The sequence below is a fragment of the Sphaeramia orbicularis genome, chromosome 12, assembly GCF_902148855.1.
Source record: "Sphaeramia orbicularis chromosome 12, fSphaOr1.1, whole genome shotgun sequence".
Classification (NCBI taxonomy): Eukaryota; Metazoa; Chordata; class Actinopteri; order Kurtiformes; family Apogonidae; genus Sphaeramia; species Sphaeramia orbicularis.
The window spans coordinates 74,449,885-74,521,973 of record NC_043968.1 but is presented as its reverse complement, the minus strand read 5'-3'; the positions used below and the strand labels follow the sequence as shown (position 1 = coordinate 74,521,973).

At 35.4% G+C, this 72,089-nt stretch overlaps 1 long non-coding RNA gene and 1 pseudogene across 1 annotated transcript; both read left to right on the top strand.

The window, feature by feature from the left end:
* The first annotated feature begins 16,300 nt into the window (after positions 1–16,300).
* Positions 16,301–19,270, top strand: LOC115430102 (uncharacterized). The gene is made up of 2 exons (XR_003936871.1): positions 16,301–16,823; positions 18,896–19,270. It is a non-coding gene; the product is annotated as an uncharacterized LOC115430102 (long non-coding RNA).
* Positions 19,271–24,933: 5,663 nt separating this feature from the next.
* Positions 24,934–52,354, top strand: LOC115429133 (O-acyltransferase like protein-like; annotated as a pseudogene).
* The last annotated feature ends 19,735 nt before the right edge of the window (positions 52,355–72,089 follow it).

Genomic DNA, 72,089 nt, shown 5'->3' with positions numbered 1-72,089 from the left:
TAGACTTTCCCGGGAGGCTGAGGACTGTGATCCCCCTGTAAAACTAAGCATTTAGAAAAAATGAAACTAATAAAAACTAGCCAACCTGCTCTAAAAACGAATTAAAACTAACTGAATTAGAGAAAAAAAAGTCAAAACTAAATAAACTAAACTATAATGAAAAATCCAAACTGTTATAACCTTGGTCAAGATATAGTTTTAATATTGGGATCAATATCATTGCATTGGTTAGTTTGGGTTAAATTGTTATTCTTTGTTTCCAAAATGCCTCAGAGATGGTTTTTAATTCATTTCTCTCAACACTGATTTTTTTTTATTCATGACTATGACTCTAAATGTTCTTCCTCTAAATTTCTAAAATATTTTTCATGCTCTGACTGAAAACAATAATTGTCTACCACATCTAACCATCTACTTTCTTCACATCTCACTTAATATGAAAAATCTCCCATTAAACTTTAAGAAAATATTAATGTTTGTAAACTACATAGACAAAAATATTGGGACACATCATGTCTACAGCTGTAAGTTGTCCTGTTCATGATTTCTGATATATAAACATTAATATTAATAATTAATATGATATTTATCCCAATATAAAACTACTTTATGATATTTGTCATTATTGTTTTGTATCCCCAGACCCCTGTTAGAAAAGAAACACGTGTCCACATACTTTTGTCCATATAGTGTATGACTTGGGCAATTATGCTATGAGGCTAACGATATGAAAACATTTACATGTATTTTTAATTCCGGTGTGTGAACCTTAAAAATTGCCATCTTCTCTGACTTTCTTTTACCCATGTAGGTTTATTTTCAAACATGCAGGGTAGCCAGATTGGGATTTAAAAAAAAACTTTGCTTAGGGTTGGAAAAACAGACTAGAAAGGGTGAAAATCAAACAGATAAAGAATGGAAACATGCTCATCAGTTTTACCTCTTGTTGGATATTTAACCTAGCCCTAAACCTGACCTCCTTCTAATGTTGTCTGTTTAGTTACATCACCTGTATTGTGTGACCTATTTCCTTTGTTTGTGGAGTTTTGTTGAGTTTTATCTGGAACCCTGATCGCTAAATGATTACTCACAACACTGACAATTTCCTCAAAGGGCTTACGACCAAATCTGCAAAGATGGGCTTGATAACAACCTTTAGACTGATGTTTTTGTGGAGGATTTAGGCTGAATTTTCTGTGAAAATCCTAAGGTAGCATTTATACTCAGTGCTTTCAACACCAGTTTCTGTCAACTTAGAACTTGTGTTTTTAACCTTGGGGTCGGGACCCCACGTGAGGTTGCCTGGAATTCAGTGAGGTCGCCCTGAACTTCCCGGTAATTGAAAAAAATAAAACATACAAAAAATCAACTACCTAATAACAAATATATGGTGAGTTGAGAGAGACATTCACAATACATAAAGGACATGACAAACTGTGAGTGTGAAACTGAAGCACTGTGGTTACTGTTTATCTGTCAAATGTTCATTGTGGTCAGTTTTCAGATGCTGCAGCTTTTTCTTTTTTTTTTCTTTTTTTCTTTTTTTATGGGCTCAGCTGGCTGACAGGCAGCTGTCTGTACTGATAAGGCAGCAGCTGACACCAACTGTACTCCCTAATTTAAAGTTTATATAAACCAAGAACACATGGAATAACTGTATGTTGTTTTTGTTCAGTTAGCTTAAACCAAGGATGCACTGGTTGGAGAGTTATGTAGACTTGGCTGTGAAAATATCCCAAGATGCACTTCGTACTACTCTTGAATGCTACCAGCGGCTTCTGATAACTTAATTACCTCCGCCAAGTGTGGAGGTTATGTTTTCTTCAGACAAACAATACTGTTTCGGGACTTTAGGGCAGTGATTTTCAACTTTGGGGTCAGGACCCCATATGGGGTTGCCTGAAATTTCAAATAATTCATAAAAAAAACAAAACAAAACTAAAACTTACTAATAAAAATATATGGTGAGTTGAGAGAGACAGTCACAATATATAAAAGACATGACAAACTGTGAGTCTGAACTGAAGCACTGTGGTTCTGTTTATCTGTCAAATGTTCATTGTGGTCGGTTTCAGATGCTGCAGCTCTTTCATAATTCATAGTCTGAGTTCTTGTTTGTTCAGTATTAATTGTCAGCCTTGTAAATCCAAGTTGGACTGACTGTACATATCCTGACCAAGGAAAATCAAATTCTCACTTTGTGCAGTAATCTACACCTGGCTTTTCTGCCTCCGTCCAGAATAATATACATATACAGACTAAATGTCCTCTAAAATTAACGTCTATTTGCAACATATTATGGCAAACATGATTAACAATTAATTTCTGCAAAAAAAAAAAAGAGTCTCCGTTCTGGGGTGACCAAAAATTTGTGACGTTGAAATGGGGTCACGAACCGAAAAAGGTTGGAACCACTGGGTTAGAAATACAGCGTGTCAACAGTTCCCAGTACAGTACAAATAATAGACTGTTTAAGCACATGGACAAACAGAAATCTGACACAATGGACCATTAATCTGGGACTTTTGATGTTATGCATAAAATGTAAAAGTTTATTTTAAATACGCTTCTATATGTTAGCATACCACGCACGTCTTGAAAAATTACTACCTTACATAGAAACGAAACACAAGTATGCTCATCTTTTCACACAGTTACACAGTAACGTTACCCAACACCCATGTCTAATGAATTTTCTGAGAACAATCATTTTTGCTGCTCCGTCAGTAGAAGGATTTGGGGATTTTAGACATGGTGGCTTTACTTGAGATTGTTTTTTTTCCATTTGGCAACCTTTAACTGACGTCCATCATCAGCACAACAGATAATTCAGGTGTTCAGGAGCAGGTGTTCACTGTGGGTCGGGCCTGGGTTAGCTCTAATGAAAGTCAAATTATGGATTACACTGGTCTACAAGGAAAATGCTTCCAGAATAAAAGGAATGAAATTTTACCACATGAGAGTCATCGATAAAGAAAAATCAAGTCAAAAATGCTGGTTGGCTGAACTTTCCAAGATACAGCCTTGGGTCAAAATGTGAAATTCAAGAATTAACGAGAGAATGGTTTGACTCAAAAGGAATATTTGTCTCAGAGCTACAAGATCTACTTCAAAACACTGTCTGCACTTAGAATTCATTCACTTTACAGGTTCTATTTAGTGGAAGATTTATAAAACTATTATAGAAATGTACATAAACCAATATATATGTGTAATAACACTTAATCATATACCTTGAAAACATCAGCAAACCGGCACTTTTGTCATTTATTTTCCAATTAATCTTATTAAAATACATAACATTAGCACATTTAATCTCTGAAGCAAATCATTTCTAAAAATTGTAGACCAGTGTTATCTCACAAAACACTTATTCATTTGATGATTCATGTCCTTTTTTTGTTCTTTTGTCTGTTTTTCAGGGTGATCTACAAGTGTTCTATGTGTGACACTGTGTTCACTCTACAGTCTCTGCTCTACACTCACTTCGACCAGCACGTCATTAATCATAAAGTTTCAGTGTTTAAATGCCCGGACTGCTCCATGCATTATGCACAGAAACAACTCATGTTGGACCATATAAAGGTAGGAATAAAGCAGCTATTTAGGCTTAGTTTGATAAACAAGGCCATTTAGAAAAAAAATAAAAGCTTGGGTGGAAAATTGTGAGCATCTAATTTATTGAAAGTTAATCTCATGAATTTATTTTTGGTAAAGTGTTATTATTATTATTATTATTATTATTATTATTATTATACAGATTTTTTTGTGATCTGGCATTATATAAATAAAATTTGATTGATTGAGTGATTTAATTGGTTTTCCCCTGTAAGTCGCTTTGGAAAAAAGCGTTTGCTAAATGCATAAACATAAACATTATTATTATTATTATTATTATTATTATTATTATTATTATTATTATTATTACCTCCGCCAAGGAGGTTATGTTTTTGCCGGTGTTGGTTTCTCTGTTTGTGTGCAAGATAACTCAAAAAGTTAGGGACGGACTTGGATGAAATTTTCAGGAAATGTTGATTCTGGCACAAGGAACAAATGATTAAATTTTGGTGGTGATCGGGGGTGGGCCCACTGATCGGCCTTGGCGGAGGTCTGTGCTCTCCGCATGCTTTTCTAGAAAAGAGAGCGCAGACCTCCGCCAAGGCAGATCAGTGCCCCCCCCCCCCCCCCCCCCACCCCCCGATCATCACCAAAATTTATCATTTGTTCCTTGTGCCAGTATCAACATTTCCTTAAATTTTCATCCAAATCCATCCAAAACTTTCTGAGTTATCTTGCACACGGAGAGACGGACAAACAAACAGATAGACAAACCCTCGGGGGGGGGGGCACTGATCTGCCTTGGCAGAGGTCTGTGTTCTCCGAGTGCTTTTCTAGTTATTATTATTATTATTATTATTATTATTATTATTATTATTATTATTACAATTTTCATGCTAATCAGATTCTAAATTCTGCCTCACGGCGCCTTTTCAGACTATTCATGGTACCCTGAAGACCATCGAGGGACCACCAAATTTGGGCATCAACCTGCCCCTCAGCACCAAGCCCACTAATAACAGCACCTGCAGCAACAGCCCTACTAATAATAGCAACAAAGACGGAGGAAGCATAAATGGTCAGGACAAGGGGGAAAAGAGGTCATCTCCCTCACGACTAAAAAACCCAACAGTAACTGCCCGGCGGAGGCGAAAACCCCTCCCAGCACAGGATACACATGTGCAGACTGCAGCACCGTCTTCAGCTCCAGGGAAGTGTACGTGGCACACATGAGGCGCGAGCACGGCAAGGTACATGTTTGGAACTGTGATTCTGTTTGTATTAAAGGCTCAGGTCATAGTCTTTAGTGGCATCTAGAGGTGAACTTGTAGAGTGCAACCAAATAAACACCCCTCACCTCATTCCAACTACCGGTGGCCGTTAAGGTGTTTGCTCCTGGAGGATTCTTTAAATTGGCTGAAGAGTCAAGTTTAGACCAGCTCTAAATGTAAAGTGTCATAAGATAAGTTTTGTTATGATGTGACACTATATAAATGAAATTATATTTGAATTGATTTGATTTAAAACACAGAAAAATCCTCTTTAGTCTTTGGCCCAATCCCAATTCACCCCTTGGCCCCTCCCCTTACCCCAACCCCTACCCCTTCGGCCCTTGCACTTGGCACTACCCTTTGAAATGGAACTGCAAGGGGTAGGGGTTGAAACATTCCCCTATGAAATGGGATAACCCTTCGCGACCTGTTACGTCATCAGCAGTCATTGACGCCGCAATTAACAGATGCGACAACTTTGTTTCCGAAAGTATTCATCATGCCGTTAGTAGCTCTGTTGCATAGCCATTGGGCATCTTTTTACGGCTATCAACTATAAACCGCAGAAATACGTATATTTGTGTGTTTCTTTCATCACACTGCTGCACTGTTTTTGCTGTGTTTTTGCTCCATCTTGCCATTGATTTGAACAGCATTATGGGAAATTTCTCCTACCCCTCCGTTCGTATTGTGGTCCTGGAAATCTCCATTTCGAAGCCCAAACAGCCCTCCACTTTAGCCCTTCCCCTCCAACTAATTGAGAATCAGGACAACACTACCCCTTCACCTGAATGTGCTAAAAGGAGGGGGAGGGGTTAGGGGGAGGGGCCAGGGGGTGAATTGGGATTGGGCCAAATTCTTGTCTTGTTTTGTCTTGATGGGGTGGCCATGGCTCAGATGGTAGAGCGGGTCGTTCAATAACTGAAGGGTTGGCGATTCGAATCCCGCTCTGTCCCAGTCATGTTTTGTGTCCTTGGGCAAGACACTTCACCCTCCTTGCCTCCAGTGCTGCTACGAATGTATGAAGGAGGGGCTGCAGACGTGAATTGGCAGCCACGCTTCTGTCAGTCTGCCTCAGGGCAGCTGTGGTTACATATGTGGTTTACCACCACCAGAGGGAGAATGTGAGAGTGAATGAATAATGGATCCACTGTGCGTGCTTTGAGTATGCATTCATAGAAAAGTGCTTTATAAATCTAATCCATTACACTGGTCAACAACAAATTTATTGTTTAAGTTTTTTGAGCTGATTTAGGATAATTTTGGTGTGCTGAATCCAAAAATCACATTAATTTCGCTCAATCAGGTCAACTTTCTGAACTATGCTACATATTGGCTTTTTTAACATTTTTGCTTACATTTATGGGCATTTTCACATCATATGACACAAAATTTTTTCATATTTCTTGCAATAAACGAGTTCTGAAGATTTTACTTTTGCCAATTTATGATTAATGTTTTTTTTAATATTACAGGTGAATGAAATGGCTTCGACTAGAAGATCTTGCAAAAATAAGCCTGACGTATTCTGCTACATCTGCGGTGAATACACCATTGTACCTAACAGCAATCAAGTCACAAGTTTCATAAAGTGTGCTTACCAATCTTATTTTGGTATTAAACTTGGTGACCAAGATAAAGTTTGTGCGCAGATTGTGAGAAGATCAAATTTTTCAAAATCAAATTAGCAAAAAAAACTTGACCTGATTGAGAAAAACAGATGTCATTTTTGGATTTAGCGGTGCAAAATGGTCCTAATTCAGTTGAAAAAACCTAGACAACTTGCAAAAAACATTTTTTTGTGACCCAGTGTTATTATTATTATCTGTTCAGAGTGACTGCATTGTGCTATATGTGTCATAATATTTAAGGTGTCTTGTGGCCGGCATGACGCTGTGACTCAGGAGATAGAGCAGGTTGTTTACGAACCCAAGAGTTGGTGGTTCAGACTCTGGTCCACATGGGGAGATATCGGGCATATACTAAAATTTGTGAGCATTTCGGAGGCAGTGTTTTCTCTTCCCTTACTGAAGAGTTATTATGTTAACTCAGTAGTTCCCACTCTTTTTGGCTCGTGACCTCATTTTAACATCACAAATTTCTAGGTGACTCCACATTTTTTTTTGCTAAAATTAATTTGTTTTTTAGTATGTAATAGTTTGCTATACTATGATGCAAATAAATGTTAATTTTAGAAGACATTTAGGCTATATAATATAATGTATATAATGCACCTTTTTGGTGTCTGCTTCTCAGTTTCTCCTAGATGTCTTAGTGGGGCCAGGTGGGCGAAGAAATCTTTCCATACTTTGTTCGGTCCAGTTTTCTGACTGTGACTGTGGCAGGTTGAAGCATAGTAATGCGCGTGGTCACATGATTGGGTCAATCAAGATATGCCCTCTCAGATATTATATCCCGCATTTTATTTGAATTTAATTTTTTATTAGGAAAAGTGTGCAGTGTTGAAATATATATTGAATCATTAAAAAATATTTTTATTAGTAATTTTTTTAAATCAATGACTAGAAATTTCACGCGACCATAATTGAATTCCAGGTGACCCCACGTGAAGTTGTGATGTTAAGGTTGAAAAACACTATTAACTAGTCACAAAATGTTTCTGTTGCGTCATCATCGTCATCTTCCTCTTATCCGGGTCTGGGTCTTGCGGGCAGCAGCCTCAGCAGAGGAACCCAGACAGCCCTCCTCCTCAGCCACTTCCACCAGCTCTTCTGGGGGAATCCTGAGGTGTTCCCAGGCCAGCCCAGAGATAGAAACCCTCCAGCGTGTCCTCGATCAGCCTCGAGGGAGGCGTCTGGGAGGCATCCTCACTAGATGCCTGAACCACCTTTACTGGCTCCTCTGGATGTGGAGGAGCAGTGGCCCTACTCTGAGTCCTTCCCACGTGTCTGAGCTCCTCCACTTATCTCTAAGGCTGAACCCGGCCAACCTGTGGAGGAAATCATTTCGGCCGCTTGTTTTTCTCAACCTTGTTCTTTTGGTCACTACCCAGAGCTCATGACTATAGGTGAAAGTCAGAACATCAGTAAGCTCCCTCTAGTTGTACGCCAAATATGCCTTTCAGTTGTCAATATAGAGTCATAATATGTTTGTTATTGTTGGATTTTTCAGCTTCTGTGAGCACAGACACTTTCTGTGTGATTAGTCGACTGCGTGACTGAATATTTTTATTGAAAAATCAAACAGGAATAAAAAGTTCATATGTCAATATACATTTAGAAAATTTTGTTAGTGTCATAAATTGATGTAATATTTGGAAATTGAAGTGATAGTAACATGTGATATACTAGAAGTACTTAGAGAGCGCAGACCTCAGCCAAGGCAGATCAGAGCCCCGGATTTGGATGAAAATTTCAGGAAATGTTGATACTGGCACAAGGAAGAAATGATTAAATTTTGGTGGTGATAAGGGTGGGGGGCACTGATCTGCCTTGGTGGAGGTCTGCGCTGTCTTTTCTAGAAAAGCATTCGGAGAGCGCAGACCTCGGCAGATCAGTGGCCCCCCACCCCTGATCACCACCAAAATTTAATTATTTCTTCCTTGTGCCAGTATCAACATTTCCTGAAATTTTCATCCAAATCCGTCCGTAACTTTTTGAGTTATCTTGCACACAGACAGACAGACAAACTAACGCTGGACAAAACATAACCTCCTTGGCGGTGGTAATAACGTACATTATAATAATTAACATGGTTAACAACTAACAAAAACAACAGTACATTTTACTATAGACAATATATAATTAGAATAGACATGAAAACACTGTTTCAGAGATGCTCACAAATGATTGCAACTTTTGGTATCCGCTGAGATGTCGAACTGTCTTTGAGCAAGACACTGACCCAAAGCTGCTGTGACTGACTGTTGTGTGTTTGTGTGTGTTTGTGTGTTTGTGTGTGCAGTGGGTGAATGTGCCATCAAGGTACAAAAGCCCTACAGAAACCCAAGTCCATTTACCATCAAATGAATATAATTTACCACTAAATGTCAGTGATTTTATTGAGGTGTATCTTACTGAAATGCTCTAAGTTCACTCCCACAGTGTGGTTTATATGTTTAATGCTTTCATAGTTTTTAGCAAAAACAGAATTGCTGGATCTGCAAAGTACAATAATAAGTCTTGCTGTTGTTTTGATTAACAAACACCTAATGGGCCTACGGTGGCCCTGAGGGCAAACCACAATGAAAAACTGTAAAGCACACAAGAAAAAGAAAGGCACACAAGAAAAAAAAAACAAAACAAAAAAAAAACGTGCACAAGAAAAAGAAAATCATGCAAGCAACAAAAAAGCCCTTCTGGAAAATTTTCTTTTTCTTGTGTGTTTTTTATTCTTGTTTGTGTGATGTTCTTTTTCTTGTGTGTTTTTTTTTCTTGTGTGCTTTGCAATTAGTCATTGTGGTTTTTCCTTCAGGGCCACTGTAAATGGCAGATAATATAAACTTTCCATTTAAGTGAATAGTAACTGGTACTGTGTAAATTTGGCATTAGAACATGGCAGACTGTGTGGAGGTGACCCACTCTCCCTGTAGATATAAACTGGTCATTTTGTGATACCAAAAACAAAATCTAATGTTACACATTCATTTCCAGCTTCTAGGTCCTCCTAAATGTACACAGTGAACCTTTAACACCCTCATGATTGTAACATGGTATCTTATCCACCCTCTTCTTCTGTGTCAGATCCTGAAAAAACATCCATGCAGACAGTGTGATAAGTCCTTCAGTTCTTCTCACAGTCTCTGTCGTCACAACCGCCTCAAACACAAGGGGCTGAGGAAGGTCTACACCCTGCCCGTGAGTTTGGATACACATCCTTTTTTATATTCTAATAAGAAATAGGCATTACCGATTGGTTTGCATACAGTTCTTATATCCTGAATATGCACTGACAGAGAATGTGAGTGTATATAGCACTGAAAGAAGAAGAAACTTGTAAAGATTTTAATTGTTGTTTTTCTTGTACTTTGATAGACACTGTCCAGCAGTCAGGTCAACCGTTCACTAAAAGAGTGCTTCTGGATCAGCATATTCAGCTGATGCATGGAGACAAAGACCCAGAGGGGAAGACTCTCAGTCCCAGTCACATGGAGCCACTACCTGACAAGCAAACGGTACTGAATTTGTCAAGAAACGGCATTAGGGCACCGCTCCCCTGTCTCACATGAAGAAGACAATAGGAATCACATCAAATCATTTCACAAAATCATGAATATTTAAATAAACGAGCTATACATGATGCAGCCCATGAGTACCATGTGTAATCTGCATTCATGTGGAGTTTAAAAATGTGGGGCGCAAAAATTGGCTCTCCCTTTACAAAAATTATATATATATAGATATAGATATAGATATTGATTGATTGATTGATGTATTTATTTTGAATATGAATCTCAAAACAGAAGAAAATAAATAAACAAAACACTTAAACATAAGACATATAATACATATTTAAAAAGGAATGAGAAGAAGTATAAACTCCCACCCCTTCTCCTTAAATAATTAATAACAATAATAATCTTCCTAGTCTAAGCATATCTATACGATATACTATAATATGACTGATACTTATTAAATAATTTGGTTTCTAGCTTTATATTATTATGAACAAATATAATATGATTCACATAAACACATAATACAATAACACATATATGTAAATGCATATTCATATAACAAATATACACACAGACACACACACACACATATATATATATATATATATATATATATATATATATATGTATGTATGTATGTATGTATGTATGTATGTATATAATAATAGACTGTCATTATAAATGGTGCATGTGCAGTAGACCCCCTCCAATACAAGAGGTAGGAGAGCCTTAAGCACCTCCCACAGGAGTAAAAGTCAAATGCCGAAAAGTACCAAGACCTTCCTCAGAAATGGAATGTCATAAGATCATCTAACTTTTACGACTTGTGAAATACTTTTTCAAATGACCGCGACAAAATGATGTACATCCACTATATATTAATATATATCAGCGGATAGATCAGTAGGAAATACTAATGACTATGATGTGAGAGGCTGGGGGTTTGAATCCTGGCGGAAACAGCAGCCGCTTTTCCATTGACCCTCAATTGCGCAAATATAACTTGCACATAAAAATACTACTAAAAAAAAAAAAAAAAACAGTTTCACCAAAAACTCTTGTTTTTTGATTAAACATTTTTGTGCTGGCAATAGGTGGTTTTTCAGGCATAGCACAATTGTTATGTCACACAAAACTGCAATGGAAAGACCTTTTTCCATACTAGAGTCACGTGAATTAAAAAAAACAGATGTTGACGGATGTTACAACAAGCGAAGAAGAAGAGTTTTAAAAGAAACATCATATGTGCGGACATACCAAGAAACCCAATCATTTTTTAATTTAGTATGGGATAGAGGGGAAATATATAATAATAATGAATATATCTGTAAATCAACACAATATTTACGTTTGTCACCATGTTTATGGAATGACTTCTCGTGTCATTTCACGATAATAAATAAACAAATCATCACATTTGTGATTTAATGGAAAAACCGTCATTACACACTTGTTTTTTCGACATTTAGTAAATACCGGTAAAGTTTTGTGCAGATGTCCAATGGAAAAGTGACAACTAACGTCATTTAGCTCATAGGCTAATATGTATTTTTTTTAATGCCATGCGATATACCTGTCCTACCTTTACCCCTGGTCTAAATGCGTTGTCCAACTATCAGTGGAAAAGACACTTGTCAGGGACATTTAACATTTAACTATAGTTTGAAATTTTGAAGGACAGACGGGTGACATTTATATATAAAAAATACATGACTGAAAACACAAAGGCCTACTGTATAATTTTTTAAATAGTGGTGCATGTGCATGTGTATCCTAGTGGTGATATGTGGTTATAGTACATCCAAAAACTGATTTGCATACTGCACCCCCTCCAAAAAATAACTTCACCAGGCGCCACTGGTGCAGCAGTATAACAGCATATTAGGGCCACATGAGAAAATAAAAACATTTGTTATTACGAGAACAAAGTCGATAAAACTTGTAGTTTTATGAGAATAAGGTCAAATACAAAAAGAATCATATTTTACGAGAATGAAGTCGTGATATTATAAGAATAATGTCATATTTCGAGAATAATACAAGAATAGCACTTCTTTTTGCACTATTGTGAATTTATTTTCAAGATATTACGACTTTAATCTCATAAAAGTATGACATTATTTTAGTTAAACTATGAGTCTTTTTTTTTTAAATTACGACTTTATTGTGATAATATATATAACTTTATTCTCCTAGTGACAAGTGTTTTGGTTTTTCCTGTGTGGCCCTAACACGCCGTCGTACAGCAGTAATTTGTGAGTGTTTTCTAAAATGTTTTCATCCCAGTCACCTTACAGTCTTTTCTTTTCGTCTTAATCTCCTCGACAGGCCCTCAGCCCAAAGAGGAAACCAGAGGAAGACGAAGGGTCCCCTTGTGTGAAACTCCAGAGCCCCCGACTCGCAGCCGCTGAAAGACTCAAAGTGAACATCCTCAAAGTTCACAAGTGCGCCGTCTGCGGCTTCACCACCGAGAACATCACCCGCGTTCCACGAACACATTCCCCAGCACAAATCTGACGGCTCATCATACCAGTGTCAGGAGTGCGGCCTGTGCTACACCTCCCACCGCTCGCTGGCCCGACACCTCTTCATCGTCCACAGACTGAAGGAGCCGCAGGGTCTGGGTCGATACAACGGACGAGGCAAAGGAGACGACGAGAGCCAGAGAGAGAACCAGTTAGACATTACGGACGAGAACAACGACGGGACGCCAAATACCAAATGTAAAGTGTGCGGCAAGATGTTTGAAACTGAAGGAAACCTGAATACTCACATGAGGACGCATGGAATGGCGTTTATAAAGTCAAAGAGGCTGACCGACGTGAGAGGAACACACGCTTCAACCATTCCATCTTAAGCAATACTGCTGTGAACAATTTATACAATTTTTAAACTGTTGCAGAAAACATACAGTCTGCTTTGTTGTGATTCCAATATCCTATATTAGGGTGGTCCAAAAAATTTTTTTAAGATTCTCTGGATTAGAACCCTGCATTTGGTTCTATATCTGGCCAAAATTACTTCGGTCCAAATTTTATGCAAATTAATTAAATATTCAGAGGTTGCACAAGACACGTGAAGATTGCTCCATATACTATAACATAACTAGCCAAATGAATAAGGCGTATTAGAATAATTTGTAATTTTATTCTCAAAATCAAACCTGCAACTCGCATAAAAATGTTACTTAGAAAGTCCAGCAGGCCCTGTCGCTTTATTGAAATTACAAAAAATATTCCTGTGTTCTTTGACAACTTGGAGCCAGTACTGTTTCTGATCTTCATTTTTTGTTCGGCTACAGCTGAAGTCTTGAATAAGCTCCACCCCTTTTTCAGCAACATCATTGACAACTTTTCTGGAATGCACAGCTTTAGCAACTTTCTAAAAGTCTGCATCATCAGCCCAGTCTTCTGGAGGAATTCTGAAGAATGTTTGTGACAGATCCAAAGTTTCAAAGAAACGTATCATGCTGGTGGTGACAAAATCACTGATCTGCTTCCCTTCATAATCTGCTTGATTAAGGGCATCCCAACGCTTTAGTAGAACCGAAAGAAACCTTCATTTTCCATCATGTTGTGAACCATCAGCTGCTTCTGCTCTGGTGTCACACTGGAGTCCAAGAATTCCACATGTATTTATCTGTTAACAGTCAAAAATAAGCATTAGTAAAAATTATACTTCTCTTTTTTCTTTTGTTCAGACAAGGTATAGTTTTTAGATGTTACCTGCTTGACAGTTTCGGATGATGCTTCTAAGGAAGACTGGAGTTACAGTCGGAACTGTCAAGCAGGTAGCATCTAAAAACTATACCTTGTCTGAACAAAAGAAAAAAGAGAAGTACAGGGTGACACAAAAAAACAGGAACTTTTTAACAATCCAATAAAACCAAGAGTGATGGAAGAAAAATATTTTATCCATAGTAATTGAAACCTTAAAACATGCCATTTAAGAAACAATGATGGAATTTTCATTTTTTTTAAAAATTACTTCCTGTAGATGGCGTCCTCCTGTACGAATGCATTCTTGAAATCTGCTGTTGAGATTCCTCATTGACCGCTGCAACATCTCAGCTGGGATACTGTGAATTTCATCCTGAATTCTGTATTTTAACTCATCCAGAGTTCTTGGTCGAGTCGTGTACACTTTACTCTTGAGATAGCCCCACAAGAAAAAATCACAAACGGACAAATCTGGTCATCTAGGGGGCCAGGAGTACGAGCACTTCTTGGTCGTCCTGTTGGTTTCTTCTTTAGGGCAGATCCAGTCTCTTCAAAGTTATTAATCCAACATTTTATCGCGTGTTTTGATGGAACAGCACCATGACGTCCTAAGTTGTAAAAACGTCGGAACTCCCTCTGCGCAGCTGTCAAACTATCACCGTTTTTATAAAACATTTTTATGGCTAACGCACGCTGTTGCCCGTTCCACTGATCCATGGTTACTAAAATGGGGGGTGTGTTTACTTGCTCAAGGTCACTGTCTCGCAGTGCTGCCACTTGCTCATGTCTGCCAATACGCACTTCAAAAATTCCCTTTTTTTGGGTCACCCTGTATAATTACATAAACAGAAGACAAAATGAACGTCATTAGCCTCATGAGTAAAAATTCCAGGAAATTAGCCTGGTATATGCCTTATTTAATACATATATTGCTAGATGACGCACTCAAACCTTGGTTTTGCGCGTACTGCTGCTTCTCTTACAGGGTCAGCTCGGCTATGCTGAAAATGCAAAATTAGTCAGTTTCCAGGAAACTTCCAGCAACTTGTGCAACCTCTAAAACATCTCCTTTTTCTTCCAATTTTTTTCCTAAATCATCTTTGAATGCCAAAACCTAACGCAGGGTTCTAATTGAGGTTATCTTGAAACTTTATTTTTTACCATGATTGTTGGACCACCCTAATCCTATATACATAATGTACATGCAGAATACTACAATATGTATACTATATACACACAGTAATGCATATGTCAGAGTCACTTTAAGTGTCTTCAATTAAAGTGAGCAAGATAATTTTTTATATACATATAGATGTTTCTATAGGCGTTCAATAGATCTTTTTTATAGAAGAACTTTTTATTTTGAACAGTTTCCATTGTTGTCTTCTCTGTAGAACTAGATAATCTATAGGTATATTGTTGTAATGGGACTATATCTTAGTCAGCAGTGTTCTGAATGTCAATGCTGCTAATGTCCAATGAATGTCTCATAGAATAATAGAATATATACATATAAATATAAATATATATATATGAAAACTGTTGAAATCTCACATTTCCCCACTACACATCATATATATATATATATATATATAGCTGAAGTCTCCATTTTCAACTTGGACGTTGAGTGGGAGGCATGTTTTTAAAGGCATGAATGGCTTCGTTCATGTTTCCGTCCCTTCTTTACTCTGTTATGATCAAATGTTGTGAAGCCGATAGAGTTACTTGAAAATTTTGGAGGTAAATTCTCATGTGGATATGTGATCATATGTGGGCACTTACAAATATATGTCACACATAAAGAATGAGGACAATCAGTTCAAGCCACTTGCATTTCTATCCAAATTTTTGTCTTTGTTTTGGTGTGAAAAAACCCATTAAATTGTGAAAATACGTACTTTTATAAACTACCCCCCCCCCCCCAAAAAAAAAACCCTGAAAAAAAATGAAATTTAAATTAAAAAACATAAGAAAATTTAGTGCAATTTTAACAATATTATTCCTCAACTTTTCATTTCTACATGTGCATTATGGATCAGATCTACAAAGACACTAAACACTGAGGAACAGGCAGAAAAATTGTTAAAATTGTGCTGAATTTTCTTTAGACATTTCAGGTTGTTCATATTTGTTCAGGTTATTCACATTTTAATGTTACAGGATAGTTTGTAAATGTAAATATTTTCATAATTTAAAGTTATTTTTGCTCTAAAACAAATAAAAACATTAAGTTGTTAATTCTAGATTTTTTTTTGTGGCTTAATTGAAGATTTTTTTACTTAATTGAAGATTTTTTTTGGGCTTAATTCAAGATTTTTTTTTAAAACTTAATTGACGATTTTTTTTTACTTAATTCAAGATTTTTTTTTTTTTTTTTTACTTAATTGAAGATTTGTTTTGGCTTAATTCAAGATTTTTTGCTAAATTTGAGATTTTTTTGTCTTAATTGAAGTTTGTTTTTTTTGGCTTAATTGAAGATTTTTATTTTTATTTTTTTGGCTTAATTGTAGATTTTTTTTACTTAATTGAAGATTTTTTGGGGGGATGAATTCAAAATTTTTTCCTTAATTCAAGCTAAATTTTCTTTTTGCTTATTTCAATTCAAGACTGTGGAATTTTTGCACTTGGCAAAAACATCCCAGGGGCCGAACTGGACCCTTTGGCGTGCCACATTTGGTCCCCGGGCCGCATGTTTGACACCCCTGCTCTAAAGTTTCCTACAGAGGTAATAATTCAAACAGCTGATATCGTAAAACCATTACATTAAAAGGGCCAAGTTGAAGTTCATGCTGAAAAGTAAATCAAACCTTCACAGTGTCATTCCAGTCTTAATATAAACATGGCAGCTCTTTGTGATAATAATTCTCTTACAAAATTGTACATTTAAGGTGAAACACAAAGCACTTGCCTTTTGTAAAATCAGTCTTCTGTCAGTCGAGACTTTAAAAACTTTAAAAACCTCTTTAAAAGTGTAATTTTGACCCTGCATTTCATGACTAATGTCAACAGTTTTTTTACTTGAATTGATGGTTGTTTGGTTTTAATGTGAAAATCCGAATGAATGTTCATGATAGGTTTGTACACTGGGAGAAGATCCAAAGTGAGAATGTAAATCAGAAAACTACTTGTAAAACTACGGTGGCCCAGAGGTGCAACAGCCCAAAAAATGATCCACTATAAGAAAAAAAGAGAACAGCCCAAAAAATTATCCACGATAAGAAAAAAAAAAAGAGAACAGCCCAAAAAATTATCCACTATAAGAAAAAAAAGAGAACATCCCAAAAGATTATCCACTATAAAAAAAAAGAGAACAGCCCAAAAAATTATCCACTATAAGAAAAAAAAGAGAACATCCCAAAAGATTATCCACTATAAAAAAAAAGAGAACAGCCCAAAAAATTATCCACTATAAGAAAAAAAAAGAGAACATCCCAAAAGATTATCCACTATAAAAAAAAAGAGAACAGCCCAAAAAATTATCCACTATAAGAAAAAAAAAGAGAACAGCCCAAAAAATTATCCACTATAAGAAAAAAAGGAGAACAGCCCAAAAAATTATCCACTATAAAAAAAAGAGAACAGCCTAAAAAATTATCCACTATAAGAAAAAAAGGAGAACAGCCCAAAAAATTATCCACTATAAAAAAAGAGAACAGTCTAAAAAATTATCCACTATAAGAAAAAAAGGAGAACAGCCCAAAAAATTATCCACTATAAAAAAAAGAGAACAGCCCCAAAAATTATCCACTATAAGAAAAAAAGGAGAACAGCCCAAAAAGTTATCCACCATAAGAAAAAAGGAGAACAGCCCCCCCAAAATTATCCACTATAAGAAAAAAAGGAGAATAGCCCAAAAAATTATCCACTATAAGAAAAAAAGGAGAACAGCCCAAAAAATTATCCACTATAAGAAAAAAAAGAGAACAGCCCAAGAAATTATCCACTATAAGAAAAAAAGAGAACAGCTCAAAAAATGATCCACTAAAAGAAAAATAAAGAGAACAGCTCAAAAAATTATCCACCATAAGAAAAAAGAGAACAGCCCAAAAAATTATCCACTATAAGAAAAAAAGGAGAATAGCCCAAAAAATTATCCACTATAAGAAAAAAAGGAGAACAGCCCAAAAAATTATCCACTATAAGAAAAAAAAGAGAACAGCCCAAGAAATTATCCACTATAAGAAAAAAAGAGAACAGCTCAAAAAATGATCCACTAAAAGAAAAATAAAGAGAACAGCTCAAAAATTATCCACCATAAGAAAAAGAGAACAGCCCAAAAAATTATCCACTATAAGAAAAAAAAATAAAAATAAAAAAACATCTAACTTCAACTTATAAGTTTTAACTTTTTGGGCTGTTCTCTTTTTTATCTTCTAGTGGATCATTTTTTGGGCTGTTATCCTTTTTCTTATAGTGGATAATTTTTTGGGCTGTTATCCTTTTTCTTATAGTGGATACTTTTTTGGGCTGTTCTCTCTTTGTTTCTTATAGTGGATAACTTTTTTGGGCTGTTCTCTCTTTTTTTTCTTATAGTGGATAATTTTTTGGGCTGTTCTCTCTTTGTTTCTTATAGTGGATAACTTTTTTGGGCTGTTCTCTCTTTTTTTTTCTTGTAGTGGATAATTTTTTGGGCTGTTCTCTTTTTTTTCTTATAGTGGATAACTTTTTTGGGCTGTTCTCTCTTTTTTTTTTCTTATAGTGGATAACTTTTTTGGGCTGTTCTCTCTTTTTTTTTTCTTATAGTGGATAATTTTTTGGGCTGTTCTCTTTTTTTTTCTTATAGTGGATAACTTTTTGGGCAGTTCTCTTTTTCTTTTTCTTATAGCGGATAATTTTTTGGACTGTTCTCTCTTTTTTTTCTTATAGTGGATACTTTTTGGGCTGTTCTCTTTTTTCTCATACTGGATAATTTCTTGGGCTGTTCTCTCTTTTTTTCCTTATAGTGGATAACTTTTTGGGCTGTTCTCTTATTTTTTTCTTATAGCGGATAATTTTTTGGGCTGTTCTCTCTTTTTTTCCTTATAGTGGATAACTTTTTGGGCTGTTCTCTTATTTTTTTCTTATAGTGGATAACTTTTTGGGCTGTTCTCTCTTTTTTTTCTTATAGTGGATAATTTTTTGGGCTGTTCTCTCTGTTTTTTTCTTACGGTGTATAGTTTCTTGGGCTGTTGCACCTCTGGTCCACCACATAAACATAAAACCCTTCAGAGTTCAGTGAAATGAACCAGACCTGTGAAAGCTGTGAGGCGCTGTCCAGAAGATATCTTTTCCTTTTAATTTCTTTTCAAACCTCCCAATAGTTTCAATCCCAGGAAAAGCCCCTTACTCACTTTTGGACGGTAGTTTTTCTACAGTACTCTGACAATAAGAGTTTGTCTCGCGCTGTAAAACTGCATGTGAGAAGCAGTCTGTGAATTGTTTGTGGGTTAGAATACTATGTCTTGCTGCTGCTGCTGTTTTTAGACATTTCTGAAGCTCGTGTAGAAAGTTGTTCTTTATGTCAATAAACGATGAAATGTGTTATGGGGGCGGGATCTGATGTCGACTGCACATGAGACATCAGCTCTTCCCATAACAGAATATCAGAAATTCTCTTTTGATCATTCATACTCATTCTTATTTAGTCTAATTTATATTGTGTGTGACTTTTACTTTACAAGAGAGAGTCAAGAAGTTCTCAGACGAGCGCTATGGGGATGAAACTTGGATCTACCAGTTTGACCCAGAGAACAAAATTCAATTAAAAGAGTGACATCCACAAAGAGCAGCTGGAGGCAGAGAGAGATGAATCAATCAATCAATCAATAAATCAATAAATAAAAAAACATAAACATGTTACATTTGTGCGAGAACTTTTTGACTCTCCCTCATATGCAGACTAAAGCACTACATGCATAAATACTACTGAGAATAGAATAGAATAGAATAGAATAGAATAGAATAGAATAGAATAGAATAGAATAGAGCCTGAACCATTAAATCACTGACAGAAAATTCCAATGCTTTGAAACTGGAGTCCTTATTGGTCCTTCTGAACAACCCCCCCCCAATTTTTTTTTTGGTCAAATATCAATTTCCATGTATGAGTTTCAGTTTTGTATCATATTTGATACATCGGGTCTCAATGCTCAAATATTGTTATTTTTGAACAAACAATAGAATAGAATAGAATAGCATTGCATAGCATAGAATAGAATAGAATAGAATAGAATAGAATAGAATAGAATAGAATAGAATAGAAAGAGCCTGAACCATTAAATCATTGACAGAAAATTCCAATTCTTTGAAACTGAAGTCCTTATTGGTCCCTCAGAACAACCCAAAAAAAAATTTTTTTTTGTCAATATCAATTTCCATGTATGAGTTTCAGTTTTGTATCATATTTGATACATCGGGTCTCAATGCTCAAATATTGTTATTTTTGAACAAACAATAGAATAGAATAGAATAGCATTGCATAGCATAGCATAGAATAGAATAGAATAGAATAGAATAGAATAGAATAGAATAGAATAGAAAAGAGCCTGAACCATTAAATCATTGACAGAAAATTCCAATTCTTTGAAACTGAAGTCCTTATTGGTCCCTCAGAACAACCCAAAAAAAAATTTTTTTTTGTCAATATCAATTTCCATGTATGAGTTTCAGTTTTGTATCATATTTGATACATCGGGTCTCAATGCTCAAATATTGTTATTTTTGAACAAACAATAGAATAGAATAGAATAGCATTGCATAGCATAGCATAGAATAGAATAGAATAGAATAGAATAGAATAGAATAGAATAGAATAGAATAGAATAGAATAGAATAGAAAAGAGCCTGAACCATTAAATCATTGACAGAAAATTCCAATTCTTTGAAACTGAAGTCCTTATTGGTCCCTCAGAACAACCCAAAAAAAAATATTTTTTTTGTCAATATCAATTTCCATGTATGAGTTTCAGTTTTGTATCATATTTGATACATCGGGTCTCAATGCTCAAATATTGTTATTTTTGAACAAACAATAGAATAGAATAGAATAGAATAGAATAGCATAGCATAGCATAGCATAGAATAGAATAGAATAGAATAGAATAGAGCCTGGCCCATTAAATCATTGACAGAAAATTCCAATGCTTTGAAACTGAAGTCTTTATTAGTCCTTCTGAACAACCCACCCCCACCCCCACCCCAATTTTTTTTTTCTTCAAATATCAGTTTTCATGTATGAGTTTCAGTTTTGTATCATATTTGATACATCGGGTCTCAATGCTCAAATATTACTATTTTTGAACAAACAATAGAATAGAACAGAACAGAACAGAATAGAATAGAATAGAATAGAATAGAATAGAATAGAATAGAATAGCCTTTATTGTCATCGTGCTGCTCCAGTCATTATATTAACAAAACACCAGTACTACAGAAAGAACAGAGCAAATACAAAATTCCAAAAACTAAAAAGAAGATACAAAAATAGAATATCAATTTTACAATTTTACAAAGTAACATAAGAGTAGAGCTTAGTGGAATAAAAAATAAAAATGGACAAAATATGAAGAGATGCAAATTTCAAATGTACTGATTATTAGTTCACAGTATTATTTTTTAAAACAATTTTTTTTTTTTTTTTGCCAAATCTCTTATGCTTCTGTTATGTTTTGTAGAAATCACATTATATTGTTTAAGTGGCTAAGATGAATATTTAGAAGACGTGAAATAGCGGATGAAGTCCTTATGGCCTAAACACCCACACATCTTTTTATCTAAAACTATCTTTTTCTAAACCTAAAGCAGTACTCTGCATTTATATCTTCATAATTTCTCCTTTTGTAAAGTTATTTTTCTTTGTTTTTCACTATGCCAAAAGAAAATAAGAAGAATTGAAACTTATGCAGATGTTAGACATCTCTGATATAACGCTGCGCTTAAAGATACTGGGAAATTTTACTGAACTTTTACTTTAATACAAATAATTTTGTAACTTCTGCAATTACTTTCATACATAAGCATTAGCTGATCAACAGTTTGCATTCATTCTTATCATGCTGGATTTTCATTGTTGGCTAAAAGCATCTGGATTTGAAGAACAAGCACTCCCTCTAGTGGCCAGTCTGTTGTGTCATTGAGTTGTAGTTACTGAACATTGTGTGGTCACTTGAGATTATCAGTTCTACTTAAAACACACTGGGTTAAATAAAGGTTGCAGACTCAGAGAGGATGTTTATCTTTGTTTTTTTTGCAAATGAAATAAACCATGTTTTCACTGATCAACATCCAACTCCTGGAACATTCTCAGAAAAGTTGGGATAAGAACATAAGACAGAAAAGTTAACAAAACACACAATTAACACCGTTTTGTCACATTGTACAGTGAAATAATAAGAATAAATCATTTTGTCATATGTTTTTACCTACCACTAAGAGACTGATCCAAACATCTTAGCCACCGGTCACTTTGAAAACATCAAGTGTGTGTGTGGTCTGTAATTTAACCCTTTAAGGACTAGAGTTACAACAGGCTGCCTAGATTTCTTTATGTTGTTTTTGCAGTAAAAGCACCAGGAAATGTCTTTTTTTGCTAATACTTTTGCACCTTTTTTTCCAGGAAGAATTTAACTTTCATTATCTGTCCATTAATTATCATTATTATATGTAATAAATGCTTAGAACTGTGTGTTATAGTCATATAAAAAAAAAAAAACAGATTTGAATTTTTATCATAATTGCTATGAAAAACAACCGTAAATGTGGGTAATGAAATTTTATGTGATTATTGAAATAGACTTTCAAGTATTTTACATGTTCTCACACATTTTGTTTGTCTAGAACGTTTGTGTGTCCATGTTTCTGTTTCTTATTTTTTTGTTATTTCTGGTCATCAATGAACTGAACAAAACTGAAAAAATATGGATAAAACCATTGAAAAAATCTGAGAAACTCAACAAAAACACGACAAGACACAGTAGCAGAAGAGCCTAAAACAACACTATCACTAATACATACAATTATTTACAAGAATTCACCACAAAAACAATTAAAATGCTGCTAAAAGTCATAAAAAAAATCCTCCATCTCTCTCACTGACTGCACTCTGCTGCTCTCTGCCCACTTCCAGCTTTCAGATGACATTTGGATTGTCTAAATAGCGTAAATGGTTCAGGAGTTATGGTCATTTGAATGATGGTAGATGTAAAAATGTGTCACCTGACACACAGTCGGGGTAAAGGGTTAATACGTTTACACCCTATCCACATACGTTCATTTCACACATAGAAACAGATACTTTTCATAGTTGTATGAACCCAACATGTTTGGGAGTTAAACTCTTTGCTCTTTTGCAACATATTTTTTCATAAATTACCTTCCTGGAAAAAATCTAAATCTTACTAAGTGTATTTTTCTCATTTCTGGTCCAAATATCTCATCACACTTAAAATAAGACAGAATCACCTAAAGAGGAACTTTTCAATGAGATATAAGAACTGATTTTTAGACAATAGATCTGGAAAATCTGATTTCAAGAAATCTTACCAAGATAATTTTCATTTGTTCCAGTGGCAGATTTTTTGTTCAATTCAAGATTTTTTTTTTTTTTTTTTTTGCTTAATTTAAGCAAAAAAAAAAAAAATCTGCCGCCGTCAGTAGGTAAATCCAACATTGATATAAATCAGCCACTGGGACAACATTCAGAGTGCAGAATGCACTGAATTTACCATATACATGAAGCATACTTCGGTTTATTCTTTTGTGCATTTTACTACCACAGTACTGTGGCAACTGATGGAAGAAACGACAAATTAGTGATAGTACATAGTGTAGAATAGGAATTATTCTTCTAAATACTGGGCGGAGCTACATGTTAGATGTGGCAGTGTGTCATGTGACTTCTCAGTCCTGTGTCAGATACCACGTAGTGGAAACGCAGCATATGACCACAGTACTGTGGCAACAAGAGGATAATGAGTAAAAAAAAACAAGAGACGAATGAGTTCATGGAACAGTATCCCTGATTGGCTCTACAGGGTGAGTCAGAAAAAACGCTCTTTTCATTTAAAGAAATTGTACCACTGAAATGGAAATGCTTATTTTTCTTTTGATTATACAGTCATATTGATGTGGTTATTGAGCATGTCTGGCGATTGAATCATTGATTTACGGCATAGCATAACAGAGGGAATGTCCATTGTTTATTGTGCACCGAAATATCTGCCAACACAGTTTATGCCACCGTGAATGAAACTGAAATTGTCAACCATTACAGCATGTTTACTCGCCATCAAAATGTTTTGTCTCAACGAAGTCGTCCGGCACGACCTTCAACCTGGCTACCATTCAGATTGATGCAAATCTGTGCTCGTTGTCGCACACAGCTCTTCTCGCCATTCGTGTTCGTCGTAGGGCTTGGATTTCAGCCGTGATGCGATTTCGGAGTTCCTGAAGAGTTTGTGGAACAGTCTGATACACACGGTTTTTAAGATACCCCCACAAGAAAAAATCAAGGGGGGTCAAGTCCGGGGATCTAGGTGGCCACTCTCTCTCCTGACCCAAACAGACAACTCGATGAGGAAATAATACCTGCAATCGCTGTGGTCTTGCCATGATGAAAACTCCCTGGGCACTGTCATGTAGGCCTATGTCCTGAGTGTGAAAGCAAAGCCCCGACTCCTGTAATTGTTGTCAATTTCAAGTTTGTTCACTGTGGCATACATTGTGTTGGCAGGTATTTCAGTGCCCAATAAACAACGGACCTTCTCTCTCTTATGCAATGCAATAAATCTATGACTACATCACCAGACATGCTCAATAACCACCTCAATATGACTGTATGGTCAAAAGAAAAATCAGTGTTTCCGTTTTAGCAGTACAATTTCTTTAAATGGAAAGAGCGTTTTTTCTGACTCACCCTGTAGTACAAATGCTGACATGTGATTAGTCTGTGGAAATAGACAAATTGATATTTTGTGCCACAGTACTGTGGCAGTAGACATCACCAGATTAACTTGTATTTTGACTTTAAAGCCTGTACAGTAGCTGTCTGAGTGCAGCCAAGCATACAAATAACATACGTACCACATAGCGTACGTTTGTGGTCTCATCCTCTGTGCTGAAACCCAAACCCCTTTTCACACTGTGAACAAAGACAGGTGTGTTTTTCAATCCGGTCTGTACAAGATGAATTTCATGCCACCTTCTCCATGATGTGTCACCTCTGACTCTATTTAAACACCTTCTCCAGTGAACAGCTGTATTCAGTGGTAAAATGGTCCTGGATTTGGTGGTGCTCCTCCTGTGCTCAGGGTGCAGCTCAGCGCTGGATGAACAAACACAGGCCACAGCTGTGTCTCCCAGATGTTTGGAGGACACCAACACTTTCCTCCTGGACATGAACCAGCACGCTCCGAAGGAATATGCAGTTCGCAGTGAGTCCGTACGCACCTCCAACCTACTGCAAAATTACATTTTACTTACACATTACAGTTTATTATTGCACCTTACCGTGAAATTATCCACATTTCATACCCAGTTCTGTTTGTATTTACTTCTAATTTATTCTATACAGTGGGTTTGCTCTTGAGTTCAATTTTTTATTCTTATATTCTGTTTTTTACAGTGTCATATACTGTAGCTGCAGTTTCCCAGATTAGGGTAAATAAAGTCTGTCCGTTCATCCATCATTTTTATCTATCTATCTATCTATCTATCTATCTATCTATCTATCTATCTATCTATCTATCTATCTATCTATCTATCTATCTATCTATCTATCTATCTATCTATCTATCTATCTATCTATCTATCTATCTATCTATCATCTTTTTTTTTTACAATAATATTCAGTTTTGAGATCAAGATTTCAAAAAAAAACTGTCTGTTTCATTCTTTTATGTTGTTTCTCACAATATTGTGACTTTGGCACTTAAAGGATTAATATGTACACACTGATTACTTTTATATGTTTTCACAGGGAAAAAAGATGTATTTTATTATCTCAGTTACAATGTCCTACATATATGCAGTTTATCACTTTAAAATGTTAAACTGTACTGTGCAGTTTGGTAGAAAAAGAAAAAAAGGGGGGGGGGGCTAGTGAAAAAGTTACAGAAGAGGATTAGGGCCACTTGACAAAAATATTAAAGTCCAATATAATTTTTTTTTTAATCTCATTTTTTTTTCCATTTTAATGCACTAACATAATCTGGTAAAAAAAAACAACAAACAAACAAAAAAAACGGGGTTTAGCGAAAAAGTTACGGAACAGGATTAGGGCTACTGGGAAAAAAATTAAGGTCCAACACAATTTTTTAAAAATTATTATTCTGAGAAAAAAGTCAGAATTCTAACTTTAATCTCAAAATTCTGACTGTTTTCTCAGAATTTTGACTGTTTTAAATATGTTTTTTTTTATTATTATTATTATTATTCTGAGATTAAAGTCAGAATTCTGAGAAACAAAGTCTGAATTCTGACTTTTTTCTCAAAATAATAATAAAAAAAATATATATATATATTGGACGTTAATTAAAAAATTTTCCCCAGTGGCCCAAATCCTCTTCTGTAAAAAGTCATATTGCTATTATTGCACAGAATATTGGGATTGCACTTTAAGTCTGTAAATTTATGTGGTTATTAAAGACAATGCACAGATTCATGATCATAATAAAGTCACTTTTTTCCATTTTAATGCACTAACATAGTCTGGTAAAAAACAAAAAAACAAAAAACGGCGTTTAGCAAAAAAGTTACGGAACAGGATTAGGGCTACTGGGAAAAAAATTTAAGGTCCAACACAATTTTTTTAAATTATTATTATTCTGAGAAAAAACTCAGAATTCTAACTTTAATCTCAAATTTCTGCCTTTTTTTCCTCAGAATTCTGACTGTTTTAAATGTTTTTTTTTATTATCATTATTATTGTTCTGAGATTGAAGTCAGAATTCTGAGAAACAAAGTCTGAATTCTGACTTTTTTCTCATAATAATAATAAAAAAATATACATTGGACCTTAATTTAAATTTTTTTCCCAGTGGCCCTAATCCTCTCCTGTAAAAAGTCATATTGCTATTATTGCACAGAATATTGGGATTGCAGTTTAAGTCTGTAAATTTATGTGGTTATTAAAGACAATGCACAGATTCATGATCATAATAAAGTCAGATTTTCTTTTTTCCATTTTAATGCACTAACATAGTCTGGTAAAAAAAAAAAAAAAAAACGGGGTTTAGCGAAAAAGTTACGGAACAGGATTAGGGCTACTGGGAAAAAAATTAAGGTCCAACACAATTTTTTTTTTATTATTATTCTGAGAAAAAAATCAGAATTCTAACTTTAATCTCAAAATTCTGTCTTTTTTTCTCAGAATTCTGACTGTTTTAAATGTTTTTTTTTAATTATTATTATTATTGTTCTGAGATTAAAGTCAGAATTCTGAGAAACAAAGTCTGAATTCTGACTTTTTTCTCATAATAATAATAAAAAAATATATATATTGGACGTTAATTAAAAAAATTTTCCCCAGTGGCCCTAATCCTCTTCTGTAAAAAGTCATATTGCTATTATTGCACAGAATATTGGGATTGCAGTTTAAGTCTGTAAGTTTATGTGGTTATTAAAGACAATGCACAGATTCATGATCATAATAAAGTCAGATTTTTTTTTTTTCCCATTTTAATGCACTAACATAATCTGGTAAAAAAAAAAAAAAACGGGGTTTAGCGAAAAAGTTACGGAACAGGATTAGGGCTACTGGGAAAAAAATTAAGGTCCAACACAATTTTTTTTTTATTATTATTCTGAGAAAAAAGTCAGAATTCTAACTTTAATCTCAAAATTCTGTCTTTTTTTCTCAGAATTCTGACTGTTTTAAATGTTTTTTTTATTATTATTATTATTATTGTTCTGAGATTAAAGTCAGAATTCTGAGAAACAAAGTCTGAATTCTGACTTTTTTCTCATAATAATAATAAAAATATATATATATTGGACGTTAATTAAAAAATTTTTCCCCAGTGGCCCTAATCCTCTTCTGTAAAAAGTCATATTGCTATTATTGCACAGAATATTGGGATTGCAGTTTAAGTCTGTAAGTTTATGTGGTTATTAAAGACAATGCACAGATTCATGATCATAATAAAGTCAGATTTTTTTTCCCATTTTAATGCACTAACATAATCTGGTAAAAAAAAAAAAAAAAAAAAAAAAAAAAAAACGGGGTTTAGCGAAAAAGTTACGGAACAGGATTAGGGCTACTGGGAAAAAAATTTAAGGTCCAACACAATTTTTTTTAATTATTATTATTCTGAGAAAAAAGTCAGAATTCTAACTTTAATCTCAAATTTCTGCCTTTTTCTCTCAGAATTCTGACTGTTTTAAATGTTTTTTTTATTATCATTATTATTGTTCTGAGATTGAAGTCAGAATTCTGAGAAACAAAGTCTGAATTCTGACTTTTTTCTCATAATAATAATAAAAAAATATACATTGGACCTTAATTTAAATTTTTTTCCCCAGTGGCCCTAATCCTCCTCTGTAAAAAGTCATATTGCTATTATTGCACAGAATATTGGATTGCAGTTTAAGTCTGTAAATTTATGTGGTATTAAAGACAATGCACAGATTCATGATCATAATAAAGTCAGATTTTTTTTTTTCCCATTTTAATGCACTAACATAATCTGGTAAAAAAAAAAAAAAAAAAAAAAAAAAAACGGGGTTTAGCGAAAAAGTTACGGAACAGGATTAGGGCTACTGGGAAAAAAATTAAGGTCCAACACAATTTTTTTTTATTATTATTCTGAGAAAAAAGTCAGAATTCTAACTTTAATCTCAAAATTCTGTCTTTTTTTCTCAGAATTCTGACTGTTTTAAATGTTTTTATTATTATTATTATTATTATTGTTCTGAGATTAAAGTCAGAATTCTGAGAAACAAAGTCTGAATTCTGACTTTTTTCTCATAATAATAATAAAAATATATATATATTGGACGTTAATTAAAAAATTTTTCCCCAGTGGCCCTAATCCTCTCCTGTAAAAAGTCATATTGCTATTATTGCACAGAATATTGGGATTGCAGTTTAAGTCTGTAAGTTTATGTGGTTATTAAAGACAATGCACAGATTCATGATCATAATAAAGTCAGATTTTTTTTCCCATTTTAATGCACTAACATAATCTGGTAAAAAAAAAAAAAAAAAAAAAAACGGGGTTTAGCGAAAAAGTTACGGAACAGGATTAGGGCTACTGGGAAAAAAATTAAGGTCCAACACAATTTTTTTTTATTATTATTCTGAGAAAAAAGTCAGAATTCTAACTTTAATCTCAAAATTCCTTCTTTTTTTCTCAGAATTCTGACTGTTTTAAATGTTTTTATTATTATTATTATTATTATTATTATTATTATTGTTCTGAGATTAAAGTCAGAATTCTGAGAAACAAAGTCTGAATTCTGACTTTTTTCTCATAATAATAATAAAAATATATATATATTGGACGTTAATTAAAAAATTTTTCCCCAGTGGCCCTAATCCTCTTCTGTAAAAAGTCATATTGCTATTATTGCACAGAATATTGGGATTGCAGTTTAAGTCTGTAAGTTTATGTGGTTATTAACGACAATGCACAGATTCATGATCATAATAAAGTCAGATTTTTTTTCCCATTTTAATGCACTAACATAATCTGGTAAAAAAAAAAAAAAAAAAGGTACAAAGACTGTAAAATATCTAAACATCATCTTTAATTCAGTATTACTCTCTGGTCAGTGTGACTTATCCACACTTGACCACACACTGGACATCCGATTGCCATTATTGCTGGTTTACAGTTGCTTGTGTGTGTATTTGTGCATGTGTTATCAGTGTACGATGCTTTTGGAAAATGGGTAGCAACGTTGAAGGAGGTAATGCCAACCGTCCCGGTCTGCTGCTGCAGTGTCGCTCTGCCCGTGCTCCCACTTTCTCTGGACGGTACTGCCAAGTGTTTCTCAGACAGGTACAACACAGAGGACGTCTCACTGTGGAAGAGCTCCACTCAGGCAGATTAGGCTGACTGTGTTTTTATCACTGCAGGGAAACACTCCAGTACTTTGTGGGTATTTGCGTTCCTGACTCCTGTGGGGAGGAGGATGTGCAGGTGCTGGTTCTCAACGGTCAGTGACTCCTTAAAAACAAAACAAAAAAAACACTGTGACTCTTTTAGTGATTTGATTTTTATTCTCATATTCTACTTTTTACAGTGTCAAATACTGTTGCTGCAATTTCCCAGATTAAGATAAATAAAGTCTATCTATCTATCTATCTATCTATCTATCTATCTATCTATCTATCTATCTATCTATCTATCTATCTATCTATCTATCTATCTATCTATCTATCTATCTATCTATCTATCTATCTATTTTTTACAGTAATATTAAGTTTTGAGATCAAGATTTCAAAAAACTGTCTGTTTCATTCGTTTGTGGCTTTCACAATATTGCGATTTCGGCACTTATTGGGTTAATATGTACACATTGATTACTTTTATATGTTTTCACAGGGAAGAAAGATTTATTTTATCATCTCAGTTACAATATCATACATATATGCAGTTTGTAATTTTAAACTGTCAAATTGTACTATATAGTTTAGTAAAAAAAAAAAAAAAAAAAAAAAAAAAGGGGCTTAGTGAAGAAGTTACGGAAGATGATTAAGGGCACTGGGGAAAAATAGGTCCAATATAGTCTTTTTTTATTATTCTGAGAAAAAAAAGTCAGAATTCTGACTTTAATCTCAAAATTCTGACTTTTTTCTCAGAATTCTGACTGTTTTAAATAGTTGGGTTTTTTTATGGTTCTGAGATTAAAGTCAGAATTCTGAGAAACAAAGTCTGAATTCTGACTTTTTTTCTCCGAATAATAATAATAAAAATATATATTGGACCTTAATTTATTTTATTTTTTTTCCCAGTGGCCCTAATCCTCTTCTGTAAAAAGTCATATTGCTATTATTGCACAGAATACTGGGATTGCAGTATAAATTTGTAAATTTGTGTGGTTACTAAAGACAACGCACAGATTCATGACCATAATAAAGTCAGATTTATTATCTTTTTTAACAGTAATATTAAATTTTGAGATCAAGATTTCAAAAAACTGTTTCATTCGTTTGCTGCTTTCACAATATTGCAACTTTGACACTTAAAGGGTTAATATGCATACATTGATTACTTTTATATGTTTTCACAGGGAAGAAAGATTTATTTTATTATCTCAGTTACAATTTTATTATCTCAGTTACAATATTGTACATATATCTGTTGGGTTTCTGTAAATTGGCTTAGAGTCTAGTTTTGACCAACTCTATATATAAAGTGTCATGAGATAACCTTTTTGTTGTGGTCCGGCGCTATATAAATAAAATTAGATTGATTGAGTGATTTGATTAGTTTTTCCCTGTAAGTCGCTTTGGAAAAAAGCATCTGCCAAATGCATAAACATAAACATATATGCAGTTTGTAATTTTAAACTGTTAAATTGTACTATATAGTTTAGTAAAAAAAAAAAAAGTGGGGCTGAAGAAGTTACGGAAGATGGTTACGGGCACTGGGGAAAAATAGGTCCAATATTGTCTTTTTTTAATCATTCTGAGAAAAAAAGTCAGAATTCTGACTTTGATCTCAAAATTCTGACTTTTTTTTTCTCAGAATTCTGACCTTTTTAAATAGTTTTTTTTAAAATTATTATTATTGTTCTGAGATTAAAGTCAGAATTCTGAGAAACAAAGTCTGAATTCTGACTTTTTTCTCAGAATAATAATAATAATAAAAATATATATTGGACCTTAATTTTATTATTATTTTTTTTTCCCAGTGGCCCTAATCCTCTTCTGTAAAAAGTCATATTGCTATTATTGCACTGAATATTGGGATTGCAGTTTAAGTCTGTAAATTTGTGTGGTTACTAAAGATAATGCACAGATTCATGACCATAATAAAGTCAGATTTATCATCTTTTTTTTACAGAAATATTCAATTTTGACATAAAAGATTTCAAAAAACTGTCTGTTTCATTCGTTTGTTGCTTTCACAATATTGCAACTTTGGCACTTAAAGGGTTACTATGTACACATTGATTACTTTTATATGTTTTCAAAGGGAAGAAAGATTCATTTTATTATTTCAGTTACAATATCATACATATATGCAGTTTATCAGTTTAAACTGTTAAACTGTACTGTGTAGTTTGGTAAAATAAAAAAAAGGGGGCTTATTGAAGCGCTCACGGAAGAGGATTAGGACCACTGGAGAAGAAAAAATTAGGGTCATATATATATATATATTATTCTGAGAAAAAAAAAGTCACAATTCTGACTTAAATCTCAAAATTCTGACTTTTTAAAACATTTTTGTTGTGATTGTTCTGAGATTAAAGTCAGAATTCTGAGAAACAAATTATGGATTCTGACTTTTTTCTTAGAATTCTGACTTTTTTTCTCATAATAATAATAATAATAATAATAATAATAATAATAATAATAATAATAATAAATATATATTGGACCTTCATTTTATTTTTTTTCCCCAGTGGCCCTAATCCTCTTCTGTAAAAGTCATACTGCTAGTATTTTGCTAGTATTTGCATTCCTGACTCCTGTGGGGAGGATGTGCAGGTGCTGGTGACTCTTTTAGTGATTTGATTTTGTTGATTTATTTTGTTTTTTATCATGTTTTAACAGACATATTTCAGTTGGGTCAGACGTCCCTCATTCCTCCTTTACCCTCGATTCTGATCAATCAGTCCACGCAGGAGATGATCATGACCCACTGTCTGTCCAACACAATCACTCCAGATGCATCGGATGTCACCCTGCCTGTTAGTTTACACCTGGATTTATTTATCACTGCCAAGTACACTCAAGGGATTTAAAAATGCACCACTCAACTTTAAATTTAACCTGCAAAGACCCAAACATCCACTGGTGACCAAAATCATCTATTGCTCTAAACTGTTTAACACCTGTTGATCCATTATTTCTATCAATACATGTAAATAATTGGTGTAAAATACAGTTCTTCATCTTTTCATGCTCATCAGATATGACTCATTTGGACGTTCAGAGGCTCCGTAGTTACCGTGGAAACACTGTCATCTTCTACAACACTGATTCAACAGTAAAGCCCATGGAGTTGGATCAATGACAGTGGATGGACACACTGGGTTTATGTTCAGTTAATGATGGAATGAACTGAAAAAGTCTCTTTTTCTTCAGTTTTCTCTGCTTTGATAAAATAACCTTTGAATTTACTTTGAGTTTTCCTGAACATCTAAATTAAATATAGGAAAATGCATGATTTGCAGTAGAAAATGCAAAATAGAGTAAGACAGGGGGTAACAGGGTAATACAATAAATGATGATAAACTGCTTAAGAAAGATTAAATAGAGATAAAAATTCATTCCCACTGTCCTCACCCTGGTCGACCCACACGTCACCACCCATAACCAAGACCAGCATACAGTGATGGAGAAGATACTTTGTAAGTGTAGGTTATAAAACCACAGTAGTTCATCAATGCAGTGGGTTAAACTAATGACATTTCCACCCCTGGAGAAATGAAGTTTGTAAAACTATGGCCTAGAAAAGTAGTTTTAGAAACTACTTTTTATGTTCAGCGTTAAATTAAGAATGTACATGTGGTGAATATGAAACTAAATATGGCCATGGTTGGGGTGGTCCATCGCTATCAGGGGTGGGGCCGATGGGAGGGTTGTCCATGGTGGTGACGAGCACACGATGTTAGTCATGATTGAACATCTGCAAAGCATTGGAGTGGTGCCAGGGCCAGCCAATCAGAGACAGCGTTGGCTGTGATGTCATCACATGATCATGGCTTCAAAGACATTTAGTATGAAAGAAAAAGGGACTGTCTGTGTTCAATGATGAAATACAGTTTACATTACAACCTAGAAGCACTCAGAGAGCGCAGACCTCCGCCAAGGCAGATCAGTGCCCCGGATTTGGATGAAAATTTCAGGAAATGTTGATACTGGCACAATGAACAAATGATTCAATTTTGGTGGTGATCGGGGGTGGGGTGGCCACTAATCTGCCTTGGCAGAGGTCTGCGTTGTCTTTTCTAGAAAAGCAATCGGAGAGCGCAGATCTCCACCAAGGCAGATCAGTCCCCCCCACCACCACCATCAAAATTTAATCATTTGTTCCTTGTACCAGTATCAACATTTCCCAAAATTTTCATCCAAATCCATCCATAACTTTTTGAATTATCTTGCACACAAACAGACAGACAAACCAATGCCGACAAAAACATAACCTCTTTGGCGAAGGTAAAAATAAATCTAAAAAAAACTCCTTAATTTTATGTTGTTGCCCAAAATTGTAGTTCGCAAATTGAGTAGTTAAATTACAAACTAGAAAAGAACTCGGAGAGCACAGACCTCCGCCTAGGCAGATCAGTGGGCCCCTGTGGCCCCCCCCATCCCCCGATCATCACCAAAATTTAATAATTTGTTCCTTGTGCCAGTATCAGCATTTCCTGAAATTTTCATCCAAATCCGTCCATAACTCTTTAAGTTATCTTGCACACGGACAGACGGACAGATAACCCAATGCCAGCAAAAACATAACCTCCTTGGCGGAGGTAACAATTACCCAAAAAGTACTTGAACTACTTGACGCAGCACAAAATATGGATGTAGTTTAACTACCAGCAAGTTATGGCAAAATTTAGTTGAACTACATGTAGTTTGAGTATCCCCAACACTGGTGACATATCCACCTGCAGGTTCTGGACGTTCACTGCAGCAGAGAGCACTGGTACCAACAACAGGCCTGAACATCCCAAATGATTAGAAATCATCTGCACCAGGAGGAACTCAGGGCCTGAAGACCCTACACTGGTCATTTGTGGTATTTGATGGTGCCTATGTTGAATGTGTTGTATTACGAAATCACAAGGCTTGGACCCAAATGCACGAGACAGACAGTGCCACTTAGTTTGAGTATTTATTACTCAAAAGAAAGGAACAAAAAATTTCTTCACAATTAAAGTCAACAAAAATCTTCTCAATCGAGGAATAAAAAAATTCTAATAAAAAGTTCTTCACAAGCGTGGAATCAAAAAATGAACAAAAAGATCTTCTCAAATGAGATATTTAAATTGTAACAAAAAAACTCTTCACGAACATGGTATCAAAAATCTAACACAAAAATCTTCTTATTCAAGGTATCAAAAATATAACAAAAAATCTTCACAAAATGTGGAATCAAACTTACAAAACGTAACAAGCAGATGTGATGAACAGGAGAAGGTCGAGGGAGTTCTTTTTTTGACAAAGCATGAAAGACGCACTGACAACAGACACGAGGAGAGGGGGGTATAGAGGACTTGCAGCTGACGTCACTGGTCATGTGATTGTTGTTTACACCGCCATATTGGTAGGCACGCTATCTGGATCCAGGAAGTCAGAACTGTTGCTTTATATCATGTTTTTCTTTGGACTCGTGTTTACGTGTTTTGTTATTTGCCAGTATGTCTGCTTGTGATAAAGGGAGGACGCAGAGAAGACGGACACAGTACACACAAACGAACAAAACCCCTCACCAAAATAAAACAGGAAATGAACGAAACCAACTAACATAAATTACTAGCACCGCTGAGGGTGGTGCATCACATATTGTTTCGATAATGCTCTAATTGTTTTTATTAATATAATGATATTTTTAATAAAAATCACTAAGGGACAAATAGTTTGTTGTTTTTTTTATTACATCTTAAATTCATCTCGGAAAATTTTCAAAAATTCTGGTGGTGCAATTTTAAATCCTTTGAGTGTATTTTGTCCTGCAGAATTTCATCTCATTTTTCACAAATCTTTAACACTACTGAGTCTTGGCCTAAATAACAGTTCTGTCCTCCTACAGGTTTGTGTGTTGCATAATGGTGGCCATTCCTCTGGCAGCTACCCTCCTTACTGTTATAATCAGGAGGAAACGTGACAGAGAAGTGGATCCAGTAGGAGAGTCGTCCTGTTTAAACACTGGTCTGGACCTTTATGGGACCCTGAGGGCTAACCCCTCTTCTGGTCACGGATGTAACAGCCCGGCAAAGATGGAGACAGCCTGTAGTTCACTGAAGGACAACAGTAAGTGCAGCGGATATGTGGTGCTTTGGTCTGAATACATGTAATTAAATACAGCATTAATGAGTATGACGGGCATCTGTGATTGTCCTGATCAACTAGTGAGGAGAGATATTGTAATAAAAAAGATAATGAACAATACAAAGTAAGAATTCAAACTAACAAAGAACTATATGCATTTTGAAAACACTGAACATTCAAGGTAATCAAATATGGGAAAAAATAATCAGTGTTGTTTCTCTGACAAGTGTTGCCTTAACCATCCATTTGTCTGTGCATCAGAATAGTCAGAGTATGGTCAGGGTCCATTTACATTCTCCATTTATCCCTTTGTACATTTTACCTTTTGTGATCAGTAATGATACTGTCTTCAATTCGTCCAAAATACAAAAACAAGCAAATGTTACCTTGTTAACCCGTAAAGACCCAAAAGTCCACCAGCAACCAAAATCATCTATTGATCTAAAATGTTTAATACCTGTTGATCTATTAATCCTATCAATACATGTAAATAATTGGTGTAAAATACAGTTCTTCATCTTTTCACGGTCATCAGATATGACCCATTTGGACGTTCAGAGGCTCCATAGTTACCGTGGAAACACTGTCATCTTCTACAACATTGATTCACCAGTAAAACCCACTGGGTTGGATCAATGACAGTGGATGGATTCACTGCGTTTATGTTCAGTTAATGATATATTTTACTGAAAAAGTCACTTTTTCACCAGTTTTCTCTGTTTTTGATAGATTAACCCTTAAATTTAATCTGAGCTCCTATGAACATTTACATGATCAGTAAATTAAAAATGCAAAATACTATGGAAGTGTATTGCATTCACAAGAAAAAATGAAAATTGTCTCTTTTTCTGAATTAATAAGATCATTATCTCATAATTACAAGATAATTCTTTTGCTAATTCAGAAAAACAGAGCCGATTTTTATTTTTTCATGTGAATGCAATATGCTTCCATAAAATACAGATGATAATATTGGAATAAATGATGATAAATCACTTGAGAAAGGTTTAAAATTGAGGATAAAATTAATGTGGGAACTACCACAAAAGTAGCAGTGGGTCTTCATAGGTTAAATAATCATAAGTATGATGGTAAATATTGTATCCTCTAAGCACCTCAATGTTTCCTGAGCATCTTTATTGTCTTATTAATAGTCTCTTCAGTAGACAGGACCAGCCACACAGTGCAGTGTGTTCCTCAAAGCTGTTTGCAAAGTTGCCTGCAAGCCTTTTCTCTGCAGACGACCACTCCAGGTGTCCTAAGCATCACCTCATCCATCAGGGAAGGACGATACTCTTCACTGAATGGCATCCGTGTTCTCAGTCTGCTATGGATCATATGTGGGCACTCTGCACAGTTCCCTGTAATAAGTACCCTGGGTATTAACTGGTTATAAACTTTAATATTAATTAATGATATGTATGTGCGTGTGTGTATGTGTATGTGTATATGTACGTGTACATGTACGTATGTGTATATGTATGTGCATATGTATATGTGTGTGTGTATGTATGTATGTGTGTATGTGTATATGAATATGTATGTGCATACAGGGTGGGGAAGCAAAATTTACAATATTTGAGGCAGGGATTGAAAGACAGTGTATGACCAATTAGTTTATTGAAAGTCATGAGAATTTATTTGCCACAAGAAAATTGACATAATAGAAAATGTTTTATTCTATGTGTCCTCCTTCTTTCTCAATAACTGCCTTCACACGCTTCCTTAAATATTCGCTTCCCTCAAATATTCGGGTGACAACTTCTCCCATTCTTCTTTAATAGTATCTTTAAGAAAGTCGACATTGCTGTGTGATGTTCTATTGGTAGCATGTTCTAAACGCCCCAAATAGCAGAATCCAGAGGGTTTTAGGTCTGGGCTAGAAGGCGGCCATAAACATGATTCCCAAAAATTGCTATAGTTGGATTTGTTGCTGTTGTCAACAAGTGTTTTGGTGTTCTTGTGTAAGATTTTAACTTCAAATCGTATTTTACTGCATTTCTAACGGTCTTGTTGTCTACCTCAAGTTCAGTTGCCATTTTTCTCATGGATTTGCTTGGATCCTTTAGGATTTTGGATTTGAGAGCTTTAATAAAAGCTTTGGTACGTTTTTTGTTGCTTCCTCCACTTCCAGACTTTCTCGTAATAGTTTTGCTCATAGTCATTCTCTTCTTTCCATTCTAAACAGTCTTTATGGACACTCCAACTATTTTTGAAATCTCCTTTGGTGTGACGAGTGCATTCAGCAAATCACACACTCTTTGACGTTTGCTTTCCTGATTACTCATATGGGCAAAAGTTTCTGAAAAGGTATGGATAATAGTGTTAGGTATGATTATGACATCAATATATGTTTGGTTTCAAAACAATTGACGTAGTGCCTGCTGAGAAGAAACAACTAAATGTTCATTGTAAATTTTGCTTCCCCACCCTGTATATGTGTGTTTCTGTCTATGTGTATATGTATATGTATATGTATGTCTATGTGTATATGTATGTGTATGTCAATGTGTATATGTATATGTACGTGTATATGTGTATGTATATGTATGTCTATGTGTATATGTATATGTATGTGCATGTGTATATATATACACTGAACAAAAATATAAACGCACCACTTTTGTTTTTGCTCCCATTTTTCATGAGCTGAACTCAAAGATCTAAAACTTTTTCTATGCACACAAAAGGCCTATTTCTCTCAAATATTGTTCATAAATTTGTCTAATCTGTGTTAGTGGAGCACTTCTCCTTTGTCCTTTGCTGAGATAATCCATCCACCTCACAGGTGTGGCATATCCAGATGCTGATTAGACAGCAGGATTATTGCACAGGTGTGACTTAGGCTGGCCACAATAAAAGGCCACTCTAAAATGTGCACTTTTACTGTATTGGGTGGTCCAGGGGGGTCAGAAAACCAGTCAGTATTTGGTGTGACCACCATTTTCCTCGCACAGTCTTCTTCATGAATTCTCTGAAACAGCTTGGAGATGGCTTATGGTAGAGAAATGAACATTCAATTCACAGGCAAAAGCTCTGGTGGAGATTCCTGAAGTCAGCATGCCAATTGCATATTCCCTCAAAACTTGTGACATCTGTGGTATTGTGCTGTGTGATAAACTGCACATTTTGGAGTGGCCTTTTATTGTGGCCAGCCTAGGCACACCTGTGCAATAATCCTGCTGTCTAATCAGCATCTTGATATGCCACACCTGTGAGGTGGATGGATTATCTCAGCAAAGAAGAAGTGTTCACTAACACAAATTTAGACAGATTTGTGAACAATATTTGAGAGAAATAAACCTTGTGTGTACATAGAAAAAGTTTTAGATCTTTGAGTTCAGCTCATGAAAAATGGGAGCAAAAACAAAAGTGGTGCGTTTATATTTTTGTTCAGTGTATGTAGGTGTATGTATATGTATTTGTATGTGCCTGTGTTTGTGTGTGCATGTGTATTTATGTGTATGTGCATGTGTATGTATATGTATGTATGTGCATGTGTATGTATGAGTACGTATATGTACGCGTATATCTGTATGTATATGTATATGCAATGGTATGTATGAGTATGTATATGTACGTGTATATGTGTATATGTACATGTATATGTATGTGTATATGTACGTGTATATGTGTGTATGTATAAAGTCAGTAAATCACTGGTTTATTTACTCTTGTTTTGACTGGTGCTGCAGATAACTACAAAAACTGGAAGAAGGCTGTTGAAAGCAGCCCCCTGTACGTGTTCACTATAAGTGGGCCTGTTTTTCTGGCTGTGGACACTTTCCTGCTGCTGGGGGTGAGATGTCAATACCACTGTTTTACTCTTCTACAGTCACATGGTGTATTTTATTGAACACTGAAAGTAGTCTGAAGATCACCTAATGTTTTGTAGGGGTCTGCTCAGTGCCAGGTCTCTGCTGGGCTCCATTCACACAGCTGACGACAAACTGAAGCCCAGCACCGTGGTCTACTACCTTCTGAAGAGGATTAAAAGGTTCAGCTTTATTCATAATAAAAAAAATAAAAAACAACAGTTGAAGAAGTAAACTTATGATAATCTGTTTCATGGAAAAACAGGTTTCTCTACCAGTTCTTGAATCAGTGAACTGTCATTTCCTGCCCTTCGTTCCAGGATTCAACCACTTCATATCTTCATTATGTGTCTGACCATCAGCCTCATCTCTGTGGTCCAGTGGGGGCCCTACTGGTTTCCATTCATAGACACAATGATGGACTGTAAGTCATACTGGTGGGCCAACGTACTGCTGATTAGTATCTGCTCCCTGTTCACGAAATAGTAAGTTCCACCATGATATAAAGCAGGGGTGTCAAACATATGGCCCGTGGACCAAAACCGGTCCACCAAAGGGTCCAGTCCAGCATGTGGGAGGAATCTGTAAAATACAAAAATGAGACTGGGATATTTACATTCAAGAGGTCCCCTACAGCTGGAAAAGTGGATGTGACTAGTAAAATAATAGCATAAAACCGATAAATGATGACGATGACAAAGTTTTCTCTTTATTTTAGTGTAAAAAATTTTTAAAATTACTTGATGAAACTAGAAAAGCACTCGGAGAGCGCAGACCTCCGCCAAGGCAGATCAGTCCCCCACCCCCAATCACCACCAATATTTAAATCATTTGTTCCTTGTGCCAGTATCAAAATTTCCCTGAAAATTTCATTAAAATCTGTCAATAACTTTTTGAGTTATCTTGTTAACAGACAGACAATAAACAGACAAACCCCGATGAAAACATAACCTCTTCGGCGGAGGTAATCCAATCCAACTTTATTTGTAAAGCACTTTAAAACAACCACAGTGGACCAAAATGCTGTACAGAAAAATTTATAAAAAAACAAAACAACAGAGTAAAATAAAAGAATAGATTAAAATAAATAAATAAATAAAGAATAAATAAATAAAAATACAGAAGAATAGATAAAACATGAATAAAAGAATAAAATACAAGCATAGATTAAAAACATAAAAAGTTGTACAATTAAAAACAACAAACTAGAAAAGCACTCGGAGAGCGCAGACCTCTGCTAAGGCAGATCAGTGGGCCCCCGTGGCCCCCCCACTACCACCACCACCCCCCAATCATTTATTATAAAAACATACATTATAGCTGAACTGCCATTACAGTTTTAACTATGCAAATTCATTATAATTCTTTATATGCTGTGTTGAACAATCTCACATCAATGACATTAATATTACCCTCCTTGACAGACATGTTTAGAATTTAGATAAAATGCATTCTAATACTAAAAGCACTCGGAGAGCGCAGACCCCCGCCAAGGCTGATCAGTGCCCCCCCCCCCGTGGGCCCCCCCACCCCCAATCACCACCAAAATTTAGTCATTTCTTCCTCATCCCATTTCCAACAAACCCTGAAAATTTCATCCAAATCTGTCCATAACTTTTTGAGTTATGTTGCACACTAACAATCAGTGGCCCCCCCCGTGGGCCCCCCCACCCCCGATCACCACCAAAATTTAATCATTTCTTCCTTATCCCATTTCCAACAAACCCTGAAAATTTCATCCAAATCTGTCCATAACTTTTTGAGTTATGTTGCACACTAACGGACAAACAAACAGACAGACAGACAGACAAACACAAACAAACCCTGGCAAAAACATAACCTCCTTGGCGGAGGTAACTATGGAAAAGCTATAACTTAATGTTACCCAATTGGGGTTTTTTTTTAATAAAAATTAGAGGATTTTACCTCTGAATTTTATCTTTGGTTACAGAGGTAATATATAAAACAGTAACTTCAAATTTATAATTAAGGAACCATGATTATGACATGATAGAATACATAAATGAATGAAATATGTACCATGAAATATGAAGAATTCCATTTAAAGAAGCACATTATCACTCAGGTTGTATATGGTTTTTCAGGTTATTGATATTTTTAAAATGTTATATTGCTTTTTTCACACTAAAAGACAAAAATGTGGATTATTACCTCCACCAAGGAGGTTATGTTTTTGCCAGGGTTTGTTTGTAGGTTGGTTGGTTGGTTGGTTAGTTAGCAACATAACTGAAAAAGTTATGGACAGATTTTGATGAAATTTTCAGGAAATGTCTGAAATGGGACGAGTAACAAATCATTAGGTTTTGGGAATGATCCGAATCACTGTCTGGATCCAGGAATTTTTAAAAGGATTCTGTATCATTGGGAGATAGGGATATTTCCAACATATGTATGTGCAACTCCACAATGAATGGTCAGAGTGCTTGGTAAAAAAAAATATAAAATAAGTTCCCAACAGGTTCTACAAGATATTGAAGATTGATCTGGATCCTCACAAAATTCTGGATACCATGATCCAGAACAGGAAAAAATAGCAGAGTTTTGGAATTTTCATCCTAACAAAGGAACAAATTATGGTATTGGCATGCAACAACACCAAAATAGCCATGACAGTGTGAAATCTGAAGTGTGCCAACGGATTTGTTTTCAACAACTATAGAGGTAGATCCAAGAGAAAACCGCCATTTCCAAAAAAGTGATTTTTGTTGTTAAATTCAGAACTAATCATGATATCAAAGTGAATCCAATTGCTAAAGATACGTTTTCTTGGTTAAGGAATCTAATAATGCAGATTAAATGAATGCAAAACTATTATATTTGGAGTAAATCAAAGCAATAGAGGTAGATCCAGAAGAAAACCGCCATTACCGAAAAAGTGATTTTCGTTAATAAATTCTGAACTAATCATTTTTTTAATTGTGTTTTCCTCTATTTCATGGGTTTTGCCAAGATATAAAAATAACAAATATTGTTTTTAGTTGAACTATACAATTTATGCAATTTATTAACAACCGATCTATATGTGTTTAAGTAGAAGACCACATTAGTACCCAGCAAATCTGCCAGTGTTGATTTTCCAGTGTTACTTGTATTTAACTCCATTCAGAGTTAATATAAAGTTTGATCCATAAAAACTAACACCCGCAGAGTCAGCTTGTGTCTTTGATGGTGTCATTTTTCAGGGTACATTTACCAGATGTTGAGGAGCATGATTGAACGCCATAATGGGTGTTGATTTCTGGAAAGAGAAGACAAGTGTGCTCATGGATGTCATATGAGGTGTCATATAAGTACCATTTTACTTCTGAAACAAGGCTATTTATTAGGCTGGAGGTAACTTTTCTGTCAGCTCCGTCAGTAATGTGTATATTTCTGTTCGGACCAACTTGCTAACCAGCTGCTAAAATTAGCTCTTGCTGCAAACTTAGAACTTCGAACATGTTAATTTTAGCTCGACAGCCTCTTGCATTGTAGTTTTAGGTAATTCATAAAATTCATACAAGAGCTAATGAGCAAAGCTATTGAACGAATAGTAAGTGTCATGGTGCACCCCTGCGTTGCCACAGACCCCTCCCTCAGACTCATTATCAACTTCACCTGCTGGCACCTGTCACACCTAGAGCAGATCTGCATTAGGAGCCCTGTTAAAGAAAAATATACATTAGGTCTGTAACGTTACACAAAATTTTAGGTTCGGTACGTTTTTGGTTTTCAAAGCCATGGTTCGGTTTTTTTTCAGTTCGGTACGGGAAGAAAGAAAACCCCTCAAAATGTCTTTAATACATTTACGAATTTTTGGACATTTTTCCCCCAATTTTTGGACACAATAGAATATAGGAAAACAGGAATAATAATTCTGCTGCTACAAATCAAATAGAAAATAAAATAAATTATTAATATTACTAAATGTATTTAAACATTAGTATTGCACTTTTCCCTGAAAGGTAGTTTTGAACAAACAAGAAAAATCTAATCACAATTCTGTCAGTTCACATTCTGCAGAAAAATATCAACAAACTAGAAGCACTCGGAGAGCGCAGACCTCCGCCAAGGCTGATCAGTGGCCCACCCCGTGGGCCCCCCCACCCCCAATCACCACCAAAATTTAATCATTTCTTCCTTATCCCATTTCCAAAAAACCCTGAAAATTTCATCAAAATCTGTCCATAATTTTTTGAGTTATGTTGCACACTAACGGACAGACAAACAAACCCTGGCAAAAACATAACCTCCTTGGCGGAGGTAAAAAATTCTGCATGAAGTGCAACATTAACAGGAGGGTAAACTGGTATTCTGTTTTAACAAACTGAAGAGTAACATTGACAACAAACTTAACCAAATTATTTATTTTAGGACAGAGAACAAACTGTTTAGGCCCCTTTGTGTACTTGTGTGTGTGTGTGTGTGTGTGTGTGTGTGTGTGTGTGTGTGTGTGTGTGTGTGCGTGCATGCGTGCGTACAAGGTGCGATTTGCCTGGGGGATGGTTTGTTTGTTGTGTTTTTTGGGTCGGAGCCCGGGGGGGGGGGGGGGGGTCTGGTCCATAACTAACGTAACTAATGCTGGCATGAAACGAAAGTGAAACTTTATTTTTATGTACTTTCAATGGCCAACTCCGAGTTCTATTCCTCTGTTATACAGCGTGTGTGAGAGAGAGACACAGACAGAGCTAGTGTGTTTTAGAACTACCAGTTCCTAGGGGCCAAACAACATCCGTCTTATCAACGTCTCTCTCTTCGTTGTTGTCTTTCACCGGGACCTGAACTGATCCAAACTGGACAGTAATGATGACAGAGTGTCTTCGGTCTCTTCCCTCCAGGTTCACATCATATTTGTTGGGTTTTTTTTAACCTTATATTAGTCGCTATTTCGTATTTCGGGTCAATGTGTACGTCCTTCAATATGTCCGTGTGAAACTTGCATGGATTTAAAGTTCCGCATCAAACAATGTCTTTCATTCCTTTTTCTTTTTTTCAACATACTGTGCCGTTTCGGTACAGCTGTGTACCGAACCGAACAGGTGTGTACCGAAACGGTTTGGTTCGGTACGTGTACTGTTACAGGCCTGATAAATATATATTTTTTTATTGCAGTACTTTTTGGAGTGATTATTGCACATGTGTGGTGGATGGTTAGACTTAACACTAACAGATTGTACATTTTTAACTCTAATTGTGTTAATCCCAGTGGACAATGTACACCTTATGAGTAGTATAGTAAACACTAGTTAAATTTACATTTAACACCACAGAATGTTACTTGAATACTGGTGCAATGTTGAATAGTTAACTCTGTTGGTGTCACTAATTAATGAGCTTTGAATACTAATCTAGTGTTCTTTTCATCTATTGTGGTGTTAATATTTTACACTTAAAGAGTTTGTCTGAACACTGTCATAGTGTTAATCATTTTAACCCTTTCAAAAGTGTTAATTTAACACTTAACCGGTGGTTCCCATATAAACCCTGGCTCGGTGTTAATTTCAACTCTGAGGGTGTTAAATTTGCCTTTTCAAATTTGCAGTGTACATGACATACAGGTAACATCTTCCAAAATAAAAACATTTGATCCATACAAATAGAATTGATTTGACAACAACCGATATATGTCTTTACTAGGAGAGAACATTATATGAAATAGAGGAAAACACAATAAAAAAACAATAATACAATGCTAAGGGTCTAAGTCCAAAGTCCAGGTATTATTTTTAGTAGATCACAGCATGGGAGACTGAGCTGCCTTGGCGGAGGTCTGCGCTCTCTGAGTGCTTTTCTAGTTATTTATAGGTTATTGTGCTATTGTGTTACTGTTTTGGCTAGTTTTAGATCAGGTTGGACTGTATGTGTCCTCTGAACCTACCTGAGTTTGACACCCTGATATAGAGGTTCAGATGGCTGGACATTTTCCGCACTGACTCAACCCATGCTCATTGTCTTTACAGTGTGTTCCTTGGACATGGTACCTGTCCCTGGACTTCCAGTGTTATGCCACCACTCCTCTGTTGGTCTACATCTACAGACTGTACACCCACTGTCTTCTGTTATTCAGATTTGATTAACACCTGCACGAAATTCACACCATATCCTTTAATTTGACCTGACTTCTAATATCTACTCTGTCTGTGTCCATTTTGTTTATTAGGAACAGAGATGCGTTTGCGTTTGTGGCAGGTGGTCTTCTACTGATGACCACTGCAGCCAGTTCTGTTACAACTGCAGTAATGCAACTGCCAGTGTTCCAGCCATCCACAATGTAAGGCGGACCAATGGACTAAAGCATGCAACAGTAGAAAATACTCTTCCTGTGCCACTGAAAGATGAGAAAACCTTTTATTTGTTTTGCAGGACATCTGAAAATTATGTCCTGTATTACTATGTCAGACCCTACACCAGATATGGACCGTATTTAATAGGGGTGGTGACCGGAATTTACATGACAACAAAGAAAACTCCGCTTTTAAAGCAAAAGGTGAGAATATCCGACATACATAGTTCATTTTACTTACCTAAAATAAAAACTGCAGCAGGCAGGAATCAGAAAAAAAGCAAGAGGTTAAAAACACTCCCCCTCCTCCTGCAGATTTCTCATTTTTATGTACTAGTGGCATTGTACCCGTGGTGCCATTGTACAATAGCATGATAAGTAGAAGCTGTCCCACCACCACTATCCATTTGTAAACTATCATTTAATCGTGTATTGTGCAGGTAATAATTGAGGCAACATGCGAGGAATGTAGGGAAGAGCATGTATTTGTTTGGCCTGTCAACATGATTAAATTCATACAGCGGTCGTGAACTGCAGCCTTCACATTGTAGCATCGTCTGGTGGGAGTAGAAATGTCATGAAAGGCAGCATAACCACCAGTGTTGGGCAAATTACTTTTTAAAAGTAATTGGTTATCGCTACTAATTACTTTTCTGAAAAAGTAATTGAATTAGTAACAGAATTACTTCTTCATACAGGGTGGGGAAGCAAAATTTACAATGAACATTTAGTTGTTTTTTCTCAGCAGGCACTACGTCAATTGTTTTGAAACCAAACATATATTGATGTCATAATCATACCTAACACTATTATCCATACCTTTTCAGAAACTTTTCCCCATATGAGTAATCAGGAAAGCAAACGTCAAAGAGTGTGTGATTTGCTGAATGCACTCGTCACACCAAAGGAGATTTCAAAAATAGTTGGAGTGTCCATAAAGACTGTTTATAATGGAAAGAAGAGAATGACTATGAGCAAAACTATTACGAGAAAGTCTGGAAGTGGAGGAAGCAACAAAAAATGTACCAAAACTTTTATTAAAGCTGTCAAATCCAAAATCCTAAAGGATCCAAGCAAATCCATGAGAAAAATGGCAATTGAACTTGAGGTAGACAACAAGACCGTTAGAAATGCAGTAAAATATGATTTGAAGTTAAAATCTGACACAAGAACACCAAAACACTTGTTGACAACAGCAACAAATCCAACTATAGCAATTTTTGGGAATCGTGTTTATGGCCGCCTTCTAGCCCAGATCTAAACCCTCTGGATTCTGCTATTTGGGGCGTTTTAGAACATGCTACCAATAGAACATCACACAGCAATGTTGACTTTCTTAAAGATACTATTAAAGAAGAATGGGAGAAGTTGTCACCCGAATATTTGAGGAACACTTGCGCAAGTTTCAGGAAGCGTGTGAAGGCAGTTATTGAGAAAGAAGGAGGACACATAGAATAAAAACATTTTCTATTATGTCAATTTTCTTGTGGCAAATAAATTCTCATGACTTTCAAAAAACTAATTGGTCATACACTGTCTTTCAATCCCTGCCTCGAAATATGGTAAATTTTGCTTCCCCACCCTGTAAATGTAATTAGTTACCAGGGAAAGTAATTATTGCGTGACTTTTTTTTGAAAAACCTTCAAATATGTAAAAAGAAACAGATTTGTGAGCGTGTTTCACGGGTCACTTTCATAGAGTAGAACAGCAGACAGGTACTTCATACTATAACGGTGGTGAGGCTGGGGTCCACCAGGGCCCGGCTTTTCCACCACATGAATGCATATCTGCATTTATAGGAAAAAGATGCTCCTCCAGTTTATCCCACATCTCCACTTTTTTCAGTCGTTCCTCCCTGATCCAGCAGTAAATGTCTCCAGTCCAATCAATCAGACTCTCACTGATAACTCCTCCCCTAAATTAGCTGCACACACAGCTGCGTTCAAGTGAATAGGGTGTGCTGGGACAACTCAAATTCGGACATGTCATTAGTTGTTCAGGTGAAGGCAGCGTGGACAACTCAGACTCATGGACACACAGATGAAGCATGAAGGCAGCGTGGGTAATTTGAATATAAGAACGGCATGTAAAAGAATGGCTCACAACGAATCGGTTCTTCTCGTTCACTGAAAAGAGCTGTTAAAAAGACTCTACTCGTCCGCGAACGTCACATCTCTTGTGCCTGGCTGAGCGTGCCAGGACGGATAAAATCACCCAGCATACCTCACAACATTTGAATACGGACATAAAATTGTGCCTAGTAGATAGTCAGGTAATGTTTCAATTCATTTGGTGAGTTCGGTGGCGATCGGGCCTGTGAAGGCTGAGGAAAACCTGTGCAAACGCCCTCCTGTGCTGCAACAAACATCGATCACACATCGATGGGACACAGTGCGGGGCCGAAACGTGCATTATATAGTAGGATGTAAAGATGGACGATGCAGTGATGTATTCACAGTAATGCACAGTAATTGGTCATTACAGCTGTTAATATACTGTTTTTATATCAACCTCCACCTCTGAGAAGATCTAGATTTGGTCCAAATCTGTTGCTACTGACTAGATGTTCTTAAGTCTGTAAACGCACATAAGAAGGGATGCATGAGTCTAGTCTTGTCTCAAGTTGTTTAACCCATAAAGACCCAATCATCTGCTGTCAACCAAAACCATCTACCGATCCAATGTGTTTAATACCTGTTGATCCACTAATCCTATCAATACATGTCAATAATTGGTGTAAAATACAGTTCGTCATCTTTTCACGGTCATCAGATATGACCCATTTGGACGCTCAGAAGCGCTGTAGTTACCGTGGAAACATCATCTTCAACATTGATTCTAAAACAGTAAAACCCATGGAGCTGGATCAATGACAGTGGATGGACACTGGGTTCATGTTCAGTTAATGATAGATTTTACTGAAAAAGTCACTTTTTCTTCAGCTATTCTGTTTTTATATTATAACCTTTGAATTTACTCTGAGCTTTTATGAACATCTACATGATCAGTGAATTAAACATAGGAAGTAGATGATTTTCAGTGGAAAAAATGCAAAATTCTGAGGATAATATTATAATAAATGGTGATAAATCACTTAGGGAAGATTATATAGAGAGAAAAATTCATTTGGAAACTGACACAAAAGTCATACTGGGTCCTTATGGGTTAAGAAACTTCAGGTTGTTCAAGTTATTCACATTTCTAAAGGATACTATGTAGAAATAAACACTTTCATAAGGTAATTGTGCATTTTTCACCATTATTATTTTATTGGTTCAGCCCACCTGAAATTATATTGGGCTATATTTTGCTGAAAAAGTCTTTTTTTTTTTTTTTTTTTTTTTTTTTTTAGTTTTATCTGTTTCTGATATAATAACTCTCAACATTAATCTGAGCTTTTATGAACGTTTACATGGTCAGTCAGTTAAATAAAGTAAAATACTTGGTTTTCACTGGAGAAAAAATGCAAAATACAGAAGATAATATTACAAGCGAAGGTGATAAATAAATTAAGAAATGTTAAAATAAAAGAAAAAAGTATTTTGGAGCTGCCACAAAAGTAGTACTGGGTCTGTCTGGGTTGGCTTTATGGCTAAATTGCAATTTGCAATTTTTTTTTTTTTTTTTTTTTTTTTACCATATGCCATCAAAAGCTGTCCCCACTCTGACATGTTCACTGTGGTGTGTTGCTGTTGTGTCAGTGGCAGGCGCTGCTTGGTTGGTTCTGCTGTCTGTGGGTCCTGGCCCTGTTGGTTGGACTAGCCTACATCCTCAAGGAGACTCCAGCCTTTCCATCTGTGCCACATGCTCTTTACCAGGGACTGCACAGACCGCTGTGGGCACTGGCTATTGCCTGGATTATACTGGCATGTGAAGAGGGCTATGGAGGTCAGTAAAAGTATGGGTATCCCTGAAAGCCTGAGGAACATAATGAACCCTCTGAAACTAAACCCAAGCACAGATGTTATATAACTTTTGTTTCAATGTGCACAACTAGCAGAATAATAATGCATCACCATATAACGCCAAACGTATCATATTTGATACGTGAGTTTTGAAGCCCTCTACATGATCAGTGTGATATTTTTTTCTTGAAAAATCTGATGTATACAATTAGATACATGCAATACACAGATAATCCACCAGGGGGAGGAGTTCATTCACCAGAGGCCTTTCCAGTGACACTATGAGGAAAGAGGAAGAACTTTGACAATTTTGAAAAGGAATTACCAATTTGTTAGACATGTTTGTGTGTTATTTATGTTTTTGTTTATTCAAAAATAATAATATTTGACCACTGAGACCCGATGTATCAAATATGATACAAAATTGAAACTCATACATGGAAATTGATATTTGGAAAAAATATATTTGGGTTGTTCAGAAGGACCAATAAAGGCTCCAGTTTCAAAGAACTGGAATTTTCTGTCAATAATTTAATGATTCAGGATTTACAGGGTTAAATAATCCCAGGAGGAAATTATTGTGTGTTAACATTTCTCCATTCAAGTATAATTAAAAGTAGCAGGACAGACATTATCAATACAAAAAAAAAAAAAAAAAAAAAAAAAAAAAAAAATATATATATATATATATTAATATATATATATATATATTATATATATAATATACATGGGCGACACAGTGGTGCAGTGGTTAGCACTCCGATTCCAACCAGTCGACGGGGGGGTGGGACCTTTCTGTGTGGAGTTTGCATGTTCTCCCTGTGTCTGCGTGGGTTCTCTCCGGGTACTCCGGCTTCCTCCCACCATCCAAAGACATGCACTGATAGGCTAATTTGTTAATCTAAAATTGCCCATAGGTGTGAATGTGAGAGTGATTGTTTGTCTCTATATGTTCAGCCCTGCGATAAACTGGCGACTTGTCCAGGGTGTACCCCGCCTTCGCCCCTATGTAGCTGGGATAGGCTCCAAGCGACCCCCATGACCCTAGTGAGGATAAAGCGGGTTCAGTTAATGAATATATAAACATATAAACATTCTATTAAGACACAATTACAACAGCAATTTGTACGATATGACCTAGACAATATATTATCAATATGATAATTAAAGAAATATACATAACTAAGTGTGCAAAACTACTGTTGTGTTATTAAAAATGATGTGGTTATAATGAGGACTTAAACTGTCTGACGGCCACAGGCAGGCATGTCCTGTGTGGTTTGTGGTGCATTTGAGTGGAATCAGTCTAATATTGGACGTCCTCCTGTCATGGAGTGGGTGAGTGGAGTTGACCAACATTGTCTTGATCTTGGACAACATTGTCTTCTCTGACACTCACCATAAGAGTCCAACTCCATCCCCACAATGTTTTTAGTCCTCAATAAAAACACATTCTAATCTTTCATCTTTTTAATTGTTTCATCCTTCTGTAATCTGCAAACTGAAATGTTAACAGTCATCTAGTGATCTTCATGATTAAGAAATTTAAATAGGGGTGAAGTTTGGCCTAAAATTACACCTTTCTAAACACTGTCAGCAAGTTAACAAGGTCCATTAGGTACTGAAATATGTTAAAATCTGTAATATTAATTATTGTTCAACACAAACTATAAAAAATTATAATGAATTTGCATAGTTAACCTGTAATGGTAGTTCAGCTATAATGTATGTTTGTATAATTTAAGCTGTGTGGATAAGAATGGGTAAAATGCTAATTTCTCTACAGGGATAATAAAGAAAGCTAAACTTAACCCCAACATTAACCTTATTCATGTGTGTATTTTGAGTTGATAAAAGACTTGATTGGAACTTCTTGTAGACTTTATAAATTTGAAGTGACTGTTTTATATATTACCTTTGTAACCAAAGATAAAATTCAGAGGTAAAAATCCTTTCATTTTCATAAAAAAAATAATTGGGTAACATTAAGTTACAGCTTTTCCATAGTTTTTAGAATGTATTTTTAACTTCTAAAAACATGTCTGTCAAGGAGGGTTGAGAAAAATAAATACTTAAATGCTGAATAATTTAGGAAATATTTTTTTACACTGAAAACCTTAAAAGATGTATATAATAAGTATCTTTTCTTTCATTCTCAAGGTTTTATCCAGAGCCTTTTGTCTTTGCGTTTCTGGATTCCACTTTCCAACATCAGTTTTGCTTGTTATTTGACACATCCGGTCTTCATCATCATTTATATTGGCCTGCAGGAAACTCCAATTCACTACACCAACATTAACTTTGTAAGTATTTCATGCTACATATTTCATTCATTGATGTATTCTATCATGTCATAATCATGGTTCCTTAATTAAGTTAACGATGTCTGTGTGTGTCTTCTCATTTTTAGATGTACATGTTTTTTGGTCACCTGATGCTCACATTGGTGCTGAGCTATGCCTTTACTGTGTTGGTGGAAAAACCATACCTTCTCCTAAAACTGAACATGACAAAGAGATAAATCAGCACATATTAAAGAACTTTGGGGGTTTTAACACCTTAAATCCTGTCTGTCTGTGCTTTGTTAGCTTCGTCTGTACTCTTGCTTGTACGATGCAATCTGATACAATAGTAAAGGTCAAGGTTACTTTTTTTCTCTTTTTTTTTTGTTTACAATTTTTTTTCTTTTAGCAACTTTTACTTTTAACCTTTAAAGGAGTGATATTTTGCTCTTTTTTTTTTTTAAATAGAATTCTTTATTTTCCAACATTTCCCTGTGGTCTACATAAACTGTAAATGCTCTGCTTGGGTCTGAATTCTTCATTAATTCAACTCCACAGGTCCATCTTCAACGCTATTTCTGAGTAATGACACCAGAAAGGTGGTTTGGAGTGCTGGCCCTTTAAATGCACATGAGCCACTTAAGCCCCCCCCCCCCCCCCAGGTTGTTGGCTGTGCTGCTCTGTTCTGTTCAACCAACAACTGAACATTTTAGATAATTGGCTCAAAGTTTGGACATATTTTCAGTATGGACTACAACCACTGCTGCTGACAAACAGTTACATCGAACTGGAGAAATGTTCATCTGAAGTCATGACCATATACAGTTTGTGCAAATGTCGTGACGTAACTAGTTATAGGTGAAACAAATTAAGCAGGAATTAAAACAAGTTGTAGAAATCCACTGGAAAAGGCCAAAAATAATATAAAGATACCTTAGCAGCACCTGGAGGGTTCAAATTCAAACTTTTTGAACTACAGGGTGTCCCATAAGTCTCCATACATAGGAAAAATAAACGTTTCTTGACATAAACCATTTTTATTTATATAATATGCTCTATATGACTGCCATTTTATCGGAACACATTTCAATGAGTGTCCTCCACTGCTGAAGAACTATAAAGAAGAAATATAAAGAAATACATGTTAGAACCATATGTATTATGTCTCCTATGTATGGAGGCTTATGGAACACCCTGTAGATAGATAGATAGATAGATAGATAGATAGATAGATAGATAGATAGATAGATAGATAGATAGATAGATAGATAGATAGATAGATAGATAGAGATAGATAGATAGATATTTTTATTGATTCTTTGCAGGAAATTGCTTCGTTACTACAGCAGCAGTACAAGAAAAAACACACTGACCCATCACATGAACATCCCACAACAACCAACAATGGAACGAAGAAGTAAATAGAATAAAAGATATATATATATATATATATAAATATATATATATATATATATATATATATATATATATATAATATGTACAATACAAGTAATGTAAATAACACAATAACCCAAACACCTAAGTATGCACAGCATACAATAATTTATCACACAGCGATATTAAAAAGTCTAATGGCAGCAGGCAGGAAGGACCTTCTACTGCGTTCAGTCCTGGACCGAGGGGGAATCAGTCTGTGGCTGAAGGTGCTCTCTCTGAACACCTCCAGATGGTGCAGTGGGTGAGATGCGTTCTTCAAAATAGAGTCCAGTTTCCTGAGCATTCTCACCCCAGCCACCTGCTGAACTGTGTCCAGTCCAGTCCCAGTGATGGAGCTCGCTTTCTTATTGAGTTTGTTCAGTCTGTTTCTGTCAGAAATGCGAGCTCCCTCCCCACAACACACACACACCAAAAAACAGGGCACCAGCCACCACAGTCTGGTAGAAGCTGCACAGAAGAGGCTTGGAGATCTTGAAAGACTTTAATCTCCGTAGGAAATAAAGTCTACTTTGCCCCTTCTTGTGCAGAGTCTCCATATAACAGGACCAGTCCAACTTGTTGTTACTAGGGTCCAAATACACAAATAAATGCTCCACAGACTATTAAAAGTAAGTTTAGACAAATATGACCCTTTAGGTTGAGTGACATCTCGTATACTATAGTAACTTATATTCAAACACATATGATCAGCAGAGAAAATGTTAATATAACAATATGTCATCTGCATACAAATACATTGGGTTTTCGTTGGATTTGTTTGTCTGTTAGCAAGATAACTCAAAAAGTTATGGATGGATTTTGATAAAATTTTCAGGAAATGTTGATACCGGCACAAGGAACAAATGATTACATTTTGTTGGTGATTCGGGGGCTGATCTACCTTGGCGGAGGTCTGCACTCTCTGAGTGCTTTTATAGTTCATTCATTAATTCTTTTTCCAAACTGCTTAATTCTTGTAGAGGGTATCAGTGTCTATCCTTGTAGCCCAAACTTCAGAATGAAATGTTTTCTGTATCTGGGAAAAAGCAGAACAGAGGGAACATGATCCTCCATGAACTCCCACGGCAGGTTATTATGGGCAACATTCACCAGCCCACCACTTTATTTTGTGAAATTATAAAATAATCTCACTAGAAAATAATTCATCTTAGTATATTTCAAAATATAAGTACCAAAATGAAATGTGAAAGCAATGAGCTACAGCTCCAACCTTGCAATATTGTGTCTTGTGAAAAATCTGAGTTCGGAGCATTTATCATTTATAATTTATTATACTATTTTTAAAGACATTCTCACAAATAATGTTGAAATCCTGATGTAGCTAACTAAACAGTGAACTCTAACCTCTTCATAACAAAGTTCCCTTTCTCCAACAAAGACACTGCTGACCATTACGTGTTGTTTTAAGGTTTTCATCATTCTACAAAAGACTATGCTGATATTATTCATCTGAAGTTCAATTTTGAGGTGAGAAGTCATTACTTCAAGTCAGTGTGTGGTATTTGGTGATGTCTAGTGGTGAAGCTGAATTACGTGCTAAAGGAGTAGTAAAAGGTTTATGAACTCTAGTCCACATATACATGGTTATGGTAATGGACGACAACAGGAAATAAAAAGAAAAGCTGTTTCTCAATATGCGTTCTTGTCTGTTCTTCCTTTCTGGAGATCTCGTGAAACATCATCATTCACACAGTAAATACTGCTCCAATTTAAAGTTTACATAAACCAAGTAGGCATGGAATACCTGTATGTTGTTCTTGTCAGTTAGCTTAAACCAAGGATGCACTGGTTGGAGACTTATGTATGGCTGTGAAAATATCCCAAAATGCACTTCATACTACTCTTGAATGCTACGGCGGCTACTGATAACTTAATTACCTCCACCAAGTGTAACGGTGGAGGTTATGTTTTCTTCAGACAGACAATACTGTTTCGGGACTTTAGGGCAGTGATTTTCAATCTTGGGGTCAGGACCCCACAGGGGGGTTGCCTGAAATTTCTAGTAATTCATAAAACAAAACAAAACAAAAAAACCTTATCAATAAAAAATAAATGGTGAGTTGATAGAAACAATCCCAATCCAAAAAAGACATGACAAACTGTGAGTCTGAAACTGAAGCACTGTGGTTCTGTTTATCTGTCAAATGTTCTTTGTGGTCGGTTTCAGATGCTGCAGCTCTTTCATAATTCATAGTTTCAGTTCTTGTTTGTTCAGTATTAATTGTCAGCCTTGTAAATCCAAGCTGGACTGACTGTACATATCCTGACCAAGGAAAAAAAAATTCTCCCTTTGTGCAGAAATCTACACCTGGCTTTTCTGCCTCCATCCAGAATAATATACATTATATAGACTAAATGTCCTCTAAAATTAATCTTTATTTGCAGCATAGTATAGCAAACTATAACATGATCAAAAACTAATTAATTTTAGTTAGGGATGTCCGATAATATCGGCCCCCGATATTATCGGCCCGATATTGGCATAAAAATGTAATATCAGTGAATATCATTATCGGTTTTTTTTTTTGCCTATCATTAAAACCGATAAAATAATGCCTTGATTTCGCCAGCATTTACCGACACGTAAATGAAGCATTGTTTGTAGCTGAAAGAAATGTGCAGTTTTCAAAATTGTACAGCAGAGTTGCCACACTGTAATAGACTCATGGAGGGAGGGAGAGAAAATAAATACACTGAACAAAAATATAAATGCCCCACTTTTGTTTTTGCTCCCATTTTTCATGAGCTGAACTCAAAGATCTAAAACTTTTTCTGTGTACACACAAGGTTTATTTCTCTCAAATATTGTTCACAAATCTGTCTAAATTTGTGTTAGTGAACACTTCTTCTTTGCTGAGATAATCCATCCACCTCACAGGTGTGGCATATCAAGATGCTGATTAGACAGCAGGATTTTTGCACAGGTGTGCCTTAGGCTGGCCACAATAAAAGGCCACTCCAAAATGTGCAGTTTTATCACACAGCACAATACCACAGATGTCACAAGTTTTGAGGGAATATGCAATTGGCATGCTGACTTCAGGAATCTCCACCAGAGCTTTTGCCTGTGAATTGAATGTTCATTTCTCTACCATAAGCCATCTCCAAAGCTGTTTCAGAGAATTCATGAAGAAGACTGTGCGAGGAAAATGGTGGTCACACCAAATACTGACTGGTTTTCTGACCCCCCTGGACCACCCAATACAGTGAAACTGCACATTTTAGAGTGGCCTTTTATTGTGGCCAGCCTAAGTCACACCTGTGCAATAATCCTGCTGTCTAATCAGCATCTTGATATGCCACACCTGTGAGGTGGATGGATTATTCAGCAAAGGACAAAGGAGAAGTGTCACTAACACAGATTTAGACAAATTTATGAACAATATTTGAGAGAAATAGGCCTTTTGTGTCCATAGAAAAAGTTTTAGATCTTTGAGTTCAGCTCATGAAAAATGGGAGCAAAAACAAAAGTGGGGCATTTATATTTTTGTTCAGTGTAAATATGGCATTTTTTTCCACAACTTAAGTTGAAGAATGTATTCTTTGCACAGACAGTGTTTACATTTTGAAAGCCTTGTTGCATTTGAGAATGCATCCAATGGGGCATCACAATAAAATTAGGCATGATGTGTTAATTCCATGACAGGAGATATGTGATGTTACCTAAAATTAGTTTAATATCCCACATATATCGGCAGCGGTATCGCTAGATATCAAAATCGGAAATTAAGCATTGGACAATATTGGCATATCGGTTTTTGACAAAAAAGCCAATATCAGACATCCCTAATTTTAGTAAGAAAAAAAAGTTTCCGTTTTGAATGTCTGGGGTTGCCAGAAATTTGTGATGTTAAAATGGGGTCACGAGCCAAAAAGGTGAGGAACCACTGCTTTAGGGGGACCCCACAAGTAAAAGTTCCATTGTGTTGCTTTAAAACCACAATGGCATCCATCTCCATGCTTTTATTTGAAATCTGTTGAGAGAAAGCGGCTTCCATTACTGAACTATAGGTGAATTTATTATAGCACAGGACTGGTGTGACTGGCTGGCTTTGTCTCTGATCATAAGCTCATTTGGCTCCACTGCCAACGTTCCTTCCCTTTATAAAAACTGTCCTAATAAGAAACTACACTTACACAGGAACATGACTGCACGGCAAAACTCATGGCAGTGAGTCAGAATTTACTGTGACTGTGACTCAGCCGATGAGATCATAATGAAGGTTTTCAGTTTCTTATGACGCAAAAGCCCATTTGTACATGTCCATTCTGTCACCGTGGCATGTGGAGCATCGAATATTGCCTGTGAGCAGCTTCAAAGAAAGAAGTGTTGATGTCTGCACCAAGGTTATTATCGTTAACGAAAACTAATGAAATGGCGAAAACTAGAATTGAAGAAACATTTTCGTTAACTGAAAAAAATAAGAACTATAATTAAAAGAAAAAAACGATAACTAAGTGAAACTGTATTGTGTGTTTACAAAACTAACTAAAATGTATAAAAATTATGGATAAAATTCCCTTCGTTTTTGTCTTTGTCAATGTCGGATTGATACGAAATCGATTTATTTCGCTCTAGCAATTTTAGCTCGCGGGACCATACGGTACTTAACGGTCCGTCACTTGTCGTCACTTGTGGTTTAGAGTTGTCTTCTTGTCCCCACTCTACCTGGAAACATAGAGACTAAAGTTGGGAGAAAGCAGCAGAGTCCTGTCTGGGATTTATTTGAATACAACGGAGAAGAAGATAAAAGATATTAAAAAATAATAATAAAATTAAACTAAAACTAAACTAAAACTAAGCATTTAGAAAAAAAATTTAAACTAATAAAACTAGCAAACCTGCTCTAAAAACGAATTAAAACTAACTGAATTAGAGAAAAAAAAAGTCAAAACTAAATAAAACTAAACTATAATGAAAAATCCAAAACTATTAGAACCTTGGTCTGCACACACACACTCTTCTGAAGAGATGGTTTTAGTGGTAAAAACACATGGTGAAACTGGACTACTGCAAAATGTTTTAGCGTAGAACCTGTTGCTTTTATGTAAATTCAGTCGTTATCTTCAGTATCCACGCATCATTATACCAGGATGAAATATTAACCCATAAAGACCCAAACATCCACCGTCGTCCAAAACCATTTACTGATCTAAACTGTTTAATACCTTTTGATCCACTAATGCCTGGTCCAACAACAGGTACATTTGTTCGGACAAATATAATGATAACAACAAAAATAGCTCATACTAGTTTAATTTCAGATCTGATATCTATTTCTTTTCCATGTTTTCTTGATAATAACCAAAATCACTTCAGTTCTTCCATCAATATCTATGGCATTGTACTGACAAAAACAGTGCTTTTAGACATTCCATGTTTTCTTTTCTGTCTGTTTTAGTCACATGATTCATACAGGAGTTAGTACTGGATTGCATAACCATTGTTTTTGATGACTTTTGGTGGTCTAATAATTTTTTCCGCAACTCTATGTGTATTGTATATCTAGCGTTATCTACTTGTACACTGTAAAAAAAAAAAAAAACAGTAATATTCTGGCAGCGGGAGGGGTGCCGAAAAATACTGTAAAATATCGGAAAGTAACCATCTCATAAAAATATGGTAATTTTCCATAATTAAAATGCAGTTTTTTGCTCTAACTTTACATGATATTTTGCTTTTTTTTTTTTTTAATGTTTAATAAAGAATATTTTCATGTATTAAAACAATCAAATTACCTATAAATATATTTATAAATAATTTTCAATGAGACTAAGTAGTACAATCCATTGATAAAAACTGTATTTGGACAGTTTATCAGTGCTTATACATGTTATACATCACAAAAACACATTTATTTAACATTTTTGTTTTGAAACCTGTAATTACACAAGATATTTGTCAATTAACAAACAAGGTCTTGGTTAAACGTACAGAACAAATACTTCTTTTACGGTTAATTGTCAGTAATTTTATCTCCTTTTATTATTATTTGTTTATTTTTTACAGTATTAAACTTAAAATTAACAGTTTAATCTCATAAATAGAAAATAAATATTGGTGAAATTATGATACATTTGCAAATGTATCTTAACTGTATTTTTCTGTGAAAAAAAGAAAAAATTTCTTTTAAAATTTTAAATTTTATGGTTATCCACAGTTACATTTTTTTTTTGTGTTATTTTACATTTTGACATGTAAATCACAGTCTCTTTTTGTTAATTCACAGATATTTTCCTGTACTCTTAAAAATACAGGACAAATCTGTAAAATAAACAGTGAAAATTCTGTTTAAATTACAGATTTTTTTTTTTTACAGTGGGTCTTTTTGGCATTTAACCCATAAAGACCCAAACATCCACCACTGACCAAAACCATCCACTGATCTAAACTGTTTAATACCTGTTGATCCACTAATTCTATCAATACATGTAAATAATTGGTGTAAAATGCAGTTCATCGTCTTTTCATGGTCATCAGATATGACCCTTTTGGACGTTCAGAGGCTCTGTAGTTACCATGGAAACATCGTCATCTCCTACAACATTGATTCACTAGTAAAACTCATGGAGTTCGATCAATGACAGTGGATGGACACACTGGTTTTATGTTCAGTTAAAGATATATTTTACTAAAAAAAGTCATTTTATCTTCAGTTTTCTCTGTTTCTGATAAAATAACCTTTGAATTTACTCTGAGATTTCATGAACATCTACATGATCAGTAGATTAAATATAGAAAAATACCTGATTTTTACTGAAGATGTGCAAAATAAAGAGGATAATATTACCATAAACGGTGATAAATCAGTTAAGAAAGGGTAAATACAGAGAAAAATTTGTTTGTGAATTGCGACAAAAGTCAAATTGTGTCTTTATGGGTTAAAAATCACTATTTTTTAATTTTCTTATTTGTCATTAATTCATTTTCAGTATTCTCTGTACATATATGAACCATCCTTCAGGCTAGATGACACTGTGCTCAGTATGCTCAACACCAAATATGGGTTGGGATTTCTTCCATAACATTGGATTATGTGGATGTGTCTCATACATCTTATTTAGCTGCTTTGGCATTCCTTCCTTAATTGCTTCTAGAAAAGCATCCATTAGCTGACTCTCCCAGTCATCTACAAAAACAAAACGTGGCTATGACGCACACTTGTTACATGTGTGGCACCATTCTTCACCTCCTGCTCACAGAGTTCTAAGGGAAGGAGGCAGCAGACGCCAGACTGAGGGCAGACTGTGCAACAACATGGTGTAAAATATATCTTGCTTTTGGTAAGCTGACACTTTTCTCTCCATGACTGCATGGTTCCACAGAGCCACGTCCAATCCAAAGCCCCACAACAACATGCTCGAGATGGTGCAAGATGGCTGAGGCTGTTGGAGCATTTTCAAATGTGTAGTCAAATGCATGTAGCTACCAAAACGTAGCCGTCACATGTTAAAAAAAAAAAAAAAAAAAAAAAAAAAAAGGCAATGAACACTGATTATTAGTCCTGCAAGTGAATTTAATCCTTTTTAATTCCACATTTGTTCTTGTATTTAACCCTCTGGTATCCCGTCCAGTAAGGCCCTTACTAAGCACCAAGTGTGTCTTTTTCGCACACCTGTGGAATAATGTAAAAAAAAAAAAAAAATGTTCATACAGTTTGTTTTTAATTCTTTTACACTTTTTTTCTATTTCATCAACTTGAGCCGTAAATAAAAATACCAAATACTCAATAATTGTCACATTTTTTAACCCTTTAAATGCCGTGTTTGTAATGTAAACAAACAATTTTTTTGGATGCAAAAAACACAAAAAATAAATTTGGATCACATATTATTTGATTTTTGCAGCCTGGCATATGTCAATGATTAACTCCAACATTAGTTAACCCTTTCATGCACGAATTATGAGAACCTTAGTCAAGATTTTTTTCTCCAGTGTTTAGCCATGAAAAAAACAATGTGATTGAGTTTTTTTTTTTTTCTATGGAGTTACAAAAATATCCATGCATTTAATTTTTGAAGTAAAGAAACATGTGTTTAAAACCCAATATCAGAAAGTGATATGAAAACAATGAAATAAAAACATTTTTAATGCTGCTAATCTGATGTCTTCTCACATTTTAACATATTCTAATGCTAGTAATTACTCACTTCATGGAGATAATATGCAAAAAAAAAAAACCTTCTTGTCTAACAAATAACAATTGATTTACACTCAAACATGTTAGCGCAGATCAGGTTTATCAAGAACAGAAAGTTACAGTAATGATCTGAATTACAGTGTATGGGATGGTACATAAGCGTCCACTGTGTTGGCTGATATTGAACTAAAACAACAAAACCCATTAATATACAAGAGAACAGCTGGAGAAGAACTGTCCACTGGGGTGGACAGTGCGTGAAAGGGTTAATTTGCATTATTATTTTTGTCGCTAGGTCAAATGTTCAAAAATACTAGCATCTGTCACCAAGTGTGTGTAAAATGCACACCTATAAATCAAACTATTAAATATTATATATTGATTTATTTTTCTGCTCTAATTTGTTTTATTTTTGTAAATCAAGGTCAGCCCTAATCATACATTTCAAATGGCAGAAATAGTGCGTTTTAGGCACACTTGGGAGACAGATGCTGGTCTTGTAATTTTCTTTAGTTTACAGTGTGCACATTGTAGTTGGTGGCCAGAATTTTAAAGACCATGCAAAAATGAACAACTTTTGAATTCTAACCTTATTTAAATTGTGAAAATAATATGAAGTTTTTTAAAACAAAGTGCAAAGTGTGCCTAAAAAGCACACCCGGATACCGGAGGGTTAAAAGATATTTACAGGGTTATTTATCATTCGAATGACATGGCATGCAGCAAGTATTCTGATTGGTTGAGCAGCATTCCACTTACTCCACCCAGAGACCTTGAATGCACTTTGTTTCAACACTAGTTCTCTTAAGCTCCACCTCTTATCTAATATAAGTGTTTTTTCCACAAAAGACAATTGATTGAGCTCAAGGTTTCAAAATGACCATCCATAAACAGGTGGGTGACATTATGGAGGCTTCGTCCGCTATCTCTCTACAGTCTGTGTTTATGTTCCTCGATTGTCTTTTTTTTTTTTTTTTCCTTCTACTTTATTTTTCACAATTTTTTCTGATATGGTTTTGAAATTTAGAAATTCAGAGTTATTAATCAGAAGACACAATGTTGTGACTCCTTGTCGAACCCACTGGTTGAATCCTCCATCCTGGGCAGTATCCCTAAAATCTGGGTCATGGATCGGTCATACTAATATTCAGATTTCATTCTGTTTGTTAAGTTGTTTCACTAAACTGGTCCATGTATCAGGGTGCTTCTATGAAACTGGGTACATTTTGGTATCTGGCACTTTTCCAGCTTTTTAGACCCAATAATAAAAGAGAAATTTAGACATATTTCCCCCCCGGATGACCTAATGATGACTTCAGATGAATGCAAAAAATTCTACTCTTCCTCTGAGCCATCCCAAAACTTATGAATTTTTAATAAAATTTTGAGGCGAAAAATATGACTGAAATCGGGACATGAAAAACTACCTAGGTGTCAGTGGGTTTTATTTTGAAAACATCGCTTGAAATGGTCTTATATAGACTATAAAAAAGACACTGTGTTAAATGTGTCGATCCTAGTGGTTTTTCTAATCCAACATGTGGTTTTTCATCAATCTCAGTCTCATTCTAGGTTTGGTGTGGAATCCATCGTGTCCACTTGCATTACATACAGAACCTGCCCAGTTAAACACATATAAATTGCAAATGATTTGCAACAGTGGTCATTTTTGTGAAACACTCTGCCTTGCATAATTAGTTAAATTCACAAACTGTACCTGTGAGAGAATAAAGATATTTTTAAAAAATAGTAGCGCATAATTTTCGTGTCCTTTTGGACTGTGTTACATGCAGATTTTTGTATTAAATATAATGTAAAATAATATATGCATTCAGGTACAACTAGGGATGGAAATCCATAAGAATTTAACGATTCCGATTCCATTATCGATTTTGCTTATCGATCCGATTCCTTATTGATTCTCATTGGGTGAGGCAATAAAAGAGTACAAACAGGTGTGTGTTGCATTAACTGTCTTTTATATTTCCATCTCTGCACAGAAAATATAACATATACACTATGTACAAATAATAATAACAGATGACGCCGGGCCCAGTTTGTGTGTGTGTGTGTGGGGGGGTAGCGGCGTGCAGTGAAAGTGAAACTAAAGACGCTTTACTAATTCCTCTGTTGTCGCATTTCTACCTCGTGGAACCGGTTCAACTCGGCTCGTCTCCTGTTGTTGTGCACCTCATTTTCTGTCCCCTACCTTCGGAAACTTGTATTTGAGGGGATACAGCGTTTGTTGCCCACACCAGAACCAGAACTGGGCCTGGCGTTCACTCTGCCGCTACATTCACAAGCGTTGCTAAGTAGAGAATCAAATACGTGACATTCCTGTAAATGATTCACATGCTGTGGACAAATGTTTGAGCAGATTGGAGGGATTCCACCCTTTTGAAGACATGGAAGCTTTGACAGTGTTCCAGTGGACCTGGTGTCGTCTTTTTGGACCGTTTCTGCCTCAGCACCATGTTGGCTACGTTCAGACCAAAACAATGTGACGTCATCGCACATGCGCAACAAAGGCAGAATTGATAAGCAGAATTGTTAAGCACGCAGGCAAACGATTCCAAGGAATCGAGCTACTGGGATCTGGTTTTAAAAAAAAGAACCGGTTCTCAGTTCCCATCCCTAGGTACAACTGCGTAGACTGACATGACTTTCTCAGGGACTGCTCTGATCTTGACCTTACCTTGACCACAGCCTGCCGAAAACATAACTCTTACTTTAATTTTAAACCTTAACCTTGACTTTAACCTGACCCTAACCTTAAAAACAAATGTTTACTCTCAAATTTAATGATTCATATTATAGGGAGCACATAACTTTAGACAAACACAGCCACACACACAAACAAATACTCCAACAGCTACAAACTTACACCACCTGCCTCATTGAAATCCCATCCAAACAATGCATCGTAACTATAAATAATGCATTTACTGGATTTTACAAAGTCTTGGTTCATTTTATATCTAAACTAAATGACATAAAGTTGAGCTCTGACAAATATTCATGTAATAAACAGATATTCACATTAGTCTCCCACCCCTCGCTGTCACCGTCCACTTACACCAATGGTCCAATAATATTCCCTTCGTTGCTTAGTAGATTTACAACCCACCACTAGAACAGGTGTGAGGACGTCAAAGGTTACATAACAACACGAAAACAGTTAAAGGACATAACATTTTAACAGTTTCTAACCTCACACTCCATGTTATTGTACTTGGTATTAATACATTTTGTAGTGCAGTGTATGTATGGGTGGGTTTCAGGGGAGGGGGTTCATTCATAAGACTTGTCATTGATATCTTACACACAAACTAACAATAGTCCTGTAACACTTTGCTCATGAAGTTGTAGGAGTATCAGTGTTCTCACAAACACGGCAACTAAAATACTTAACAGCATATTGTCTTATTTTTAAGACTGAAGACATCAGTGTTTTATTGGAGGGTCTCTGTGCTTAATCCTCTATTTACAACTAGATTATTCTGAGGTAAGAACAGTGACGCAATGCCTATAGACTACTGCTGGTTGTAAACTGTCCTTCATGAATGTTATGAACATTTTGTGATCAGTTTTCGGAAAACATACGCAGGGCAACAGGTGGGATATGATCATAAACAACAGTATGGAGAGCATTCACAGGTGTTAACATGTCCTTTATCAGACTGAAGAAAAGTATATTAGGGTTCTTTGTATTCTGGAAATATTTGAGTTGTGTTATGAAAAGGGGGCTCAATTCAGTTCAGTTTAATTCAGTTATTCAGCCTTGTATCACAAATCAGAGAACTGTCTCAAACAGATTTACAACTGGAAAGAAAAAAAAAAAAAAAAAACGAACTAAAATAAAATACAAGACCTTCTGTCATTAGACCAGTGTTTTTCAACCTTGGGGTCAGGACCCCATGTGGGGTCGCCTGGAATTCAAATGGGGTCGCCTGAAATTTCTAGTAATTGATAAAAATAAAAACTTACTATTAAAAAATATATGGTGAGTTTACAGAGACAATCACAATCCATAAAAGACATGACAAACTCTGAAGCTGACAGCGAAGCACTGTGGTACTCTTTATTATCTTTAAAATGTTCATTGTGGACAGTTTAAGATCCTGGAGCTCTTTCATAATTTATAGTTTGAGTTATTGTTTTTTCTGCCTCCGTCCACAATAATATACATTATAAAGCCTAAATGTCATCTAAAATTAACATTTATTTGCAACATAATATAGCAAACTATTACGTGATTAACAACAAATTAATTTTACCAAACAAAAAAAAAAAAAAGGTTCCGTTTTGAATGTCTGGGGTCACCAAAAATTGTGATGTTAAACTGGGGTCACAAGACAAAAAAGGCTGGGAATCACTGCATTAGACCCTCAGAAGAACTCACGTCATAAAAACAAACATTAACCAGAAAAAGAAAATAAATGGTAGAATCCCCAGAAATATCTACAGGGGTGTCTCTGCAAGGACAGACAAAGACTACAGTAGGTGTTGTGTGTGCAGACATTTGACTGCAGTGAATAAAATGAACTATAACTGCATTTTACACCAGAAAGAATGTATTAAACACTACAAATAAAGTATGTCATAAGACCATCAGATCAAATGTTTATAAATGATCAGACTAAACCAAACTTCTCATCCATGAGCTTTGAACACAGATCTGAGGCGTGAAGCGTAGACTATAAAACAGTCCCTCCAGAAAAATGTGATTATGCAATCACACAATTCATAGTCATAGTCAAGCAAATAATGCACATTATGCGGGGGTCAAAAAGAGCACGTATTCACCGCAATAATCGAATATTTCCGCACAAAATAGGTGAAATATGCTGGCCTCGCATGATTTCATACTCCCTGCATTTTTCCACATAAAGTTTAAAAATATTGCTTTGTACTTACCCAGGTAGTGATGTAACATGTGATGCACAATGTCATTGACCCACGTGTACACAGAAGGTAAATTAACCGTGAGCCTCAGAAAAAATGCTGCAAGATGATGAAAAATGCAGCTCATTTGTCAACAAAAATGTCTGCAAAAGTCAGAGCAAATTAGTACCTGATGTCCTACGGGGAAAGCGGGTTCGTACTGACTTACACCCCATGCAACATACATTTGAACATAAGAGAAACTCAACGCTGGAGCATGGAAGGTTTGTGCTGCAGAAATAATAATGTTCAATGAACATGTGTTAGCTTAACAGTGCAGTATTAACAGTACAGTATTAGCTTAACAGTGCAGTATTAACAGTGCAGTATTAGCTTAACAGTGCAGTATTAGCTTAAACAGTGCAGTATTAACAGTGCAGTATTAGCTTAACAGTACAGTATTAGCTTAACAGTGCAGTATTAACAGTACAGTATTATCTTAAACAGTACAGTATTAGCTTAACAGTGCAGTATTAACAGTACAGTATTAGCTTAACAGTACAGTATTAGCTTAAACAGTGCAGTATTAACAGTACAGCATTAGCTTAACAGTGCAGTATTAACAGTACAGCATTAGCTTAACAGTACAGTATTAGCTTAAACAGTGCAGTATTAACAGTACAGTATTAGCTTAACAGTACAGTATTAACAGTACAGTATTAGCTTAAACAGTGCAGTATTAGCTTAACAGTGCAGTATTAACAGTACAGCATTAGCAGTACAGCATTAGCTTAACAGTACAGTATTAGCTTAAACAGTGCAGTATTAACAGTACAGTATTAGCTTAACAGTACAGTATTAACAGTACAGTATTAGCTTAACAGTACAGCATTAGCTTAACAGTGCAGTATTAACAGTACAGCATTAGCTTAACAGTGCAGTATTAACAGTACAGTATTAGCTTAAACAATGCAGTATTAACAGTACAGTATTAGCTTAAACAGTGCAATATTAACAGTACAGTATTAGCTTAAACAGTACAGTATTAGCTTAAACAGTGCAGTATTAACAGTACAGCATTAGCTTAACAGTGCAGTATTAACAGTACAGCATTAGCTTAACAGTACAGTATTAGCTTAAACAGTGCAGTATTAACAGTACAGTATTAGCTAACAGTACAGTATTAGCTTAACAGTGCAGTATTAACAGTACAGCGTTAGCTTAACAGTACAGTATTAGCTTAAACAGTGCAGTATTAACAGTACAGCATTAGCTTAACAGTGCAGTATTAACAGTACAGTATTAGCTTAACAGTACAGTATTAGCTTAACAGTGCAGTATTAACAGTACAGTATTAGCTTAAACAATGCAGTATTAACAGTACAGTATTAGCTTAAACAATGCAGTATTAACAGTACAGTATTAGCTTAAACAGCACAGTATTAGCTTAACAGTGCAGTATTAGCTTAACAGTACAGTATTAGCTTAAACAGTGTAGTATTAACAGTACAGTATTATCTTAAACAGTGCAGTATTAGCTTAAACAGTGCAGTATTAACAGTACAGTGTTAGCTTAAACAGTGCAGTATTAGCTTAAACAGTGCAGTATTAACAGTACAGTATTAGCTTAAACAGCACAGTATTAGCTTAACAGTGCAGTATTAGCTTAACAGTACAGTATTATCTTAAACAGTGCAGTATTAGCTTAAACAGTGCAGTATTAACAGTACAGATTAGGTTAACAGCACAGTATTAGCTTAACAGTGCAGTATTAACAGTACAGTATTAGGTTAAACAGCACAGTATTAGCTTAACAGTGCAGTATTAGCTTAACAGTACAGTATTATCTTAAACAGTGCAGTATTAACAGTACAGTATTAGCTTAAACAGTGCAGTATTAACAGTACAGTATTATCTTAAACAGTGCAGTATTAACAGTACAGTATTAGCTTAAACAGTGCAGTATTAGCATTGTGAGACTTTAATGATACAGGATATGTGGTGACAAACTGTGGTTCCTAATTTACATTAGTGTTTGTGATAGTGACGAGATAGGCAGACCACAATGATCCCATTCTGTAACTGGTCTGGTTTTGGTCCGGTTTTAGTCTAAATCCCTTAACTCAGACTTGTATGGAGTCGTGCCATCTTTTCCACTGTGTCCCATGGGACCTAAAATCAGACAAATATGAACAGCATCAGTGGAGAGAGATCATTTTTTATTTTATTTTTTTATTTCCATTTTAATATTGTCACCATTTACAGTCACATTTGTCAAATTAAAGATATGTTTGTATGTTTAAGTTGAGGAAAGAGCCAGTTTGTCATATAATAAAGCCACATCTGGTGTTGTGCAGAAACAGCTCACTGTACTGCGTATGATGTACGTCACCAACAGCAATAATTACCTTGTCATTACCTCTGCACATTTCACCTTATTTTGTAAGAGCGAGATGGAAATGTATTCTAAAGGTGAAAAACAATACACAGAGAGAAAGGAATGAGTATATGTAATAGTAATGAGAATAGAATCATGTATGTGACTTTGAATATGACAGTTTGTCAATTACTAGAATTTCATCATGATATTACACCCTCACCTTGAGCCTACAGGTGGTGTTCACTGGCTTAGTTTTAATTGTACATTTAAAAGCATAAATGTCAACTGGAATTCTATGCGCATACTCTATATAAGACTAAAATGTAAAGCTCGGGTTTTACAGTGGTTATATTTAGCCTACGTAAAAATGTGATACATCAGACACTGAAAACCAAACTGTAAAATGACTTCTATTCACAGCGAAGACCGAGCAAACGTCAGACTTTTATACCTTCTTTATTACTCAGATTTCCTTCTGTCTTTGCCCTTGAAAATTCTTAACCCTGTAAAACCTGACCCATTAAAAACTAGTCACAAAATTTACATTTTTTTGGAATTGAAATGTTTATTAGCCCTTTTAACATAATCCAAACAAAAAAATGTTGCCATTTTGTTTTGTTTTTTGTTTCACATTTGATAAATTTTTGGCAACTTTTTGCTCACAAATGAAATTTAGACACAAAAAGAAATTTTACCAGTAACATTTTGAAAATGTAGAATATTTCACTTTTTTTTTTTTTTTTTTTTTTTTTTTAATGAAACTTTTATAAAACTTTTTACAGCCTTTTTATTTCCCTTGAATGGCACCAAAATAGGCAAAAAAGAGAACAAAAACAAATACAATAAATTAAGATGAACAAAAACAAATAAGAAAATTTACAAATAATAAATAAAATGGAGAAAATAGAAAGAAAACTAAAAATGAAGGAAAAATAGTTAAATAGCCAACTAAATGAACTACAGTAAAACCCATGGAGTTGGAACGACGGCAGTGGATGGACACACTTGTTTTATGTTCAATTAATGATATATTTTGTTGAAAAAGTCACCTTTTCTTCAGTTTTCTTAGTTTCTGATATAATAAAACACAACTTTAATCTGAGCTTCTATGAACATTACATAGTCAGAAAATTAAAAAAAGGAAAAGACATCATTTATACTTAGTCTATCATTTTGCTTTTTTACTCTTCTGTACGACACTGTTTGTAATTGTACAGCTGTTTTATGTCTTTAATCCATTCTTGTATTTTATTCTTTTATTTTGTTTTTTCCCCTGTAAGTTGCTTTGGAAAAAAGCGTCTGCCAAATAAATGCATAAATGTAAATGTAAACACAGAAAATACAGAGTATAACATCATAATAAATGGAGAGGTTTTGCTTTTTTATTCTTCCGTACGACACTGTTTTTAATTGTACAGCTGTTCTATGTCTTTAATCTCTTCTTTATTTTATTCTTTTATTTTGGTTTTTCCCCTGTAAGTCGCTTTGGAAAAAAAGCATCTGCCAAATGCATAAATGTAAATGTAAAAAAAACACAAATTACAGAGTATGATATCTAGGGCTGGGAAAGTTAATGCGTTATTACCGTTAGCACATTCATTAAATAACGCCGACAATTTTTTTGTTATCTCGCGTTAATGCCGTTTTATTATAACTCTTATTCTTCTGCCTCTGCTTGTGTGCGTGTAGCGATTAGCTCGGCAGATAGACAACTGGTTTCCCAAGAAAAGCTGGACGCCCAAAACTTCTCTCCAAATCTTTTACTTGAGACTCACTGTAAAACTGCAACATACATACAAAATATGTCTCAGTTCTGTTCATTGCCTTAGTACATTTACATGTCATTATACATTTAAATCAGGCATGTCCAAAGTCCGGCCCGGGGGCCAATCACGGCCCACGGTCAGATTTTATACACTACCAGGCAAAAGTTTGGACTCACCTTCTTATTTAAATGACATGAGATGGACCACAGATGGCCAACAAGAGCTCAGCATCATTTGGAACTCCTTCCAGACTTTTGGAAAACATTTCAGGTGATTACCTCATGAAGCTCATCAAGAGAATGCCAAGAATGCACAAAGCAGTAATAAAAGTAAAATGTGGCTATTTTGAAGAATCTAAAATATAAAACATGCTTTGAGTTTTGTCACACCTTTTTAAACTACATAATTCCATATGTGTTCATTCATAGTTTTGATGCCTTCAGTGAGAATCTACAATGGAAATAGTCATAAAAATAAAGAAAAACCAGGTGAGTCCAAACTTTTGCCTGGTAGTGTACGGCCCACAGCTTGGGTTTTATATTATATTATTTATGGCCCTCTTGGACTGTTGAACCGAGTACATGAATCATAAAAGGTTCAAAATGCAGTTTCTCCTTTCATCTCATGGTGGCAGCACCACTTTAACCCTATCTGGTTCTGTGACCTCGCCGTGAACCTTTTCGCTAATTTCTAACCACGGCACCTGTAATAAAAAAAAGAAAGTTGACAGTGAGGACCGCCGCTTCCAGGAGAGATGGGAATTACAATTTTTTTTCACTGAAAATCGAGGCAATTATGTTTGCCTAATTTGTCAAGAGACTGTTGCCTTGTTTAAGAATTCAATGTAAAGAGACACGAGCAGACAAAACATGCTAACGCATACGACAAGCTAGCAGGGAGTGAGCGCTCCGAAAAAGTGAAGCAAATTCCAGCTGCTTTAAACTCACAACAGTGACTCTTCATGTGAACCTGGGAGTTCAATGAATTCACCACCAGGACAGGCTACCAAGTTGCCAGGTTAGTTGCCTCTAACTGCTGGTGTGATGTACTTGTAGATGTGACACAAATATTACTTTCTGAATGATTTTGTGAAAGACGAGAGTAAGGGTCATATGTTTACATCTTAAACGTTAACAGACTTTGCATTACTGAGTAATATATGAGTAATGATTACTCATGTAAGTCATGTTTAAAATGAATGTGGGGTTAAGATTTTTGTTAACTTGGAAGTTTAAGATACTCCACACAGTTTGTTCTGTGATCTGACCCCAGATGTGAAAGGAAGGGAGAATTGTTTTTGTTTTTTTTTGTTTTTTTTTTTTAATTTGTTCACACCTGAGTGGCT